Genomic DNA, 72,089 nt, shown 5'->3' on the forward strand with positions numbered 1-72,089 from the left:
TGGTCTTTTTATGAGCGGCATTAAACCTAGACTAGTGCGGTCTTTGAAGGAATCAGACAAGCATTGGGTTGAGGAGCTCGACTCCGTACTCTGGGGGCTGCGGACCACGCCCAATCGCACTACCGGATACACCCCCTTTTTCATGGTGTATGGCGCAGAGGCAGTATTACCCTGCGACATTATTCATGATTCACCTTGAGTTCGCATGTATGAAGAGAGAGAGAGGTCGAGTTCGATCGGCAGGACAGCTTAGACGCCCTAGAGGAGGAGCGCGACATCGCAAAACCCCGTTCCGCATTTTATCAACAGCAGGCTCGTAGGTATCAAAGCAGAGAAGTGCGGGGTAAAACTTACAGCGTCAACGAACTCGTTCTACGCCTCCCGGAGAAGAAAAAGGACAAACTCAAGCCCAAGTGGGAGGGTCCCTTCATCATCGATGAAGATCTCACCGGAGGAGCATACCGCTTGCGTGATGTGTCAGACAATCGACTAGAGCCGAATCCCTGGAACGCGGCCAGACTCCGAAGATTCTATGCCTAGCACCGAACTCTTTGTTTGTCTCCTTCCTCTTATTGTTTGCATCATTTTTCTCTCTTTTCGTTTTTTCTCTTTAGCCTTAAAGGTTTTCGTACAGTTAGACCGTGCACCCCCGACGCATACATCTTCAAGTATGTACGTCTATCATACCTGGGGCCTTCTTGGACAGAAGCTTGCTATTTCTATTTCCCGAGCATAAAGCTCATCACATATGCGTTTCCTCCCATATGTACCTTTTCTTTGCCATTATATGCATCGATATGACTTAAGTTTTGGCCAAGCTGGGTTGCCTGGCTCCTGTGCTTATGCCCTACGTTCCCGTTAGTTCGGCTAGGGCATAAAGGGAGCACCTCTGTGATTGCTACTGTCGGGTCATCCGGATGTGTACCTCAGACTGGGTGAAGCCGAAAGCTAGCGTTCTTAAGGGAATATTCGGTCGGTGAATTAAAGATGTTTTTGCACTCGTTCCATTATGAACCTCCAGAAGGTATACACACTGTGATTTTTTCATCACACTCCAGACATGCACATAGATGCATGCAGTCCCAGGGAAAGGAACCCTTAACAGAACTATTCTCTCTGGAAGATGTTTCTTACAATTTCAATGTAATATAACATAACTAGCCGGATACAACTTGTCTGTTCAAGCACCTATGACCCCTACGACTGGTTTCCATGCATACCCCGGTTTATTTTGCCGCTCAGGTATTCGGAAACACTCTTCACCTTCTGGTCGAGAGATCGAAGTGAAAAGGTCGGCCATGACAATCGTTTTACAATCCAGCTAGGAGGAAACTATATAGTCACTTAGGACTTAAAAACTTCCTCCTCTATACTGTCCAACAGGCGGTCTAATTTACAATCCTGTTGGGAGTATCTAGCAACCACCTCTACTTGGCCATATACTAAACTAACGAGAATTTCTTCCCCATTTGACCCTAGCAGTCCGACCCGGGCCATGTGATTCGGATCCAGCTTGGTATATCATGTTTTTACCATGGCCCAGGCCTCTCGCGCACCCTCTCGGCAGGCCGATATCTTCCATAGTAGGATACGCCACCGCGCTCCCTTGAACAGCTCTACAAGCTTCTCCAGACTCCCTGGAGGGGAGTCGGATAGCCATAAGGCCTTGGCTACACTCCGCATTGCCCGCCGAGCTTGCTCGTGCAACTGCGACAGCCCTTGCAGAAGATCACTTGATGATCCGGACACCTCCTCTTCAGGACGGCCCGTCAATATACCTGCAATCACAGCTATATCAGCCACTTTTAATTCCAAACTGTTATAAGGTAAATACGGCCACATACTGAATATGCCGCCTTGCAGTTTTTTGTTCTCCTTTACGGAGTCGGCTAGCTGGGCCCGCACATCCTTCAGCTCTTCGCCCAGCTGGGTGTTTGCATCTTGGAGTTTGTTTTTCTCCTGTCTGACATGGGGCAAAAACCACTCGCTTGCGGCATGCAGTCTTTTCGGCTCTTTTTCCTCTAATTGATCTGATGATCCTATTATGAGATAAAGCTGCGGTGTTAACACAGTCGCTATGCAATAACTGTTTCTCGATGGAGGGAAATATCACCGGAAGACGCCGCTTTGGATTTTTCCAGTTCGGCGGTCACTTCATTTAACTGCGTCCGTCACTTTTCTAGCTCTTGGGCTAGCACGTCGTTCTTCTCCGACAGAACCTGGTCATGCAGCGATCCTCAAATCAGCTATCCCAACCACTTTAAGTCTCGGGGGCTACTGGCATATGGTTATCATAGTCAGACAAAGTAAACTTACCTGCACATCTTTTAAATGCTGCTTTGTGGCTCTGTTAAGCCCATCTCGAGCAGCTCGGATATATGCATAGTTTAAGTCTTAGTCCGAGTTGGACTCTACATGTAACCCGCCCCTTCAACATAAATAAGGAGGGGTGGGGCTCCCCAGAGAGGGAGAAGGGGAAGCAAACAACAATCTCTAGGGCTAGACACAAAGAGGAGAGCCGGTTTACGGCGACTCTCTCGTGATGATAATGAGACCTAGCCTCAAACAGCATGTAGGGTTATTACTGGATGGATGATGTTTCCCGGGGTCCGAAGCTGTCTGAATCCCTGTCTTGTATTGCGTCTCTTGATTCCGCTCAACCCCTTTCAAGTTACCACATAGATGTGTTGGCCTCGTGACTAAGTCCTGACACTAAGGACATCTGCCGTGACAATACCACGACAGTTGGCGCCCACCGTGGGGCCTGCGCACGGTGGTGTTAAGTTCTTGGGGGGATTTTTTCCTATGGTTCGAGAAGCTCGTGATCATCCCGATGATGCAGAGCCGGCGTTGTTCGCTGCGAAGTTTTCTGCTGTTGGCACGGAAGGATCTATGTCGTCGATCAACAGTTGGAATGGCATATACGAGATTGGATCAAGAGTTAGGGTTGTATCTGGGTACGCTACCATGCACGCCCAGGCGATTCATCGGACCGGATCAAATTTTCACTGCAAGACCGTCAGAGCTCCAAATCGCCGAGATGGTTTCTAGTATAGTCTATTTTGCGGATCGGACATGTTACAGGTCCCAAGGCATCAACTCGTGGCTGCTTGTGATATTCTCTGTGCGTGAAAACCGACATGTTCATCTACCAGAAATACTACTTACGTAGAGGCAGTGCTTCTGGAGTACGATAGTTCATATATTTTCAAATCTTTCAATGGTTGTCGAGCGCTGCATCTACTAATCCATCAAGCCGTCACATCAAATAAGCCCGTATCCGAGTAAAACCGGCCGCTGAGCCCGCTAAACGGTTAAGTCACCGCAGCTGTACCATAACCCGGACGTGCACGGGTCAAATCTGCCACAAACCAGACTCTGTTTCGTTGCCAAGTTGTCCAGGATCTCGTGCCGGGTCATCTACGCCTCCGAGTCGCCAGGGTCAAGACAAGCTCCCACCTCATATGATCCGTAAAAACGAGCAGATCCCGGTGACCGCAGAAGGCATATCAAGTTAATCTATGTCCAAGTCAAACCCCGTACAAGACTCGAGACCTGGGGCCAACACGGCCTTGACCCGCTCGGCACCCACTTCTGCCGCAAGTCGCGATTGACTAAACAAAGAAGATCTGATGCAGAGGAATTGACAACGTCTCGATGGCGAATAGTTAGAGCGACAGATACAAGATTTGTCCAAAGTTCACAAGAAGTTAGGGTTACGGTCTCTTCCTGCTACCGTCCCGCGATTCGTCTGAACACTTTTGATCCGCCGAGATTGACTGAAAGTTTTTTCCTCTGAAAACAACAGTATGCCGAGCCGTCAGGGATTTTCAGAATCAGCGGCCGGCTCCGATTACTATACGTAAGTTTCTGTCCGATCCGTCGTGTTTGTGTTGCTGCTATCTCTACTCCTAATATCTCAGTTGGTAGGTTGCGTTCCGGATTTATTTTCGTCCCACCTACTATGGTCTTTTTTGGTACCTGCTCCCACCTCCCGCTCAGCCGCGATGAACCAAGAAAAACTCTCAGGACCGAGTCCCACACCCGCCCCCACGCGCCTAAGCTCCCATCGCACCCACGTGACACGAACAAACCAGCGAAAAATAACCGGCGAAAATTAACCAGCGAAAAAAAATTCACAAACAATCCCCCGCACGTACGAGCCTGGTGCCCTCGAGCGAGAAACAGACGCCCGAGTCTGTGCCCTCATTCGCCCGCCGCCGCTCTTCGTCCCTTCATCGCCACCGCTCCATCCCTTCGCCGCCGCCCTGGCACTGAGCCGCCGCTGGTCTCCACTGATCCGTCCTCTTCCTGACGCAACCGCAGGTCACAGCGCCGCCGCCAACGTCCGAGAGTAGCCGCCGCGCCTGAGGACCGAGAGGAGCCGCCACCGAGATCCGAGACTAGCCGCTGCGGCTGAGGACCGAGAGGAGCGGCCGCCTCCAGGTTGCATATGTGACACACCGCCGCCTCTAGGTCGCCGCCGAGGTCCGCAATCGCCGAAGCCGGCCGGCCCTCACCTCCATCGACCTCCTCTCGGATGGATCTTGCACGTCGCTAGATCGACGGAAGGGGACCTCCACCACCGTCGTTCTTCTCCCTCCCAGACCTCCCGTCACCATGCTCCCCGGATCTGGCCGTGGCCACAACCGGCGGAGCTTCCCGGCCACCCGCCGACGACGCCAGCGAGGTAGCCACAGTCGTTGCTGCCAGATCCATGGAGGAGCGTACCCCGGCCTTCTCCTCGTTTTCCTCTTGTTGTATGCCTTTATGCATATTGCTATGCGTTATCACTAACACATTGGCAATGCAACATCTTCTGGAGATAGCATTGACGGTAGTACACATGTTTTGTACTGTAAGCCATTGCATTTACCTATAAGAATATGCAACTCACAGTTCTCTCTGTATGTTTTTGGTACATGTTCGGAATATCTGCTACTAGGTGCATACAAGATGAATCTTCAAGACATGCTATCTTGCTTTGTAAGTACTGCTATTTAAGGTGAGCTTTGCAGAACTATCTTTTAATGTTTCCAGTTTATCCTAAAGTATTTTAGCCTAAATTTCCTGTCATTTAGATAGATGTGGGTTAGGGTAATATGACTGGTAAGTTATGGTATTGTAGCTACTGCACATGTCCCTTGATTTCCCAATTCCATGTGTCAGGATGCTAATATGGGTGTTACTATATTGCCTTCCAGTTTATCCTAAAGTATTTTAGCCTAAATTTCTTGTCATTTAGATAGATGTGGGTTATGCTAATCTGACTGGTGGGTTATGCTAATCTGACTGGTAAGTATGGTATTGTAGCTACTGTACATGTCCCTCAATTTCCCAGTTCCATGTGTCAGGATGCTAATATGGGTGTTACTATATTGCCTTCCATTTTGTAATATGTTATGTTTGCAATTTCTCAGGGCAGCCGCCGCCGCCGTCCGTAGCAACGCATAGGCCGCTTGCCCAGCTCCCTCATTCCGAGCACGACACCACGCGTCGGAGCTTGTCGGGAGGCACGAAAGGACGAACAGAGTTCTAGCGGTGATTCGTGTTGTCGCTGACGGTGTCATAGGATCCGCGGTGCACGTGACAAGGCGATGGGGCTGCCAACCTACATCTTCACCACAGCACATGTGGATTCTTGGGCTACCTCAACTTGGATCAGCTTTTTCAAGAGGGGATGCTTGCCATTCAGAGGTAAATGGTGCTCTTCAATTTTGTTGTTGTTTGATTTGGCTTGCAGTTCCTACAAATGATGTGAGGCTTGACTTTGGGTAGTACATCATCTGCTCCAGTGTCTAATTGCACGCATAACAATCACTTGATTTATGCGCTTGAACCTTCAAATAGTTTGTAATTTATAGAATTCACTACGGCACTTGTTCATTCATGTATATGTGGCTGGATCTGATGGAGAAGATAAAGACAACTAATACGCTGAAAATGATTTTACATCCTGGTTCGAAAAGTAAAAGGGAAATCTTCGAGTAAATGTATGTTCTACTGCAAAGGAACTTCCCGAGGGATCCCATTGAAATTGAAAGTATGTTTCTTTTTTTATTCCTATGCATACTAAATGTGCATCTTGGCCTGGCTCTTGGCACACGCACAATCCATCAGATGAACAGAGCACTCTTGGAGTACTCCTGTATTGCCTAGAGCAATATTACTTACATTTAGTTTCGTGCCATCATGGAAATTCAGACGGGCGTTTCGCAGAGTGTTCAGAATAATACTTTGCAAGGGACAGCAGCGCGATGTCAAGCAGCAGCAGCAGCAGGTTCTGCAGCTTCGACGACCCTGGTGAGTCCACGGTCGTGCTCAACTCCCGCCAGCAGGGCGCGAAGGAGTTTCCCCTTGAACCCCATGACCTGATTCTCAGGTTCGTAATTTAGCCTATTTTTGGCTGTTGATCACTCCTTTGTTTCTTTGTACATGTTCTGATTAATGGTGCTTTGGAACAGTTCAACATGTAGTTTTTGATGGGATTTAGTAATTTTGGGTTGTTGAGATGGAACAGTTCAACACGGTCGTAATTTTGGGCTGTTGAGGTGGGATTTAGTACAAATCTGGGAAGCTGAAGCTTAAGAAGTTACAGAATGAGTTTGCCTCGTTTTTTACTCTATATATTGATTTTATTGACTACAAACATTTTGTATTTTCCATCGTCAAAACAGGCTGCACTATTCCTAAATTTTATGACTAATGGAGGTGTATGGTGCAATCTAAGCTGGAGTACAACATGTATGCTTATTTATATCCCTCCTGTTGCTAATACGCAGGAAGATATTTATCATATATTTTTGTTGCCTCATGAAAAAAATGAACCTAATGTTCTTCCCTGATATACTATTAGTCACGGTGTTGGCTATTGTTATTTGGAGTATAGATTGAAATGCTTCAGATATTGTGCCTTATGAAAGAACACACTTATGTTATGAAATCAAACTTTCCAGTTTCTAAAAAGATTAAGTGTCTGTTGGCTGCTAATAATTTTGTTTATAAATAAATTATATTGTTGTTTATTATATATGCAGGTTGATTTGAACAATGTATAAGGTCGCCACTGCTGGCCGAGTTGGATACCCATTTGTGGTCCTTTTTTCCTTGTTCTTGTTGTACAGATGACAGTTCATGGATTTCTGATATGATTGTTTCAGTGATGATTTTTGCAGAACCACATGCCGATGGTGCACTTGCCTTTGGAATTAAAGATCAGCTTACTACACTAACCAGATATCATATATAAATACTATACTCTACAGCAGTATGAAAGGGTGGGATAATTCTGTTGTCACTGTGTTTCACACTTTTCTGTCATAGTTTGCGTCTAATTTCCCTACAGATTTCAGGGCTAGCAAATATGTTAAAGATAGATACAGAGAAAGGTGATTAGGGGAGTGGATTCCGATAATGATGCGAAAAAAATGCCTTTGGTTCGAACACATACTCTTGAAAGAAAGGAAGAAGCTTCTTGGTAATGGAGATGGGTCTCTTATATTTGGTAGGAGTCAGAAAAAATCCAGCATGGAAAAACACCACATTCAACATGGTGTAATTATGATGATCTAAACGAGTATTCCTGGTCTGTCTACAATCTTATTTTATGGTCACATACTAACACACCTTTTCAAATTTTCTCTAATAGATCCTACTCTGTTTTAGGACTTCTGATTGTTTCTCACTGCCATGACCAATGCGGGATGATGGTGGCTTCTTCAAATATGTGCAAGATATGTCCTCTTTAGCATCACTGGATTTTTGAAAACGTTATATCTGAATTTAGAGTGCACTTCTGCAAAAAAGATTTTGTCCTGATTACTATTTCGATTTTATTTCTGCAGGCACTGTGAAATGATCGAATGCCGCTAATCATTTTGGAGGTTTGTTGTAGGGTGCTCTACCAGGTATTTTGTTGAGATATGCTCTTTCTCTGCCTGCCATTTTAGCCATCAGTTGAGAATTATAGTCAGGTTAGCAAACAAGTTTCTTGATACTTATAAGGCGAACATACTTATAAGGTGGACATACAAAGAAATAAAATCTTGATGACTTGTGAGCTTTGCCTATTAACTTAAAATTAACGCTGACAAGTTTCTTGTTCTGTACCATGGTAAGTCATGAGTCTGCTGTCTTGATACAAGGAAATAAGGAAATATTAGTTTTCTGCTTATTCGTTCATATCTTATTACTGAAAGGATTGCCAGTGTATTAGTAATTCAAGTTTCACCTTTCGCAGTGTAGTCTGGAATATTTGTAACTAGCAAGATGAACTCCTATCAACTACTCCCAAGGTTTTCTGAAACTGTACGAACATTTGCTAACAGAAACTTAAGTTAGCAAGTTAGCATAGCTGCTTAGCTACCAAGTTGCTCTGCAGTTAATAACTTAATATACACCTATGTTAAATGCATATACTTGTTGAAAGGTTTTTGTGTACTGCTCCTTGTCCTTTATGTGACATTTACTTTCGTAGTCAGTCATAAATGGATCCAGGTAGATGTATGGATATCTATATGGTGGATGATCCGTGTCATTCTTTTACAGGTCATAATATGCACCCACACAATTCAAGTTCATATTCTGGAAGGACATTGACCAACAAACCTTGTAGTAATGTTACAGGTCATAAAATTGTGTATTCCTACTAACCATCATTGCATGTGTGCAGTGGTTAGAGATTTTGTAGTGGATAATCAATTATCTTTATCTGCTTCTAACTCAAGGAATCATACTGCAACATTTCCTCCAGTGCAGGCAAACTCGAATGATAGTTAGTAAACTTGGTTAGTAATATTTTTTGTTTTCTTACCTTGCATTTGCGATACGTCACTGAACATGTTTATTAGTTTGTCACGTCACTCCTGCTTGACATGCCAATTCACAAAGGGCAGCCCGGTGCACATCGCTCCCGCTTGCGCAGGGTCCGGGAAACGGTTTGACCACTTGACATGCCAATTCACAAAAATGAAAGAAATTCAGATGACATGTGAACCTCCCTGTTGACATAAAATTAATGTTGTTTTATGTCTAAGCCTCATCTATTATATACATGTACAGTTACGGTGGTGGATTTCAATTCCTGTAACTTAGTTTTCTTACGAGATGTAACTCATCTACTAATATATAGTAGTATGTATAAAGTTTCTTAATCAAGCCAGCCTAAATGGACCACACCATACTTAGCAAAGCTAATAGACGGCCCATGCCCAGTACGATTTTTTCAACTGCTGTATAATGGTATTATGATTTCGTGCTCTTTTTCAGAAAATCTGGGTGATGAAGCTGACTCAATAGATCCAGATTTTGGCCGCTAAAGCTGGTAGTGCATCCTTGTCTATGGTGTGGACAGAGGGAGAAAGGAGGCAATTAACTACAGTCTGAATGTAAAATTAAATCGTCTGAATTAAAATAGAATCTGATAAAACAAAACAAAGGAGGTCATTAACTAGAGAATTAGGCTGGACTAGATATACATATTATACTGTATTTTCCCACTAAAAACATCCAGCGGGGAGGCTGATGCAGCACTATCACGGATTGTTCCAGCTCTTCCTGAATCGATATGGTTTGTCGATGTTGGGATCCTCGACGGTGATTAGCAACTGAATCGTGGTAATCATCGACACTTCTCTCCCACAGCCAACTCCCTTTGATCTGGCCCATCATTTTATATTGCTCCTCTTCCTGTTTGTTTGGATAAAGTTAGTCTTTCATATCTTTTTTACCTGTTTGATATGTCCTTGCACTAATTTTGATCAGCGTGCTATTAGATTTCTACAGCTAGAACAAAGTGTATGTGTATTCTGAATCCGGGTGCGTTGACGTTCTGTTGCTTGAAGTGATGTTTTCTTGGTGACGATGTAGGATGGAAGTACACTTTACTTCAAAGGATAGCACACATATGAAGCGGTCATTGATGAAGTCATGGAAAAGGGACTTGCCAATGCTACACAGTCATGAAATCTTTGTCTGTTTCACTCTTCTTCCATACATGATATACAAGGTTCTTGGGATGCTCGGTACTGTTGCCAGGAGGTACGAAATGGTTTGATCTGTCAAGCATGGATGTAAGTTCACTTATATGATTCCCCAATTGTTAGATCTATAGTATCACTAGCTGAATCTTCTGTTCGTGTTCAGTGCTGAAGCACAAAATACAAGGGGGTGCATGAGGAGGCGAGAGCTGACGGCAACCATTGGAGGAGGTCTGGTCGGTCGAATAGTAAGGCATGGGCAACTCCGAAGAGATTTGGCTTGAGCAAATGTCGATGCTGCTGCAATGAGAAGACCCTTTCTGTGAGCCATATCCCTCTCATTTAGCGTCTCGATTTTGGGTTCTTCTGCTCCCTGTTTCTCTGTTCATTTGTGGTGATGGATAGAAAGCATCCATACTTCCATAGGCAGAAGCTTGCACTTACCAAATAGGTAATATTTCCAGTTCTGAGTACCTATTTCTTAGAACAATGCATCTATTATGTCATCAGTGTGCTGATAGAACCGAGTCACCGGAAATATTGCAGTATAGCTTGTTGGAGTAAAACATGTACTTTTGATTTTATTTATCAAAAATCCTGGTTCATTGCATGGTTTTGTTATCATAACTCTGTTTCATCAAGTTTTATTCTGAAAGTGATATGAGATTTTAGCCAAGCTGTTTTTAAATTTGTGAGCAGGCATGTAATTCAGGCAATAGCTGAGCTCCCAGCCTCCTTAGACTGGCATGGGCATCAATAAGGGCATGGAGCCCGTCAAAGAGGAGGTCGGAGCGGCGTTGGACCTGGATCAACTCATCTAAATCAAGCGGCCGGCTCCGGCTGGGAGTCGCCAACGCTCCACCTGGACGGCGTCGGCTGGGAGCTGTGACAGCTCCACATGCAATGGCTGGCCGGGGACCAGACCTCGACAGGAACGTGTTGCCCTTTGAGCCGGTGCAGAGCGACAAGTTCGTAGCATCGTTATAGTTTTTTGCACAAAGATAGACCATGTAGTACTGATCAGGTGAAACACATCGATGTGGCACTGGTACTGAACTGAAGCAACGATTTGTTCAACAAAATATGATCCAAATAGAAAATGAGTGCGCATATTAGTTTCTATAACAAGGAATCGTCGCCGGTTTTGTGCCATTCATGTGTTTTTTCCCTATATATAGGATTGCTCTTTCGTTTTGGTTTGTCAAGATTTGAAATGGTTGTGGTGGTTAATATCTCTGTAGGTGTTCTTTGACCTTGAGAATGGCAACCAGGAGCTCAAGAGCGACGTCAAGGACCTCTACATCAACCTCGGGCAAGTAACGACATGTTTGAAGTGGAATGTATCCATGACTGTTAGTTGTTGTTGTCAACGATTTTTTTGGAGAAGAATTAATAAAGCCATCTTTGGAGAAGAAAAATTCGAAGGGGGGGGGGGGGGGGGTAGCACCCCACCGGTTTGTAATATCACTCGCAGGACGATATATTTTCATTGAACTGATAAAAACAACTAGATAATGAGCTAAAACAAAAATATGGGGGACTGGTCAGCATGCTAGGTCAGAGCAAAGCAAAAACCCATATAAATGAGTCCCAAGGAACAAAGATCATTATGTAGAATAGAATATTTTTGCTCCATGAAACTTTTCCTGGGCTCCATAAATTGTGTTTTTGTCCTCATGCTTGTGCATATTCTATAATTTTGATTCGTTGTTCAGGCATTTGGATTTCACAGTTATCTAAGCTTCTCTTATGTGTGTTTTCGAAGAATTTGGTACTTTAGAGTCTTTCTATTATATTATCTTTGAATATACTTAGAATAGATTAGTAGTATGATAGTGAAGTAATCTAATTCAATTTCCTTTTTCATTGCAACCACTTAATTTCAATCGGGTCAACATAAAAAATCAAAGACAATTTTTTTCAGCCGTAAGTAGAACACCAGAGCTAATTGATACACCATTTTGAAATTGATACACTGTTGTAGGGAGAGCAGCGCACGCAACGATGGTCAAGGGCTTAGTGCCTGTTGACCTCGTCCATGGCCGCTGTTGGTCGGTGAAGGGGGCATGCATGAGGTGGTGCAAGGGCATGCTGGTGACATGCTGGTGACGGAGTCGCGCATCATGAGGCCGGGTGAGTAACGCTCGGGAACCGCCGGACGCTCAGATTGACGCGGGATGGGGTTGGCGCGGTGACTCAAGGAGGAGGATGTAGTCATGGGGGAGGGAGTGACGACGGAGGGGCTTCGATGGCCCGACGAGACCCTACATCATAATCAAGGAGGACCCTACATCTAAAGGAAACAGAGCAGTCTATATCATTAGTCTATTACTGGATTTCTAGAAGAAGGAAAAAGGGAGAAATGGTTGTTTCTGCTACTCTACATTTGCTTTAAAATTGGTGTACATATATCAAGAAGAACTTGGTTGCAAAAGTGATCAAACATAACATTCAACACAAACACATTGGTTTTTTAATTAAATGCCTAAGATCTTATAATTTTGAATTAAATTGTTTGATTATACAATCAGTTCACATTATTTGGTGTAGCATGTTGTTTAATATTTTAGAGTTCCATCCTTTTTAGTAACGAAATAATGATGAACTCATATTAGTGGATCCATAAAAGCTTATGATATTAGTTTGACGAGGTTATATAGCAAGGCAATTCTTGTTTGACGAGAATAATGAAAAACCAAGCAGCAAAAGAAGATAAATTTGAAAAGAAGAGATAATTTTTCGCTCGAGGGTGGGGCTGTAAGGAATCTGTGGCACGAGTAAACAAAAGCATCTTGGTCGCCATATAGAAAAGCATCTTGGTTGCCTCCTCTCTATCTCGCCCATCTTGTTGCCAGGCATGGAAGAGAGGAGGGAGATCCGAGGAGCGTGGTGGCCTCTGGCTGTTGCCCGGGAAAAGGTAAAGGCCGTGGCACGACTGCCCGTCGCAATGCCGCTGCTCCTTCCGTGCTTGTTTCCCTCCTTACACCCCCACGTCCAACTCGATCTTCGGCTGCCGCAACGCTGTAGATGACCAAGTCTAGCGCCCACGCCCGCCGCCCTCTTGTGAATGGCCAACTGATAGCCGAAGGTGGGGAAGGCTTCGATAGTATGATAGTATGATGTGTGTTAGCTGATTGTCAAGAAAAAGATGTGAGTTAGTTGAGACGGCATTATTCTTGGTTATTTTAGCTTCGTGAGTAGCATCTTAAATTTTTCCAAAAACCCATGGCAACGCACGGGCGTTTTACTAATCCATATACATTGCGAGTCCTGGGGGCATCAACAGATTCATCAATTACTATAGCCATACTCACCCAACAGCAAGGCTACAAGTGTTATTAGTCCTTGGGCAACTCAGCCAGTGAGTGGGACGAGCTGGATCAGATAATAAAGTATGGAAAGAAAGAAAATCATCAAAACAACCACGACCCGGAGACGACGGGATCGTGGGCGTCAACTCGTTCCCTGCTGCTGCGCCTCGAGCAGGCCAAGCAAACCACCCAGCCGCCGCCGTTGTGGCCGTTGATGCAACCCGAGCCTCCCGTACCAAGACGGCCGGCCTCCGCTGCGGACTGCCTCCGCCGTCGTTTCACCGAGCGGCCGCGGCTCTCCTCACCGCGCCTCGCCGGTCCACTCCCGGTGGACGCAGCCGCGCCGTGAGCCGCCAGTCGCCGAGCACCTGCGAGCCGCCACCGGCCTCGTTCTATCTCACCTTCACCCCTCCTGAACCGCCGGAATCCGCCTCTACCATGGCATGCATCGTGGACTTGCCTTCTCCTCGCCTGGCCTCCGCTCGGAGCCGCCGCGCTTGAAGCTGCCCGGGCCCCGTCTCCACCGCCTAAGGGCTGCCCCGCCAGGGCCTCGCCTACCTTCGCCGCCCGCGCGCGCAAACTGGGCCGGCACTCCGGCCGGTTCCCACGCAGCTCCACCCGGCGCCGCTCTGGCTGTGGCTCGCCTTGCCCCTCCGCTTCTCTGTTGTGGCTTGCTTGAAGGTGTTCTCCATCAGTCTGTATACAGATGTTATGAAGACACACTGCGGCGTCTGTGTTCGTCTGACATCGTTTCTGAGCCGACCGGGCCACCGCTGCAATACGCCTCCACAAACCGCTGCGGCCCCTGCTGAGTCGCCGGACCGGCCCTCTGTTTCCTCTACTACAGCCGCCTCACTCTTGCGACCGTAGGCTATCCTCTGCTGCAACATCCAAGCCGGTTCTACCACGAGCAACCCCGGAGCCGCCCGCTGACGAGCTGCCGTCGTCTCTCCTATGATGAACTGCCACGGGTTCTTCTCGCGCTGCGCTGAGCCACTTCCGCTGTCGAGCATTCGAGCTTCTGTCAGCCCTGCCGTCTCTGTCACCAGCGCATCTGCTGCTTCCTCAAGTTGCCTTCGCCATTACGGCACGAGCCGCTTCCGCAGGTCATCCTACGCCGAGTCGCCGGATTACCTTCACTCCCGCAGCCTTAATTCAAATGATGGCTCCGCAGCCGCTGCCGCCTTGTTGTGTTGCGCTAAACCGCCGCCGGTCGGCGTTGTCGCCTCCACGGCCACCACCGCCTCGTTGTGCTGCGTTAAACCGCCGCTGGACGGGGGATGGATTCGGACTCCTTCGCTGCTGGTTGCGTGACTCCGTGGCTGAGTTGCTGGTCTCCGTCTAGCCGCCGAGCCGAGTCGCCGCCGTTTCCCGCCTCCAAACCGTCCGCACGCGACCCCGCTGCTCTGAGTCAACCCCTGCACCTTCACTAGAGGGACGCCGTCCGCCTCAACCCGCTAGCACCCTGCATGAGCCGGCGGGTTAACTTGTTCGCCCTTCCGCCCTTTCCTGAGCCACCTCTGAAGCTCCCCCGTCGGGTCAACTCTTCTCCGAGTCGCCGCTTCGCCCGCTGCCGTGGCCTTCTTATAAACCGCTCCGGATTAAACTCGAGATCGTGAGCTGCTTCGGCCCACCGCTGACGCAGTTCACCTTCCGCTGTGGCCGGCTTGGCGCTACTGTGGGTGCCTTTCTGCTACACTAAACCGGCCAGGGTTCAACACATCTATACTAAATCAGGTGGAGGGAGTGAAAGCAAGTGCATGGAGTCCAGATGACATGTATTAGCAGAGGGAGGCAGATGACGTTCTGTTATTTTCTTTCGGTTTAAAGAATGGCCCATGTACAAATCTCATGAGAGACAAGAAAAAGACAAAGAAGGGTCACGTGGATGTTATACTACATCACATCAGCGGAGCTCAATGTGCATATACTATTTAGTATTACATGGCGCCAGCATCTGCGTTCATCCGAAGAATACATTTAGTGATATCCATCCTATTTATTTCATTCGTATATAATAATCTGTCTGCGAACAGTTACTCTGCTTTGCAATATTTTATGTAGGACAATTATTCATTATAAACGTGGTTTATACCATGGGTACGGAGCACGCGCTGGCAACGTCCTGCTCGGTGATCGTCCGTGCCACATTACACGGTGAATGGACGCGTGCAAGACGCCGCCTTTACGGCCCGGTTTACATCAGCTTGCTGGGACCGCGCCTGCGTTTGACTCGCCCGCCCGCGCCGGTTTACAACACCGCAGACAAATCACCTGTCTGCCCCCGCGGCCGGTTCACCAGACTGCACCGGCTTACAACGCCGTGGCCGACTCATCTATCCCGCCTCTGATGTTGCGATCGTCTTTGATGTTTGTCTCTCGCGGCCTGGTCTAGATCAACATACCGGGCCACGCCTGTCTACATAAGCTGTTTATTGAGTATGAGCAAGTCACTGCTTGGGTAGCCCGGTTTTCTTTCAACAAAATGGAGGCAAATTATCATATACTATCAACCGCCGTCTGCACTGGGTGGTTTAATGGGCAGGCGCACAAGTCGTCACCACTACAGTTTGGTTAACTTCAAACCACCAGTTGGAAGGAACCATTAACCGAGTTGCTGACACGGCTCATATGGGATCATTTATAACCCGCCGCAGTCACCTCAACCTTCTGTGAATTCACATCGTGCTATCAACACCAATGATATACAAGTTATGCCGGTTTATATCACGGTCAAATACGGAGAATCTCAAGCCAACTCCTCGAGTCACCTTGAGACTCGGGGGCTACGATGACATGACTCAGCAAAGTCTTGCCGGTTTCAACAAATTTAAGAACCCCAGGACGATGGAGGAAAAGATAACCCGGTCCCGGAGGCTACTGTTATGTTGATGAAAATTTAAAGGCCGTCAGAAAATTTCTGGCTTAGAAAGTATATGACAGTTACAAAATCCCGGCTCAATAAAGAAGTTCCGGGTCATCAGAAAGGATTCCGGTTTAAAAATCCGGCTCAAGGGAAAGCGGTCTCCCACAAAGCTTTGAAGCTCTAAATATCCGGTTTAAAGGAATAATCTCTCGTAAGTTCGAGTTCTCAGAGAAAAATTAAAGGGACCAAAGAGAGTCTGTTGCAAAGGTACAACTCAAACATAGGTGCCCCTTGAGCACAGCTCACAATATCATTTGGGGGCTTCATGTTCAAACATAGGTGTATTCACCAAAGAGAACATAGCGTTATTACCCTCTTGATTCCGGCTATCAAGCCAATATTATCATAAGAGCATAGCTCTGGTTACTTTGGTAATCCGGCTATCAAGCCAATATTATCATAAGGGGCCAAAGAGAGTCAGCTGCACAACACAACTCAAACATAGGTATCCCATGAGCACAGTGGTGTTGGGTTTCGTAGTAATTTCAAAAATTTCCTACGCACACGCAAGATCATGTGATGCATAGCAACGAGAGGGGACAGTGTTGTCTATGTACCCACGCAGACCGACTGCGGAAGCGTTGACACGACGTAGAGGAAGTAGTCGTACGTCTTCACGATCCAACCGATCAAGCACCGAAACTACGGCACCTCCGAGTCCGAGCACACGTTCAGCTCGATGACGATCCCCGGACTCCGATCCAGCAAAGTGTCGGGGAAGAGTTCCGTCAGCACGACGGCGTGGTGACGATCTTGATGCACTACAGCAGCAGGGCTTCGCCTAAACTCCGCTACAGTATTATCGAGGATTATGGTGGCAGGGGGCACTGCACACGGCTAAGGAATAGATCACGTGGATCAACTTGTGTGTTTCTAGGGTGCCTCTGCCTCAGTATATAAAGGACTAGCAGGGGGGAGGCTGGCCGGCACAGGAGGCGCGCCAGGAGAGTCCTACTCCCTCTGGGAGTAGGATCCCCCAATCCTAGTTGGAATAGGACTCCTTGAGGGGGGAAAGAGAGAGAGGGGGCCGGCCACCTCTCCTAGTCCTAATAGGACTAGGGGAAGGGGGGAGGCGCACAGCCACCTTGGGCTGCCCCTTTCTCCTTTCCACTAAAGCCCACTAAGGCCCATATAGCTCCCGGGGGGTTCCGGTAACCTCCCGGTACTCCGGTAAAATCCCGATTTCACCCGGAACACTTCCGATATCCAAACATAGGCTTCCAATATATCAATCTTTATGTCTCGACCATTTCGAGACTCCTCGTCATGTCCGTGATCACATCCGGGACTCCGAACAACCTTCGGTACATCAAAATGCATAAACTCATAATATAACTGTCATCGTCGTAACCTTAAGCGTGCGGACCCTACGGGTTCGAGAACAATGTAGACATGACCGAGACATGTCTCCGGTCAATAACCAATAGCGGGACCTGGATGCCCATATTGGCTCCTACATATTCTACGAAGATCTTTATTGGTCAGACCGCATAACAACATACGTTGTTCCCTTTGTCATCGGTATGTTACTTGTCCGAGATTCGATCGTCGGTATCCAATACCTAGTTCAACCTCATTACCGGCAAGTCTCTTTACTCGTTCTGTAATACATCATCCCGCAACTAACTCATTTAGTTGCAATGCTTGCAAGGCTTAAGTGATGTGCATTACCGAGAGGGCCCAGAGATACCTCTCCGACAATCGGAGTGACAAATCCTAATCTCGAAATACGCCAACCCAACATCTACCTTTGGAGACACCTGTAATGCTCCTTTATAATCACCCAGTTATGTTGTGACGTTTGGTAGCACCCAAAGTGTTCCTCCGGCAAACGGGAGTTGCATAATCTCATAGTCATAGGAACATGTATATGTCATGAAGAAAGCAATAGCAACATACTAAACGATCGGGTGCTAAGCTAATGGAATGGGTCATGTCAATCAGATCATTCAACTAATGATGTGACCTCGTTAATCAAATAACAACACTTTGTTCATGGTTAGGAAACATAACCATCTTTGATTAACGAGCTAGTCAAGTAGAGGCATACTAGTGACACTAAATTTGTCTATGTATTCACACATGTATTATGTTTCCGGTTAATACAATTCTAGCATGAATAATAAACATTTATCATGATATAAGGAAATAAATAATAACTTTATTATTGCCTCTAGGGCATATTTCCTTCAGTCTCCCACTTGCACTAGAGTCAATAATCTAGATTATATAGTAATGATTCTAACACCCATGGAGCCTTGGTGCTGATCATGTTTTGCTCGTGGAAGAGGCTTAGTCAACGGGTCTGCAACATTCAGATCCGTATGTATCTTGCAAATCTTTATGTCTCCCACCTGGACTAGATCCCGGATGGAATTGAAGCGTCTCTTGATGTGCTTGGTTCTCTTGTGAAATCTGGATTCCTTTGCCAAGGCAATTGCACCAGTATTGTCACAAAAGATTTTCATTGGACCCGATGCACTAGGTATGACACCTAGATCGGATATGAACTCCTTCATCCAGACTCCTTCATTTGCCGCTTCCGAAGCAACTATGTATTCCGCTTCACATGTAGATCCCGCTACGACGCTTTGTTTAGAACTGCACCAACTGACAGCTCCACCGTTTAATGTAAACACGTATCCGGTTTGCGATTTAGAATCGTCCGGATCAGTGTCAAAGCTTGCATCAACGTAACCATTTACGACGAGCTCTTTGTCACCTCCATATACGAGAAGCATATCCTTAGTCCTTTTCAGGTATTTCAGGATGTTCTTGACCGCTGTCTAGTGATCCACTCCTGGATTATTTTGGTACCTCCCTGCTAGACTTATAGCAAGGCACACATCAGGTCTGGTACACAGCATTGCATACATGATAGATCCTATCGCTGATGCATAGGGAACATCTTTCATATTCTCTCTATCTTCTGCAGTGGTCGGGCATTGAGTCTTACTCAATTTCACACCTTGTAACACAGGAAAGAATCCTTTCTTTGCTTGATCCATTTTGAACTTCTTCAAAATTTTGTCAAGGTATGTTGTTTGTGAAAGTCCAATTAAGCGTCTTGATCTATCTCTATAGATCTTAATGCCTAATATGTAAGCAGCTTCACCGAGGTCTTTCATTGAAAAACTCTTATTCAAGTATCCCTTTATGCTATCCAGAAATTCTATATCATTTCCAATTAATAATATGTCATCCACATATAATATCAGAAATTACAGAGCTCCCACTCACTTTCTTGTAAATACAGGCTTCTCCAAAAGTCTGTATAAAACCAAATGCTTTGATCACACTATCAAAACGTTTATTCCAACTCCGAGAGGCTTGCACCAGTCCATAAATGGATCGCTGGAGCTTGCACACTTTGTTAGCTCCCTTTGGATCGACAAAACCTTCTGGTTGCATCATATCCAACTCTTCTTCCAGAAATCCATTCAGGAATGCAGTTTTGACATCCATCTGCCAAATTTCATAATCATAAAATGCGGCAATTGCTAACATGATTCGGACAGACTTAAGCATCGCTACAGGTGAGAAGGTCTCATCGTAGTCAATCCCTTGAACTTGTCGAAAACCTTTTGCGACAAGTCGAGCTTTGTAGACAGTAACATTACCATCAGCGTCAGTCTTCTTCTTGAAGATCCATTTATTCTCAATTGCTTGCCGATCATCGGGTAAGTCAACCAAAGTCCATACTTTGTTCTCATACATGGATCCCATCTCAGATTTCATGGCTTCAAGCCACTTTGCGGAATCTGGGCTCATCATCGCTTCTTCATAGTTCGTAGGTTCATCATGATCTAGTAGCATGACTTCCAGAACAGGATTACCGTACCACTCTGGTGCGGATCTTACTCTGATTGATCTATGAGGTTCAGTAGTATCTTGTTCTGAAGTTTCATGATCATTATCATTAACTTCCTCACTAATTGGTGTAGGTGTCACAGGAACAGTTTTCTGTGATGTACTACTTTCCAATAAGGGAGCAGGTACAGTTACCTCGTCAAGTTCTACTTTCCTCCCACTCACTTCTTTCGAGAGAAACTCCTTCTCTAGAAAGTTTCCAAATTTAGCAACAAAAGTCTTGCCTTCGGATCTGTGATAGAAGGTGTATCCAATAGTTTCCTTTGGATATCCTATGAAGACACATTTCTCCGATTTGGGTTCGAGCTTATCAGGTTGAACCTTTTTCACATAAGCATCGCAACCCCAAACTTTTAGAAACGACAACTTTGGTTTCTTGCCAAACCACAGTTCATAAGGTGTCGTCTCAACGGATTTTGATGGTGCCCTATTTAACGTGAATGCGGCCGTCTCTATAGCGTATCCCCAAAACGATAGCGGTAAATCAGTAAGAGACATCATAGATCGCACCATATCCAGTAAAGTACGATTACGACGTTCGGACACACCATTACGCTGAGGTGTTCCGGGTGGCGTGAGTTGCGAAACTATTTCACAATTTTTCAAATGTACACCAAACTCGTAACTCAAATATTCTCCTCCACGATCAGACCGTAGAAACTTTATTTTCTTGTTACGATGATTTTCAACTTCACTCTGAAATTCCTTGAACTTTTCAAATGTTTCAGACTTATGTTTCATTAAGTAGATATACCCATATCTGCTTAAATCATCTGTGAAGGTGAGAAAATAACGATATCCACCACGAGCCTCAATATTCATCGGACCACATACATCTGTATGTATGATTTCCAACAAATCTGTTGCTCTCTCCATAGTACCGGAGAACGGTGTTTTGGTCATCTTGCCCATGAGGCACGGTTCGCAAGTACCAAGTGATTCATAATCAAGTGGTTCCAAAAGTCCATCAGTATGGAGTTTCTTCATGCGCTTTACACCGACATGACCTAAACGGCAGTGCCACAAATAAGTTGCACTATCATTATCAACTCTGCATCTTTTGGCTTAAACATTATGAATATGTGTATTACTACTATCGAGATTCAATAAGAATAGACCACTCTTCAAGGGTGCATGACCATAAAAGATATTACTCATATAAATAGAACAACCATTATTCTCTGATTTAAATGAATAACTGTCTCGCATTAAACAAGATCCAGATATAATGTTCATGCTCAACGCGGGCACCAAATAACAATTATTTAGGTCTAATATTAATCCCGAAGGTAGATGTAGAGGTAGCATGCCGACCGCGATCACATCGACTTTGGAACCATTTCCCACGCGCATCGTCACCTCGTCCTTAGCCAATCTTCGCTTAATCCGTAGCCCCTGTTTCGAGTTGTAAATATTAGCAACAGAACCAGTATCAAATACCCAGGTGCTACTACGAGCATTAGTAAGGTACACATCAATAACATGTATATCACATATACCTTTGTTCACCTTGCCATCCTTCTTATCCGCCAAATACTTGGGGCAGTTCCGCTTCCAGTGACCAGTCTGCTTGCAGTAGAAGCACTCAGTTTCAGGCTTAGGTCCAGACTTGGGTTTCTTCTCCTGAGCAGCAACTGGCTTGCCGTTCTTCTTGAAGTTCCCCTTCTTCTTTCCTTTGCCCTTTTTCTTGAAAGTAGTGGTCTTGTTGACCATCAACACTTGATGCTCCTTCTTGATTTCTACCTCCGCAGCTTTCAGCATCGCGAAGAGCTCGGGAATAGTCTTGTTCATCCCTTGTATATTATAGTTCATCACGAAGCTCTTGTAGCTTGGTGGCAGTGATTGGAGAATTCTGTCAATGACGCAATCATCTGGAAGATTAACTCCCAATTGAATCAAGTGATTATTATACCCAGACATTTTGAGTATATGCTCACTGACAGAACTGTTCTCCTCCATCTTGCAGCTATAGAACTTATTGGAGACTTCATATCTCTCAATCCGGGCATTTGCTTGAAATATCAACTTCAACTCCCAGAACATCTCATATGCTCCATGACGTTCAAAACGTCGTTGAAGTCCCGATTCTAAGCCGTAAAGCATGGCACACTGAACTATCGAGTAGTCATCAGCTTTGCTTTGCCAGACGTTCATAACATCCGGCGTTGCTCCTGCAGCAGGCCTGGCACCCAGCGGTGCTTCCAGGACGTAATTCTTCTGTGCAGCAATGAGGATAATCCTCAAGTTACGGACCCAGTCCGTGTAATTGCTACCATCATATTTCAACTTTGCTTTCTCAAGGAACGCATTAAAATTCAACGGAACAACAGCACGAGCCATCTATCTACAATCAACATAAACAAGCAAGATACTATCAGGTACTAAGTTCATGATAAATTTAAGTTCAATTAATCATATTACTTAAGAACTCCCACTTAGATAGACATCCCTCTAATCCTCTAAGTGATCACGTGATCCAAATCAACTAAACCATGTCCGATCATCACGTGAGATGGAGTAGTTTCATCGGTGAACATCGTTATGTCGATCATATCTACTATATGATTCACGCTCGACCTTTCGGTCTCCGTCTTCCGTGGCCATATCTGTATATGCTTGGCTCGTCAAGTATAACCTGAGTATTCCGCGTGTGCAACTGTTTTGCACCCGTTGTATTTGAACGTAGAACATATCACACCCGATCATCACGTGGTGTCTCAGCACGAAGAACTTTCGCAACGGTGCATACTCAGGGAGAACACTTCTTGATAATTTAGTGAGAGATCATCTTATAATGCTACCGTCAATCAAAGCAAGATAAGATGCATAAAAGGATAAACATCACATGCAATCAATATAAGTGATATGATATGGCCATCATCATCTTGTGCTTGTGATCTCCATCTCCGAAGCACCGTCGTGATCACCATCGTCACCGGCGTGACACCTTGATCTCCATCGTAGCATCGTTGTCGTCTCGCCAAGCTTATGCTTCTATGACTATCACTACCGCTTAGTAATAAAGTAAAGCATTACATCGCGATTGCATTGCATACAATAAAACGACAACCATAAAGCTCCTGCCAGTTGCCGATAACTCGGTTACAAAACATGATCATCTCATACAATAAAATTCAGCATCATGTCTTGACCATATCACATCACAACATGCCCTGCAAAAACAAGTTAGACGTCCTCTACTTTGTTGTTGCAAGTTTTACGTGGCTGCTACGGGCTTAAGCAAGAACCAATCTCACCTACGCATCAAAACCACAACGATAGTTTGTCAAATAGACTCCGTTTTAACCTTCGCAAGGACCGGGCGTAGCCATACTTGGTTCAACTAAAGTTAGAGAGACAGTCGCCCGCAAGCCACCTATGTGCAAAGCACGTCGGGGGAACCGGTCTCGCGTAAGCGTACGCGTAATGTTGGTCCGGGTCGTCTCGTCCAACAATGCCGCCGAACCAAAGTATGACATGCTGGTAGGCAGTATGACTTATATCGCCCACAACTCACTTGTGTTCTACTCATGCAAATAACATCAACATAAATAACCTAGGCTCGGATGCCACTGTTGTGTTTCGTAGTAATTTCAAATTTTTTCCTACGCACACGCAAGATCATGTGATGCATAGCAACGAGAGGGGAGAGTGTAGTCTACGTACCCACGCAGACCGACTGCGGAAGCGTTGACGCAACATAGAGGAAGTAGTCGTACGTCTTCATGATCCAACCGATCAAGTACCGAAACTACGGCACCTCCGAGTTCGAGCACACGTTCAGCTCGATGACGATCCCCGGACTCCGATCCAGCAAAGTGTCGGGGAAGAGTTTCGTCAGCACGACGGCGTGGTGATGATCTTGATGCACTACAGCAGCAGGGCTTCGCCTAAACTCCTCTATAGTATTATCGAGGAATATGGTGGCTGAGGGCACCGCACACAGCTAAGGAATAGATCACGTGGATCAACTTGTGTGTTCTAGGGTGCCTCTACCTCAGTATATAAAGGACTAGAGGGGGGGGGGGAGGCTGGCCGGCCACAGGAGGCGTGCCAGGAGAGTCCTACTCCCTCTGGGAGTAGGATTCCCCCCCAATCCTAGTTGGAATAGGACTCCTTGAGGGGGGAAAGAGAGAGAGGGGGCCGGCCACCTCTCCTAGTCCCAATAGGACTAGGGGAAGGGGGGAGGCGCACAGCCACCTTGGGCTGCCCCTTTCTCCTTTCCACTAAAGCCCACTAAGGCCCATATAGCTCCCGGGGGGTTCCGGTAACCTCCCGGTACTCCGGTAAAATCCTGATTTCACCCGGAACACTTCCGATATCCAAACATAGGCTTCCAATATATCAATCTTTATGTCTTGACCATTTCGAGACTCCTCGTCATGTCCGTGATCACATCCGGGACTCCGAACAACCTTCGGTACATCAAAATGCATAAACTCATAATATAACTGTCATCGTAACCTTAAGCGTGCGGACCCTACGGGTTCGAGAACAATGTAGGCATGACCGAGACATGTCTCCGGTCAATAACCAATAGCGGGACCTGGATGCCCATATTTTCTCCTACATATTCTACGAAGATCTTTATCGGTCAGACCGCATAACAACATACGTTGTTCCCTTTGTCATCGGTATGTTACTTGTCTGAGATTCGATCGTCAGTATCCAATACCTAGTTCAACCTCGTTACCGGCAAGTCTCTTTACTCGTTCTGCAATACATCATCCCACAACTAACTCATTTAGTTGCAATGCTTGCAAGGCTTAAGTGATGTGCATTACCGAGAGGGCCCAGAGATACCTCTCCGACAATCGGAGTGACAAATCCTAATCTCGAAATACGCCAACCCAACATCTACCTTTGGAGACACCTGTAATGCTCCTTTATAATCACCCAGTTACGTTGTGACGTTTGGTAGCACCCAAAGTGTTCCTCCGGCAAACGGGAGTTGCATAATCTCATAGTCATAGGAACATGTATATGTCATGAAGAAAGCAATAGCAACATACTAAACGATCGGGTGCTAAGCTAATGGAATGGGTCATGTCAATCAGATCATTCAACTAATGATGTGACCTCGTTAATCAAATAACAACACTTTGTTCATGGTTAGGAAACATAACCATCTTTGATTAACGAGCTAGTCAAGTAGAGGCATACTAGTGACACTAAGTTTGTCTATGTATTCACACATGTATTATGTTTCCGGTTAATACAATTCTAGCATGAATAATAAACATTTATCATGATATAAGGAAATAAATAATAACTTTATTATTGCCTCTAGGGCATATTTCCTTCACACAGCTCACAATATCACTTGGGGGCTATGTTCGAACCATAGTCACACCTCTTGATAGGCTTAAAGCCACCAGGGAAATCACTTGGGGGCTCTGGTCGTATCCGAACCATAGCTTATACCCTCTTGATAAGCATAAGGGCACGAGGGAAATCACTTGGGGGCTTGGTCGTATCCGAACCATAGCTACACCTCTTGATAGGCTTAAAGCCACCAGGAAAATCACTTGGGGGCTATGGGTTCGAATCATAGTTACACCTCTTGATAAGCATAAGGGCACTAGGGAAATCACTTGGGGGCTTGGTCGTATTCGAACCATAGCTACACCTCTTGATCGACGCAATGCTACAATTATGACTACATGGGGGCTTGGTTGTATCCGAACCATAGCTTAAACCCTCTTGATCATACATATACATCATCACATATTGCATCATACATTGCATCATCACTACATCATCATAGCATGTATCATATGTGCATGGATATACCGGCTTATATGGCAGGAATCGGTTTTCCAACCAGGTCATATTTTCTTTAATAGCCAATACGGCTGGATTTTTTCTTATGGTTATCAATAACCAATATTATGACTGAGGTTTTCAAAGTCTCTTTAGCGCGATAACTATTATATTATCAATGGATATGATTTATTCTACAATTGAAGGAATAGTCCCGAGTCGCTGCAGGCTTACGACCCAGCACTTGGGGGCTACATTATTCAAGTTGGGATTACATCAAATACACAAGTCTCATGTCGCTGCAAGCATACACCATGAAACTTGGGGGCTAATGCAAAATCATTGTTGGCTCACTTATTTGAAGACCCGACTCATCACATTGTAATGAGCCGGCCCTTTGGGGCTACCAATTGCTCCTATCAACAATTCAAGGTACACAAATTTTCATCTATTATTGAAGGATCCACTGCTCAGTTGGTAAAGCACAAAGCTCTCAACCTTGTGGACGCGGGTTCAAGCCCCATGATGGGGGTTACATCATATAATGTTATGGAAGAATATATCAAGTCCCATCTCAATATTATCTTATTGAGCCGGCCCTTGGGGGCTACACATTGCTGCTCAAGTTTACGTGATCATATTTACAAAGTCCCTGCTCATTATTGCATAATAACTCGGCCCTTGGGGGCTACACCGGTTGAAGTTTTTATGAGCATAGGGCAATTTCAAGCCCCAGGTTGCTGCAAGCATGACAACCCGGCCCTTGGGGGCTACATATGTGGAATACTCAGTTCTGACTGGTGATCGAGATGAACAACCTGGATTTCTTCAAGCTTGTGACATTCATATTGAAGCAAGTCTTAAGCTGTTGCTATGCTACCTCCTTAAGACTTGGGGGCTACAAGTGATAGGCATATAAGAGGTATATTTTCAAGCTTGATGTTAACTACAATTATGACCCAGTGCCATCAATATTTGTAAACCGGCAATGATAAACCGGCAAGTTCAAGTCTTAAACCGGTAAAGTTCTACATTCTTAGACCAGCTGAAGATCAGATGAGTATTTCCAAGACCAATGTTTTTGTTAAGCATTGGGAGCTGAGTCAAAGAAGTTATTCTTCACAATATTTCTCTATGACAAACCGATGTCAACAAATTGATTATAAAGCTGGTCTATTGACTTGGATTTTATAGAAGAAGGAAGTGACAAGGACTTAAGGATAATCAAGATCAGTTTAACATGGATAAATCCAAATTAAACTGGGGGCTAATGTCGGGGATATACCCCACGGTATGACCCGGCTGGAGTTGTAAACCGGCTGGGACTTGGTAAACCGGCGGATGGTAAACCGGTAGAGAGTTAAGACAGAGAGTCAAGACAGATGGCTAAGACAGACGGTAAACCAGCTGGTGGTAAACCGGCAACCAGTTAAGACAGATGGCTAAGAAAGACGGTAAACCGGCGAGTGTTAAACCGGCAGAGTTAAGACAGATGGTAGCACCGGCAGGTGTTAAGTCAATCATAAACCAGCAGACAATGTTAAACCGACAGACAATGTTAAACCAGCATACAATGTTAAACCGGCAGACAATGTTAAACCGGCAGACGTTAAGAAGCTGAGGAAGGGAAGTCAAAATAGTTTAAGTCTTAGTCCGAGTTGGACTCTACATGTAACCCGCCCCGTCAACATATATAAGGAGGGGTGGGGCTCCCCAAAGAGGGAGAAGGGGAAGAAAACAACAATCTCTAGGGCTAGACACAAAGAGGAGAGCCGGTTTACGGCGACTCCCTTGTGATGATAATGAGACCTAGCATCAAAAAGCATGTAGGGTTGTTACCGGATGATGTTTCCTGGGGCCCAAAGTTGTCTAAATCCCTGTCTTGTGTTGCGTCTCTTGATTCCGCTCAACCCCTCTCAAGCTACCACATAGATGTGTTGGCCTCGCGACTAAGTCCTGACACTAAGGACATCTGCCGTGACAAAACCACGACAGAAGGCGTAAAATGCCTCTTCTAAAAAGCCAGGGTCTTGTAAAACGGCCCTGCGGCGCCGGTGATTCATGGTGCTCTCCACTTCCGAGTTGGTGACAGATACATCATCCGAATCCTTGCTGGAGGATAGTCCGGTGTCACCCCCGCATCAGCCCCCGTCTTCACGGCAGGATCTGGATCCTGGCTGCGGGAAGTATGACCGGCCGGACCCCCGGATATAGTCCGGCACACCTTTTTCCTGATACAGGGTAAACGGAAAGGTCATAGTTGGATGTGACCGCCAAGGTGCATATTTGCAAATTCATACCTCTTTGATGAAGGCTCGGCCGTATCTTCGTTTGCCTTCCTCTTCGAAGGCTTGCCTGGTGTGGGGGACGCTCTCTTTAAAGATGCCCCCGGGGCAGCATGGCATGCCGAACGCCTCCCCTTTTGAGCACAGGACACTGCGGTTGGTAAGGAGGAATGAGAAAACTCTCTTGGACAAGGTATCTCTGGATTACTTACATGTGAAGCAGGAAGGAGGCCGGGGTAATCGGCGATGATGGGTACATCTGTACCGTCATAGCTCATCTGATAGAATATTCCATCGCAAATATGTCCGAATCTTCCTCATATCCGGGGTCAAGATCCCGGTTGCGATTCTCCGGCTGAGGGGTAGGGTCATGGATCCCCTCGACAGCCTTTCGTCGTTCCTGTTATAAGTGGATAAGATACTGCCTGCCAAGAATGATTCATGGACAGGAGTAAAATAGTGGAGCTGAAGCTTACCCAGCTGGGAGGATTATACATGGAAAATTCATCTCGATATTGGAGATGGGTGAACTCCTCCTTCTCCCCTTTATACAGCTTGGCCAGTATTTTGCCCAGGGCGGCGGGGGTCTTCGGGCCCTTGCAACCGTAGCGTGAGGCGTCGTCTTCCCTATTATAATGCCACATGGGCAGCCCTCTGTATTGGAGTGGCTGGACCACCCCGCGTTATAGAAATCTCCATTACCTCGACTATTGACAATCCGGACTAGGCAAACATCTTAATCTTGCCTAGCACCAGGCTGATCTCTGCACTATCCTCTTCCTCGAGGCTCCGAGGACGCCAGCTATGGCATTTCTTTAGCGGAGCATTTGAAAACTCGGGGAGGCCCATGCGGACGGGGTCGGGTAGAGCGACATCGTCGATGTAGAACCATTCGGAAGGCCACTCTTCGGGAGCTTTCTTCGGCGTGCTGGACAGGTATCCGGTCTCAGCGATGTGCCACACTTCGGCTCCTCCCACTTTAAAAATTGACCCACCTTGATTGCGAGGCACGAGGTAGAACAGTCTTCTCCATAAATTGAAATGGGCCTCGCAGCCCAGCAATTGCTCGCATAGAGTGACATAACCCGCAATATGAAGGATAGAGGCGGGAGTGAGACTGTGCAGTTGGAGGCCGTAATACTCCAGCAGACCTCGAAGGAAGGGATGGATCGGAAATCCGACACCTCTTAACAAGAAGGGGATGAAGCATACTCGTTCTCCCCTGGAAGGATTAGGGAAGTTCTCTGTTTGAGCCCCGCCCTTGAAGGACGTCATCCCTGCTCGTACGGGGACCAAGTCCACGGGGGGAAGAAAGCCCTGCGTTTGCAGCTTCGCCAGCTGACTGTGGGATACGGAACATCTCCCTCAATTACCCTCTTTGGAGTCGTGGGGGCGAGAGGAAGAGCTGGGAGCGCTAGCCATGTTGGAGTGGTTTTTTCTTAGCAAGCTCTGAGGATTTTTCGCGGGGTTTGGAATGGATCTGAGATCTATTCTCTTTAAATAAGAACCTTTTTGGTACGGTCAGGGTGGTATATGCAAAAAAACCCGACCTCTCGCATTCGTTCGACACGTGGAAACTGAAGTGGTTGATGCATAGAAGCCGAGGGGTACAACATTAAATGGAAGGCCGAGCACACTACTCGGAAGTCATCGGTGGAGGAACCCGCCTTGCAATGTCGATGATAATCTATGTGCCGAACACCTCGTCATTGAAGACTAGTTCGGGGGCTACTGAGGGAGTCCTGTACTAAGGGGTCCTCCGGCGTCCGGCCTGTTAGCCATGGGCCGGACTGATGAGCTGTGAAGATACGAAGACCGAAGACTGCACCTGTGTTCGGATGGGACTTTCCTTGGCGTGGAAGGCAAGCTTGGTGGCCAACTATGTAGATTCCTTTCTCTGTAACTGACCTTGTGTAACCCTAGATCCCTCCCGTGTTTATATAAACCGGAGGGCTAGGTCCGTAGATAGGCCGAATACTCATTACCATAGTCATACAGGCTAGACTTCTAGGGTTTAGCCATTACGATCTCATGGTAGATCAACTCTTGTAATACTCATATCCATCAAGATCAATCAAGTAGGAAGTAGGGTATTACCTCCATAGAGAGGGACCGAACCTAGGTAAACATTGTGTCCCCTGTCTCCTGTTACCATCGACCTTAGACGCACAGTTCGGGACCCCCTACCCGAGATCCGCCGGTTTTGACACCGACACCCTCTGTTTCTCTAGCAAGCCTCTCCCACCATTTGTTAGAAGCAACTCCACTACCACTCCCTCCAACACTAGCTTTGTCTCTTTCCCAATCTTATTCCTCTCCTACACATATGCATGGATGCTAATCGATCTCCCTTAATACATAAGTTAGGCCTCTCTCCTCCTCCACACATATACCAGCCATTGTACCTCTATAGTTAATAAGGCCTCCCCCCCACACACCGATAGTCGGGCGCTGTAGGTAGGTATCCATGCCACAGAGACAAACTGCACCCGTCCCCTCTCACGTTCCAATAGGCCAGCCACCCTATATCTTTGACGTGGGCACAGACAAATTCGATGGCACTCTTTATCGATTGCGCGCGCACACATACACACATCATACCTCTCTTCGAATCTATGGATACCTCAAGCCGATGATACCTCCACTTTCTTCTCGTGATCGCCTCCTCTCTTTCTATATATATGATATATCCAGGACTCTATTTTCACACACATTGCATATGTTACATTTTTTGATTGACACCCCCAAAAAAAACATTCACGAACCCACACACCATATCTCTCTACGTTTGTATCTCTCTCACACAACCCCACGTAGGTGGTGTACGTACATGAAGAGAATAGGTGCACGTACTCACGCTTCGTGCCCAGCCACACCCACGCGGGTACACGGTGGAGATCATTTCTGTACGAAATGGCAGCCCACGTGTAGCGGTTGTTTACCTACGAAGCTCGTGTACCACGCATGCACGAAACAAAGTTCACTTGATCCGTTGGACCGTTATTTTTAAATAAAGTTATATCACTCAATGGCATGTACACAGAATATAAAACGATTTTTGTGGAGAAAAAGGTAGTCCACTCCACTATATACAATGGACCCTGCCTGCCTGGGTTTGTCTCTCTTCAGAGTATCTCACACAAGGCGGCGGTGGCCTCTCTCTCTCTCTCTCACCGTTGGTCACTGATCCGGCCGCATCCTGTCCACCGGCGAAAAGGGAGAATGTGCATCGTTTCTCTGTTTCACGGCACCGAGGCAGCACGTCCAGATCTGCGGTACCTGCCGTTCTCTCTGACCAAGCTTCGGCGTGATAGGGCCTACGCCACCTGCTCGCTGCCGCAGTATGGGCAGATCCCGCCCGCCGTCGCTCACCTAGTTACATCCCGACCGGCTTTGCTCCACTGCCCATCTTCTCACGCCGCTGCATGTGGAAAATCTTGCATGTGGATCTAACATAGTTCTTTGCCCAAAACGTAGCTCGTCCGGCGTACTTTCCATATTGCAATCTCGTCCTCACACCGTTTTAGACAAACACAACCGGGTTGTTATCTTCCCTTAGGACATGGAATATGCTTATTTTTGGTCGTCACATGTGTCATCAACTATTATTGGCCAGTAATTGTTTCCTTTCTACCTACTTTTTGCAAACAAGGCTATCCATTTCACCTTGTTGCTATTGCGACCTTTTGGTGAACTGCGCGAATCACTTTTTTCTTAAGAGTGTTTTGTGTAGTTGTACTAAAATGTCACACGGGCAACGTCTACATTTCAGTGCGACTGCACAAAGGGAGATTGGTTTTGCTCTATCCTCCTCATCCAACTCCGAGCCTAATCTTCTCCAACTATTTGCTTAATCTTCTCCAACTAGTTAGTCTTAAGAGAGACTGCAAAGGTGACTGGCTTCTATTTGTGTGTTTATTGTTTCATCAGCAGTCCTCTATTATCGTGATCACACTTAATATCTTTGGAACAGGGACACTCAGCTCTATTTTAGTGGAACTACACAAAATGACCGAAATGTTGCATGCTCCAGACATCTACTTTTTCCCAACATGCCTTGTTGATTTAGACAGAGCTCGGGGGACGTTGCTGCCAATGAAAGCATGGATCAATTTTATTTTAACACCTTCTCACAACTTTTTCTTCAGTTGTGATGTAAATATTAGCTCTGATCTGCTAATCATTGAGATGCATTAGCAAGGAAGTTAGTTTTTTATTGTTTCCGAAAGAGCATTGATGGCAAGACACACGAAACAAAAGCTGAGAGCTTAGAGCATTGTACAATTTCATGTCGCTGGAAAATTATTTGTATAGTACGACAATTATGTAAACAAATGCTGGAATCTTTATAGCATTGCCACAAGCCTCTTCAGCATCCGGGTCCATGTGCCATGCACAAAATTGTACTTCCTCCGTTCCTAAATATTGTCTTTTTACAAATTTCAAATGGAAATATTTTAGAGTGTAGATTCACTCAGTTTGTTCATATGTAGTCACTCTTTGAAATCTCAAGAAAGACAAATACTCCATAGTATATTTAAGAACGGATGGAGTAGTGCACAACCGCATGGGAGACTCAGCCTGGTTGTTGCGCCGCACTAACAGTGAGCAGTAATGAGTAGTCAAATCATAAGCCCCACCTTTCCCACTGTAAGTTTCTCGGAAGAAGAAACCATCAATACGCTCTAAAGTCTCTCTGGTGGTGGAAATGCATGGAGAGAAATGCATCAGACTGAAGCGCACCCTGTAAACTGTGACGGAGGGAGGAGTAGTATGAGGCCTTGTTTGGATCACTGTTTCTCTTTTGAATACACTTGTAAAAAATACACACCTGTGTCCGTCATTTCAATTCCGGCTGGAATTTGCATAGCGGCCAGTAACTTACAGGTGTAAGTTATATGCCTCCGTATTGAAATACAACCATTCCAAGCATGGCCTGAAGGTGCAAAACCAAGTACACATATGGCCAGTCGGTCAATGCACTTCCTCTTGGCATATCACTGACATGTGGGACCAGAGTGTGAGCAAACCAAACTCAATTGATGGAAAAATAGCCAACCCGCCGTTCCTTGAGAGAGACGAGGAGCGAGAACACACAAACGGGCTCGCACGAAGGCCAAGATATATTTGAGCATGGTTGATTGATATCATCATTACATGTTTGATGTTTTTTAACACTACCATTGGGCTGCCGTTTCCCGCCCTTCTCCCGAATAAATGTGTACATTATCATAGATTAAAATAAAATAAGAGTACAGACGCTCCACCATGCGGTTCTAGTAGTAGTACTACTCGTACAAGTATAAACCTTGCGCTTGGCTCTTCACCTCTTCATGAAGTCAAACAATGATGGTACTCCGCATGTTAGGTACAATAGTGTATGCCTGTGGCAATTTGACACCGAATGAATTGTTGCATGTCCACCGCCTGGGCGAGGGTAGGTTGCATTAGTCAAAAGGCGTAAGCGAGCTTCACCTTGTCCTGCAAGCTTCTCCTCGTTCTGTGAGTTGATGAGACACACCAAAAAGTAGTTCTAGTCTATACTCCCTCCTTTCCGGTTAATATGGCTTAATCTTTTTTGGGGGTAAATGAGAGAGCTTTATTCATATATAAGCATTCTTAAGATGATCAGCCAAGAGACTGGTCACTAGGAAGCGAGGTGCCCTGCAAAAAAGAAGAAGGAAGCGAGGTGTTTCATCAAGCCAGCTCTCCGCCACATTCAAAGTGCATCAAGCACGGTTCACACAAAGATGCGCCGCAAGGTTTGCTAACCTGTTTACATGCTGAATAACAAAAAAAGAGGAAATATTACCGAGCGCTCCTATTTGTAAAAGGATCTGTTCCAGAATTAAGAGAGAATTGTGGCGAGTGTTCCATGCAATCAACTTCCATTATCACATCCGAGAACCCTCGAAGAGAACCAAATGTGTTGAAGATTGCTTTATCACATTTTTAAAATATAATAAGAGTGTAGAGCTCCTCCATCTGGTCCCTAGTATAGTATAGTAAATACCTCTATAGTAGTAGTACTAGTACTTGTAAACTTTGCGCTTGGCTGTTCGCCTCTTCGGGAAGTCGAACAATAATACTAGTACTAGTATAGTGTATGCTTCTGGCAATCTGACACCGAATTAACTATTACACATCCACCGCCTGAGTGAGGGAGAACTTGCATTAGTCAAAAGTTTCTCCTTGTCCTGCGAGCCACCGCGCGCAAGCTTCTCCCGTCCTGCAAGCTTCTCCTCGTTCGGCAAGTTGACGGGACACAACAAAATAATGCTAGTCCAAACTACCTCCTTTCCGGTTAATATGGCTTAATTTCAAACGAGATAAATACACTGTCTGTCACTGTATATTTGTAAAAATACGGTCAGTGGACTTCATAATACGCTCATTGCGCTCAATATATACATGTTCCGGTGTTTATGGTCACTAGCTCACCCTGGCTGAGTATGTGTGTGCATGCACGTGTAGGTTGAGCACTTGAGTGTGACCGTGTGTGTTCCATTGTGTGCTCGGACATGCATGCATTAGGGCGTAGAGCGCGTTTTTGTGTCCATGTGTACGTGTGACTATTGCATGCATGCAGGAGGTTGTAGTCCCTTACATTCACATGTTCATAAGTCAATGCTTTGTCAAAATGTTGCATGCAAGGTTTAATCATTCGTTGTTCACGCATGCATTCCCGATATTAATACGTTGGTAAAGACAATTTCTTGAGGAAAACGAGCCCATGAATTGAGTACAAAGGGGACCAATAAGCCAGGACGGAGGGAGTACCAGTAGTGAACCAGAAGGAGGGAGAAGGTACTAGTAGTACAGTACTACGTAACAACGTGTAGTAACAAAATTCCTCTATGCGCATCCAGTCTACTCACGTGTCATGCAAGAAAATAGAGATAAGTACAAGTGAGACTCATGAACGGTCATACACGTAGGGGAGTACGTGTAGGGGCCACTAAGGAGTAGTCAAATCACACAGTAAGTTAGTTGGAAGAAGCAACCATCATTTCACTCTTCAATGACACGTATGCAATATAAAATGGGTGATATGGAGAGAAAAAGAAAACCACTATATATAGTTATATACACTAGCAGGAGCCTAAGCTACAAGCCTGCTTGCTTGGGTTGCTCTCTTCACAAGCATAGAACGACGGTGGCCACACCGCTGGTCACATATTCGTCCTGATCCCGCCGCTGGGGGAAGCGAACAATGTTCTGCGTAGACGCGGTCGACATAGGCGAGGGAGAAAACCCAAAGTCGGTGTGTCCCAATCGGGGGTCCCCGCAGTATGGGCTGATGCCGCATCCCAACCGCCCTTCTAGCTACAGCCCGACGTCCCAGGTAGTACATCTTCCTTTTGGAGCCAGCTTGCTCCACTGCCGCAGCTCCCCACGTAGCTCCATCTCCATGTCGATCTTTCTCTACTTCTACCGGCTTCTGTTTGTGATGAGTTTATGTCTCATGAACTAGTGCCAGTACTATTATTATAATCACACTTCTTCAATATCTTTGCCATCAGGGATGCTCAGCTCGATTTTAGTGGAACTACACAAAAGCATCGTATGATCCGAGGGTGCCAGTCATCTTTCCTTCGACATGTTCTACCTAGCCAGGAAATTAAATCATGTTTAGGGTTTAGGTTTAAGTCGTAGTGACCCCATCAGTAGTTTTTCTTTTGTACACGCTCTCACAACTTTTGTCTTTAGGTGTGAAGTAAATGTCGGATCACAGGTTCTGGCAGACCGTTGAGGTTCGAACTCTGGGGTGCGCGCGAAGTTCTTTCCCTCCTACCGATCTACGCCCTTGCTTGCTAAGGTCTCGCGGACGAACTCGATGCACTCGCAACACAAAGACACAAGGTTTATACTGGTTCGGGCCACCGATGTGGTGTAATACCATACTCCAGTGCGGTGGTGGTGGATTGCTTCTCGGGCTGATGATGAGCAGTACAAGGGGAAGAACAGCCTCCTGAGGTCAGGTGTTCTTGTGCTTGGTGTGGATAAGGGTTGGCCTTTGATCCGATCAGACGGGATCCTTTTTAGGTTAGGTCTCGTTCCTCCCTCTTCTTGGTGGTGGCTAGTCCTACTTATACAAGCCCTGGTACTCTCCCCAAATATTGAGTGGGAAGGGAGCCAACAACGATGGCCAATTTGAAAGGGGACAGCTAGTACAAGCTATCCTGACAAAAGGTGGTCTTCGCCTGCCAAAGGTTCTGGTGGTGATGCCATCCTGGGCTCCATGGTGACCTCCGTCCTGCTGTCCTTCTGGTCTTGGTCTTGTTGCACCGATATGGAAACCTTTTCCTGATGCCTCGGTACTCCGCGCCTGCGCTTTCCTCCTTAGCACCAAAGAGGAAACGAGGACATTGCGCGCGCTGGCGCCCGCCTGGCGCCCGCCTGGTGTCGATCATCATGGCTCACATCATGAGAGCCTCATGAGGTTCGCCCTGCCTTGATATCTCCGCTCCTCACGAGGCAGCCTGGTGAGGCCGCTCCTGAGGAGGTCTTGCGTCGTCCGCCTCGCGAGGCTTGGCCCCTCGCGAGGGTCTTGAATGTCTTGTTGATGATGATGGGCCGTACAGACCTGCCAGCATAGCCACGCCATGGGCCGCAGGCAGGCAATTCTGGGGACCCCCGTTCCTAGAACACCGACAGTAGCCACCGGGCCCAAGGCGCGCTCGGGCTTGGCTTCAAGGCGAAGCCAAAGGATCAAGTGCGGAGCACCACGGGCCCCAAAACCCCGCGGCCTCGGTTGACGCGTGACGGTTGATTGGTCATGGGCGTCTCCGTTTCCCCACGCTGCCTCGGCAACTGCCTGACTTGTCAAAAAGGCTGGCATGGACATCGCTTGCCTTCATTGCTTCTTCCTCGCCTTGCTCCAGATCCCCTTTCTCGCTTCTTGCTGCCAGAACTTCCAGATCCAGTTCAACTTCGCTCCGCATCGGCGACCAATGGCGCCGCGCAAGGTTAAGTCCTCCTCGGCGCCGGCCTGGATCGAGCCAGCCGTCGATGCGCCCAACGTCACGGAGAAGAACCTTTCCGCCACGCGCTTGCTGACGGCGGGGGCGACCAACGAGAAGGGGAAGACGGAGCTCCGGCTTGCCTCCAACGTGTCGGAGCCTGAGGGAAGCACCTTCTTCACTTTCTTCTCGAGCAGCATCGCCACCGGGTTGGTTCCCCCCTTCTTCGATTTCTTTTATGAGGTCCTCGACCACTACGGGCTGCAGGCGTTGCACCTCCATCCCAACTCTATCCTCCTCCTATCCATCTTCGCCTACTATTGTGAGGCGTACCTAGGCGTGATGCCGTCCGTGGCGCTTCTACGCCACTTCTTCTTCCTTCGCGCCAGTGATGGACACGTCTCAGGGTGTGCCAACTTCGTCGCATCCGGCAAGGCCAACTCAATCTCGAGCTCCGGGAAGAGAGCCGACAACATTCGGGCCAAATGGGTCATGATGGATGCTAAGTGCGCCCACCAGCGCCTGGCACTGCCGGCGGAGGCGCCCCAGTCTGACAAGGGGTGGCCCCGTGCGGAGCTTACTGATGAGCAGGCGTCATTGGTGTTGGAGCAGATGCAGACCGATTTGAAGCCAGGCAATGCGAAGGCGGACAAGGTGACTGGGGTTATGCTCCTGAGGGAATTCTTGACGCTGCATGTTGCTCCACTCCAGGCGCGCACGCGCCCCTTATGGAAGCTTGGAGATGAAGCATACAAGGTTCGCCTGAGACCGGTGGCTCTGCCTGATGACAAGCTGACTGCGGTTCTGCGTCTCTTGGTTGGGGACAACCAAGAGTACCCGCCGAGCGCCTTTCTCCCTTTGTTCCATCGCAAGGACTGGGAGCAATTCATTGCTTCCAGGCCGACCTTTAACGCGCGCGGGCTGGTGCCGCCAGCACTTGCTAGGGCCTCCGCAACGCTGAGTCCGGTGGAGGTGTCTTCCGACGAGTCCCGCGAGGAGGAAGAGGAGGAGGGCTTGGAGGAGATCCCCGAGGGAACGGGGGAGAATTCCCCCTTGAGCAAGGCCGACATCCTCTGCGCCCTACCAGACGACGCCGAGGTCGTCGCCCACCAGGAGGTGAGGGAGCTTCCCCTTATCCCGACCAGGGGTAGATCGTCGCTGGTCTCCCGAGATGCCGCCTCCGACGTGGTACCACTTGGGGCCGGCTCTGGCCCTTCTGCCGCCGGATCCCGTGCCCACTTCTCAGGCCCCGACGCTTTCAGGCTTCAAGCTCACCAAGCGGAGGGTAGACTATGTCGCGGTGGATCAGTAAGTGCTTCGAGCTTCGTCTTGTTCCTGCTTGTGCTTGCTGTTTTCTGACATTCGCCTGGTCGATCAAGCTGGAGTCTTCAGCGAAGAAGAGGAAGGGGGATACGACGGCTGCGCCCCCTTCTGCTGAGAAAGGATACGCGAGCACTCGTGCCTCCCCAGCCCGGTCGTCTTTGCTAGGCCAAGAGGAGCATTGCCGAGAGGAGTCAGCCCCCATGGCCCCGCCGGCCCCGGAGGTGCCGGCGTCTGGCCCGGCTGAGGAGGTCCCGACTGCTCCAGAACCCGCAGTCCCCAAGGCTCTGGTGACGGCGTCTCCTCCTCCTTCTGTCGTGCCTCCATTCCCAGGTTCTTCTGCCTCTGCTACTGTCCTGGAGCGTGCTCTTTTGGAGATGACCCAGTTACAGGCAGATCTCTTGAGCGAGGACCCGCGCCTGGTGGCCAGGCGCCTGGAGCTGGCCTATGGCTGGCTTCACTCTGACACAGCAATTCACGCGACACTAAGCCAGGCCACGGCGTCTTCCGAGAAGGAGAAGCAGAGCGCTACCAATGCTGCAGCCGATCGTGAGGGGACACTGATGGACGCTAAGGCCGCCCGCGATCGTTGCAGAGAGTTGGAGGACGAGCTGAAGAGCTTGCGTGACAGGCACGCCGAAGAAGCACGCGGCCTCCAGGCGCAGGAGGAGGAGATGAAGGCTCGGGAGAACACCGTCAAGAACTGTGACGCTGAGCCGGGGGAGTTGGGGAAGACCCAAGCCGCCGAACGCAGCTGACTGGAAGAGCTGGATCGGAAGGTGAAGGCGAGGGAGGCCGATCTTGATGCCAAGGCACGGGTTCTGGCCGAAGACTGTGTGGCCCTTGCCGACCTCGAGGAGAGGTCTCGCGTGGCATTGAAGACGCTCTATGAGCACGTCTTGGAGAGGCCGCTGACCATCGATGAGGATGGCCCCGCCTTGCTGCTTCCTTTCTTGGTGAAGGCGCTCGAGGAAGTCGTGGATGGTATCGGTCCTATGGCAGAGGCAGAAGCTTGCGTCCTGTCTTCAGCTGCATTGACTCGTGTCTTCAGCCATCTGCACCTTCGCGACCCCAGCGCTTGTCTTGACGAGCTGCTGGAGCCTGTGGCTGATGATCACTGTGCAGCCGCCACCGCAGCCGTGCGAGATTAGGCGGAAGCCCTGCTGAAGAGGTTCCGCGGCTTTGCCTCCGCACCCTTGTCCAGCGATGCCGCCGATCCTACGGCTGGTGGTGCAGGTGCAAGTGACGTCACCCAAGGAGGAGCACCTTCTGTAGGTGATGGCAATGTCCAGGGGTGACCTGCGGCTACTCTCCTATTTCGTTCCTGTAATATGCATCAGGCCTCGTGGAGGCATTAAACTTTCATTTGGTATTGTGAGGACAATATGTTTTGTAATATTTGCTTCGAGATTTTGCAATTTTCTTCCTATCCGTTTTGTGTTTTGCGTCGGTAGAGCCCGGCCCCGCGCATACCTCAACCGCCGTTGGGCCGACCGGAGACCAGGACGGACTAAGGGGTGAGGGGCTACGTGACCAGTTAGGATCCTAAGTCGCGATGCTCAGGAGTCCCCCTTGATGCGCAAATAGCTTACAGGAAGTGTACGCGAGGATATATTAATGTTCTACGTCAGCAGAGCCTGGCCCTGCGCATACCTCAACGGCCATTGGACCGACCGGAGACCAGGACGGACCAAGGAGTGAGGGGCTACGTGAACAGTTAGGCTCCTGAGTCGCGATGCTTAGGAGGCCCCCTTGACGCGCAAACAATTTCCATACCTGCCCTCGCCGAGGCCTCGGGAGGGGCGTGCGACGACCAGGTCCAGGAGACCTGTTTGAGCGGCTTGCGCTTGGGCATGACCCGAGCACAACCCCCAGGCTCGGGAGGCTTAGTTGGGTGGCGTATGCTTGGGCGTTACCCGAGCGTAGCCCCCGTGTCCAGCCCCCTCACGCAGCTCTCCCGAGGGGAGGCGTTGCGGTGAGGCTGGACGCTGAGCTCTGGGGCTCCCTGAGGTTGGTACGACCATGGAGTCACCCTTAGTTGTTTATCACTTGCGCGGAGCATAGTGCTTCCGCTTGTGCACGAGCATAGCCGCTCCTTGGCAGTGTCGACGGCCAGCGCGGAGCATGGTGCTTCCACTTGTGCGTGGGAGGGGGGGCCCCTCCGGGAGGAGCCCCTAGGGCGTGTATAGCCCCGCCCTGACACGTGGCTTGCACGGCAGGGCTGCGAGGTGTATCTGGGCACTTGTGAGCCAGCACGGGACTCACGAGGCCCTACCTCAAGGCGGGTTGCACCTGGTCTTGAATCCTTGATAGCTATGCGTTCCTACGAGACGGTTAGTTGCAAGCGCTCTATGTCCTCAGGTCCCGGCCCTCGAGCGAGCTCAGCCACCAGTAGTATGCCAGGTCGCGATGCCGTGGTCAAGGCCAGGGGGTGAGGGCTGGAGAGCCAGTAAGAGCTCCTGAGTCGCGGTTCTCAGGAGCCCCCCTTTTAACGCGCGAGCGAATTGCATGATAGAGGGGCGGACCCGTGGCAGGTGGTAATAGGGTAGATCAAGCATGGAAGGCAATTCAGCTTGGGTAAATGCAGAAAGATACATGCCACCGGGTTAGGCCCGAGCAGCTTGGGGATGATGCAGTCCGAGGGGCGCCCCCAACAGGGTAAAGTAAAGGCATAAGCAAAAGAGATACATGCCACAGGGACGGACCCATGCGGCCTGGGAATAATGCAGCCCAAGGGGCGCTCCCAGCTAAACAAACTTGGAAAATGTCACCTAGTTCTGTCGATGAAGGAGAGTTGGTGCAGCTGAAGGCACGCGGCGAAGGAATGGCTCCTCACGAGCCACCGGGGCCGTGAGCCTCGGGAGGATATGGGGATCAGGTGGTTCCCTGAGGACCATCTCCATCTCCGCCAGGATGGCGTGGTGCCTGGCCTCCTGAGCCGCCAAGACACGCTGCAGGTTGCACTGCTAGGCCGACGAAACGCTCGGCAAGCCAAAGGGCTTGCGAACATAGCTGTGTGGTGGACCCTCACAATGGCCCACGTGCGAAGGCCAAAAAAGCTCCTGAGATGCGGCCCTGTTGAGCCCTGGTACGTCGACGCAGACGCGCAGCCCGGCATCCTCGCCTGGATGTGGAGCCGCGCCTCGTGAGCGGCGGTCGCCGCACATGGACCCTGCATCTTGCAGTTCCTGAGTGGTCTTGGTGATGAACTCCTGAGCGGTGGGTGCTCCTTGCCCTGTGTTCTCCTAAGGGAAACATGCCACGAAGCATGCCTCCAAGTGGTGCCCGAGCGCCTCCCTCGTGACGTTGGCAAGGTCTGAGGACCTCCAGAAGAGAGCCCCCGAGCCTTGCCCGAGGAGGGCACTGGGCGTGCCATCCTATGCGACGGAGGGAGGCGCCCCTAGAGCGGGCGCTGATCCTGACGAGGTTCCGGTCGCGATGCCACCCTCCTAAGGTCCGGCACAGCGCAACTGCTTCTTCTTCTTGGGGATGGCCTCGGGAGGATCCTCGCTCTTGCTGTCGGGGTCGTCGATTGCGGCAGATTGAAGGGCGCGCTCGAGGGAGCACACCGCGTCCCTCTCTTTGCACGGGACCGTGATGATTCCGCCGCTCCCTGGCATCTTGAGGATATTGTAACCATGGTGTGTCACCGCCATGAACTTGGCCAGGGCTGGATATCCGAGGATGGTGTTGTATGGCAGACGGATGTGCGCGACGTCAAAGTCGATGAGCTCATTGCGGTAGTTCTTGCGTTCCCCAAAGGTGACAGGGAGGCGGACCTGCCCTATCGGTGTGGTGGAACCGCCAGTCACTCCCGAGAAAGGCTTGATAGGCTGAACCTGCTCATATGGCACTTGGAGGTTGTCGAACGTGTCGACAGATAGGACATTGAGCCCTGCGTCGGCGTCGATGAGGGTCTTGGTAACTTGCACGTTGCTGATGACGGGTGAACAAAGCATCGGGAGGGCGCCAGCGGTGGCAGTGCACTTGAGCTGATCTTCCGAGCTGAAGGTGATGGCGCACTGGGACCACCTAAGCGGGCGCGTGGCCTCGAGCTTGGGGAGGACTGCGTTCACCTCACGAGCGAAATATTTGAAGCTACGCTGCGAGGCTGGGGCCTGTGCGCTGCCCAAGATGCAGGCGATTGCGCGCGGCTCCTGGAAGCCCCCAGCCCCCTTGTCTTGATGGTGGCCATCATTCCTTCTTGGCAGTGGCGGCAGCGGGGGAAGACCGGCGTTGCCCTGAGGGCGATCCTCACGAGGCTGGTCCCTCCAGGCGCCCTCACGAGGATGATCCTGCCAGCGGTCCTCGCGAGGCCTGTCGCGCCACTCCTGGCGCGGACCATGGTCGTCCCAGCATCCGCCTCCACGTCCTCCTCCTCGGCCGTAGCCCCGGTCGCTGCGCTTGGGGCGTCGACCGAAGCGTCCTTCGTGAATGGCTCTGAGTTCTTAGCAGTCACTAGTGTTGTGGGTGTTCAGGTTGTGGAAGGCGCAGAATGGTCGGATGTTCTTGGACGACTCGGGCTGGTCTCTGCCTCGCTTGGTGTCCGGCTCCGCTGTGAGCACGGTTGCTTCCTTACGCTTCACGTCCTTGGCCTTGGCCTTCTTCTCCTCTGCGCCCGCAGCCGGCAGCTCGAGGAGGGAAAGGAGCCCCTCCTTATCCCTTGCGCACTTGGTCGCCGAGTTGAACAGCTCCTGAGATGTGCTCAGGTCCTCGTGAATAGTGAGCTCCTCTTTTATCTTGATGTCGCGGACGCCGTCAGAGAACGCGGAGATGATGGCCTCGTCCGTAACCTTGGGTATCTTGAGGCGAGTGTTGTTGAAGCGCTGGATATACTTCTGGAGGGTCTCTCTCGGTTGTTGCTTGATGCGGCACAGGTCACCCACAGCCGGCGGGCGGTCGTGAGTGCCCTGGAAGTTGGCGACGAAGCGGTCGCGCATCTCATCCCAGGAGGAGATTGAGCCGTGTGGCAGGTTCAGGAGCCAGGAGCGGGCACCATCCTTGAGAGCCATAGGAAACCAGTTCGCCATGACTTTCTCGTTGCCGTTGGCCGCTTCGATGCTCAGCTCGTAGAGATGCAGGAACTCCGTGGGGTCGGGGGTGCCGTCGTAGCAAGGAGGCAGATCCGGCTTGAACTTGCCCGGCCAGGCAACGCTATGCAGCTCGGGGGTAAAGGCGCGACAGCCGACCGTGGTCGCCGGGACCCATCTCGGAGGTGGAGCTTGGACATGATGAGGCCCGCGCGCCACCACCGCGGGTAGCGTGCAGGCTTGGCTAGGCGGCACGAGGATCACATGTGCAGCTTCTCATGGCCGAGGAATCTCTTGGCAGCATCTCTCTTCGTGCGCGGGCACTGGGCGTGGTGGATCGCGCTGTGGGGCCGCGCACCTTGGCGCCAAGGCACCGTCTTGGGGCAGAGGTGGTGGAGGCGCTCCACGAGCCACGTCGCCAGTGGCTGGAGGAGGGCGAGGCAGAGGGGGGGATGGCGCCGGGGAGCCCCCTTCGGCGCGGACGAGCTCGACAATGCGGTCGAGCCAGTCCTCGTAGAGTTCATGATCGGGCCATAGCGCAGGAGCTCGTTTGCCACGAGGAGCGCGGTCTACGCGTCCATGGGAGCGCGACGTGCGTGGGACGAGGAACCGGCCGGGGTCAGTGATGGGGTGGCGGTGTGGCCGTCCTGCCGCACCGTCGGGTGCAGCAAGGACACTTGCTGCTCATTCTCCGCCGCACCGGTGGTGGCGTTGGCGGCAGGAGACTGGGAATGACAAGGTGGCTCACCGATGGGAGCCGACTGAGCAACGCGGGCAGTGAGGGCAGCCCGGCGCTCAGCCCGAGCGCGGCGAGCGTCCGCCATAGCGACGACGGAGCGATGGAGCGATGGAGTGCCGATCGACGGAAGGTAGCTTCGGCCCACCCCTAGCTGGCGCGCCAAATGTTGGATCACGGGTTCCGGCAGACCCTTGAGGTTCGAACTCTGTGGTGCGTGCAAAGTTCTTTCCCTCCTACCGATCTACGCCCTAGCTTGCTAAGGTCTTGCGGACGAACTCGATGCACTCGCAGCACAAAGACACAAGGTTTATACTGGTTTGGGCCACCGATGTGGTGTAATACCCTACTCAAGTGAGGTGGTGGTGGATTGCCTCCTGGGCTGATGATGAACAGTACAAGGAGAAGAACAGCCTCCTGAGGTCGAGGTGTTCTTGTGCTTGGTGTGGCTAAGGGTTGGCCTTTGATCCGATCAGACGGTATCCTTTTTAGGTCAGGTCCCGTTCCTCCCTCTTCTTGGTGGCAGCTAGTCCTACTTATATAGGCCTTGGTCCTCTCCCCAAATATTGAGCGGGAAGGGAGCCAACAACGGCGGCCAATTTGAAAGGGGACATCTAGTACAAGCTATCCTGACAAAAGGTGGTCTTCGCCTGCCAAAGGTTCTGGTGGTGACGCCGTCCTGGGCTCCATGGTGACCTCCGTCCCGCCGTCCTTCTGGTCTTGGTCTTGTTGCACCGATATGGAAACCTTTGCCTGATGCCTCGGTACTCCGCGCCTGCGCTTGCCTGCTTAGCACCAAAGAGGAAACGAGGACGCTGCGTGCGCTGGCGCCCGCCTCGTGTCGATCATCATGGCTCACGTCACGAGAGCCTCGCGAGGTTCGCCCCGCCTTGATATCTCCGCTCCTCACGAGGCAGGCTGGTGAGGCCACTCCTGAGGAGGTCTTGTGTCGTCCGCCTCGCGAGGCTTAGCCCCTCGTGAGGGTCTTGAATGCCTTGTTGATGATGATGGGCTGTACAGACCTGCCAGCACAGCCACACCATGGGCCGCAGGCAGGCAAGTCTGGGGACCCCCTTTCCCAGAATGCCGACAGTAAATATTGGCTATGATCTATGAATCATTGAGATGCATCAGCATGCCTGTTAGTTTTCCTTTGTATTTAATGGAATGTTGTAATGGGGCAACCTTGGAGTAGGAATGAAAATGGAGTGGAAAGTTTCCGTTTTTCCGTAGAAAAATGGAAACGGAGAGAAACCAACGTTTCGTTTCGTTGGATCGCGCCATCAAGCAAAACCAACATTTAAATCACGTATGTCGCGTTCGTGTCTCACCCTCCTCTACAGCTCGACCCCACACGGTCCCTCGGCATGCCACTCACCGCAAACCGAGTATACGATAACTTTCCTGCCTGCTTGTCGATGGATCGCGCCATGGAGTACTAGCACTACTGGAAGAGATTGACGAGTTGGGGGAGGACAGCTAGTTGTAGCATGGACTCCCAAGCACTTTTTACATGCATGTTGTGGCTGGCTATTGCGACCTTTGAATGCAAAGCTGTCGCGTGCACCGGGAAGCGACGCAGGCGACACTCTCTCGGTCGGCGCGCCACTTCAATGCCGGCGCCCGTGAGAGGTCACGTCCACTCTGGCCAGGCATGAATGCGACACTGACCGTTTTGGGCAGGAAGCACGCGCGGGTGATGAAGAGGGTTCGGGTTGGTCAGGAGCGGGCGTTGCAGCGGTCTGGACGCCCCCAAACAAGAGATGTTGTACTTTAATATTGTTGAGTATATAATTAACTACGTAAATAATGTGCTAGTTGGACAAATATGATTGGAGATGGAGATGGAGATGGAATTTTACGTAAACACGGATATGCATGTCTATGTCTTTTTTTTGTAGAAACAAACTTGTATTACACACGTAGCCAGGCTACGCTCGGAGTTACAATGTTCGACAATGCCATCAGGGCCTGAACCTAGCCAAACAACGATAGGCCACTAGTCCTACCATAATGAGCTAAAGTATGACTGACAATGTTGTTGTTTCATCGAACATGAGCAATACAAGTATTTCTGAGTGCCATGAGCGATCTAATCTCACGCACCAAAAAACCAAACCGAGATCTATCAAGATCTTCATTCCTAATCCTCACCATATTTGTAGCTTCAAGGTAGTCGGTCTCGATATAGATATTTGGAGCTTAGACCCCCCATGTACTTTATTATATTAATATAATTTACCGTAGAACGATTGTTGTACGGTGTGTGGGTCAAAAAAAGATTACTCCATTGCAATGCGAGCGACAAACCCTCTTTGATGGCCAACAATTCTACTTCCAGTGCGTTCGTGCAATAACACAAGCTTCTACATGAAGAGAAAATTATAGCACCCCCATGATCCCTAGTATCATGCGTGTACCAGCAGTTCCGTTCTCTGGCAAGAAGGAACCATCCATATTCAGTTTTACCCAACCATCCTCAGATGCATGTCTATGTCTATGTGTGTGTGCGCGACGACTCTCGCGACTTGGAAGCGGGGGCATGTTTTTGATCGAGTTTTCTTTCTTGGTACGTTAAAAAATTGTTCGCCAGTTTTTGTTCCTTTTTTTCGGGAACACGCGTATTCTATTTAAAACCACTGCTATGGAGAGATTTTGTTTACTCCATTGTATATATAGCCTCTTGTTTGATAGGGTTTCTGGCGTCTCGCTCTCTCACCTTCTCCATATAAAAAAAGATGACATTGTCCACTCTATCCCTCTCCTCACCGGTGGTCACAGATCCGGCCGAATCCCGTCCGCTGCGGGAGGTGAGGAGGTGCAGCGTTGACGTTGTCGCCGTCGGCGATGGAGGAAGCCGATGCGCACCGTCCTCTCGGAGCCGGCGCTGACACGGACAAAGGTCCTCCACGCCCTTGTTCGTTGCCGTCATGTGGGCAGATCCCGCCACCCGCCTAAGCGACATCTCGCCCACCTGAGGTATAACTTCTTGTACTGGTCTAGCTCCGCAGGTCGCTGCATGCGGGTTTTCTTCTATGCGACTACTCCCTAGCTCCCCATGTATAGTAGCTAGGGTTCGTCAGCGGGTCCAACATCACCTACTATTATAGAGGAAATGTCACTCGAAAAGTTGTCCTGATTTATGCCTCGGTGGAGGTATACATGTTGTTTCGACAAAAAGTGCATGGTGGTTGTGCGGTCGTTGTCCATATGCTCCTATTGCTGCTGCTAATCTAATACTATCACTAGTTAAATGAAGAAATGTTTTTTTCTTGGGTATCCTGGTTTAGTTCCCATGAAGATAAACATGATGCTTCTGTTTGTTGGTGTACTTTCCATTAATTCTTATTGACAATTGAGATGTCGTTGTTAATCTTGTACCACTGCCAAAACAAAGTAACAATACTATATCCCTTTTTTCTATTTTTGCAAACAGCGATGCGTATCTCCATACTGGGGCATGTCTTCCTCAATTTTAGTGGAACTACACAAAATTGGATGGCCATTGTTGTTCCGCCTCACTGTCCTCTGCCACGTGGTTCTTCATTCCCCGATCTTGATTAATGAGAAGAAACAGACCACAGTGAGGATTTGTCAAACTTCATAGGTGCCTCACCCAAACTTGATGCCAATTGGATGATGCATCACCATGATGACCTATCGATGCTCACGGTTGCGCCTCATAGTTGCGTCGGCTGGTGAAACAGATCGATTTTTGATGAAAAACAAGCTGTCTTCCATGAGTGCTCTTTTCTTGGTTGCGTTGGAGACACAGTCATCTTTCACGTTGGTGCAATTTTATCACACAATTGGCTATGAACCAAATGTTTCCTCGAAGAAGGATCGACGTTGGTACTAAGAGCATAAGTTTTGTATTGATTTCTAAGCCTTCTCACAACTTTGTCTTGAGCTCCCATGTAATTTTATTTGTCCATCTATTAACTTTGATTTAAAAATGGTGTGGACTAAAAACCCGGATGGACGTATTATCCCTCCATTTTTATTTACTCCGCATATTAGATTTGACTGAAGTCAAACTTTGTAAAGTTTGACCAAGTTTAGGACGAACACAACAAACCATAATTATTGAGAGAGGGCAAACTGTATATACTCTCAAACCTTTCCGATAATTGAAATTAAAATTCTTTATTTGTACACACTCTCACACGTTTCCGATAATTTGGCGCATGTGTGGTTGTTCACTTAAGAGAGGGTAGTGTACCGCACGCCCCAAACAGGAAGTGCGACCAGGATGTGTGGATCGTTAGTTCATCGGACGTAATAGTTTCTTCACTGGTACGTTAAATTAAGAGTTTCGTTTCGTACTTACACAATTTAAAACGATTGTTATGGAAAGAATAAGAAAACAACTCCACTATATATTAGTAGTATACACGAGTACTATATGGACGCAGCTTCATTGACTTAGTGCACCTGCCTTTGGGTTTATGACAGGTGGGCGCAAAATGTGGTTGGCCCACCTGTCATACAGCCAAAAGCAGGTGTAGTTAAGGCACCAGAGCTCAGTCCGTACTACAGTATATATGTAGTACTATATAACCTGGAGCCTCAACACTTGTTCACTAGAGTTTGCACTCTCCACACTCTCGCGATACTACATATATATGTACACACTGGAGGCTCAGTGTTCCTTTGCTAGGGTTTGCTATATTCACAATCTCTCACCCAGTCACCCTCTTCACCAGATCTAAAAAAGACTATGTTGGCCTCTATCTCTCTCTCTCCCCTCATAGCTGGTGAAGGAGGCGTCCGAATCCCGTCGCACCGGGAAGGGGAGGAGGTGCAGCGTTCACTCTATCACCTTTAGTGAGGGAGGCAATCCACTGTCGGCTGAGCTGTTCTCTTTCACCCAGTGCCTGTTCGGGAGGGCCACTGACCCCTTCTTCCTCGCTGCCGTACGTAGTGTGGGCAGATCCGGCCTCCCGCCGCACGCCTTGCCACATCCCGACGACCCTAAGGTATAAGTTTCTTTAAAACCGTCATTGGTCTAGCTGCATGCGGATCTTTTTCGATTATGTAGTCGAATCTAGGTCTTGGTTCAAAGAGGAAAGAAGGGTGCGGTGGGGTGGAGCATGAATCTAGGACGTGGTTCAATGAGGAAAGGAGGGAGGGGAAGTAGTATAGACTGGCTATCCAGCCGCTTTGTTGGTCGAAAAGGGGAAAAGGGGGTAACCCAGTACACACATCTGTAAGGAACCGATCTCTTTGTTGAAAAGGGAAAGATGCTAGGGGGCCAGGTAGTTTGTGCAGGACTAGATTTGCTGCCCTCATATAGGAAAAAGGGTCCAAAGAGAACAAATATGGGACCAACGCAGATATGCTGCTTGGCTCCATACTCTGCATCATCCATTTATACGTGTGGACGCACATGGTGCTGGCATGTCCCATACAACTATTTTTCTGTTCTTAATCTAAGAATGCTTCTGGAAAATTGAAGCAATGCCACTGTTAAAAGTAAATTACATTCTTAATGAATGTTGTTTTAAGAGAATGTCTCTGTTAATATGAATCAATGCAACCATTTTAGAAATGCTACTGTCCTACTTTGTTTTCCGTCAAGATAAGTTAAATGCTTCTTTTTGTCGCCGTTTGTTTCATCCTCCTTTGTTGGCCAGTAATTATTTCCTTTTTTTCCTCTGTTAAAACATGGATATCTATTCAACCTGTTGCTATAGCAAACTTAAACGTCACACTGGCGACTTTGCTTGATTTCAGTGCAACTGCACAAAACGAGATTGGATTTCCTATTCGTGTTGGCAGATTCATAGGTGACCTTGTGTGCGTCATGACAGGTTGGTACTTGCCTTCATCCACATGATTGTGCAATGTGTTTTGATATGCTTTTAAATAAATGTTGAATTGAAGCTATTGTATTGCTCTCTTTTCCCTTTAAGGAGTGAACAAAAAAGGTACCAACCCAGACATGATGCCTGTTGCTTTGTTACAACAAACTCCGCATACCCCCTTTATAAGTAGATGGAAGCACATGGTGTTGTTGCACCCACTCTCCCCTGGAACTATTTATGCTTTTTCTTAATCTAATACCGCAGGTAAAATTAAGAAATGCCACTCTTAGAATTAAATACTGAACTATTTTAAGAGAATTTCTCTTTTAATATGAATCAATGCAACCGTTTTATAAATGCTACTGTCCTATATTTTGTTTTCCATCAAGATAAGGTAGATGCTTCTTTTTGTGGCCGCATGTTTCATCCTCCTTTATTGGCCAGTAATTGTTTCCTTTTTTGCCTCTGTTAAAACAGGGATATCTATTCAACTTGTTGCCATAGCAAACTTAAATGTCACACCGGCAACTTTGCTTGATTTCAATGCAACTGCATAAAACGAGATTGGATTTCCTATTCATGTTGGTAGATTCGTATTTTATGTTGGTTGTCTCATGAAAGGTCAGTACAGGCCTTCATCCACATGATTGTGTAGTGTGCTTTGAGATGCTGTGCTACTTGTACCGGTACTGTTTTAAATAAATGTTGAATTGAAGCTATTGTATTGCTCTATTTTCCCATTAAGTAGTGAACAAAAATGGTACCAACCCAGACATGATGCTTATTGCTTTGTTACAACAAACTCTGCATCACCCCCTTTATAAGTAGATGGAAGCACATGGTGTTGTTGCGCCCACTCCCCCTGGAACTATTTATGCTTTTTGTTAATCTAATGCCGCTGGTAAAATTAAGCAATGCCACTCTCAGAATTAACTACTGAATCTTAGTTCAAAACTGCAACACTTGTTAGGGATTGGTGGAATTACTATTTTTGTGGCCGCATGCTTCATCCTCCTTTATTTTGCCAGTAATTGATTCCTTTTTTGCCTCTGTTAAAACAGGGATATCTATTCAACTTGTTGCTATTGCGACATTTTGCTTCGCTACGAGAAACACTTAAGTTTTAGGAGTGTTTTGTGGAGTTCAACTTGAATGGTACGCCGGCGACTTTGCTTAATTTTGGTGGAACTACACAAAAGGAGATCATGGATTTTCATATATGTGTTGGGATTTCTTTCAAGTCCTCCACGTGAGTTGTTTCAAATCTTGGTCAAGAAAGCTCAGTACCGACTTTCATTCACATGATGCTGCAGTGTGCTTTGATATGTTGTGCTACTTGCATTGGTACTATTTTGGATAAATGTTGAATTGAAGCTATTGAACTGCTGTCTTTTACCGTTGAGTGGGCAAAAATTGTTCCACCCCAGACATGATGCTTGTTTCTTTGTTACAACAAAACTATGCATCACCCCCTTTATAAGTAGATGGAAGCACATGGTGTTGTTGCTCCCACTCTCCCTGGAACTGTTTATGCTTTTTGTTAATCTAGTGCCGTTGGTAAAATTTAGCAATGCCACTTTCAAAATTAACTACTGAATCTTAGTTCAAAACTGAAACACTTGTTAGGGATTCGCGGGATTACCATATTTGTGGCCGCATGTTTCATCCTCCTTTATTGGATTACTTTTTTGCCTCTGTTCAAACAGGGATATCTATTCAACTTGTTGCTATTGTAGACCAGATTTCCATATATGTGTTGAGATCTCTTTTAGGTCTTCCTCACGAGTTGTTTCAAATTTTGGTCTTGAAAGGTAAGTACCGACTTTCCTCAGAATTAACTACCGAATCTTAGTTCAAAACTGCAACACTTGTTAGGGATCGGCGGGAGTACCATTTCTGTCAGGGATCGGTCGGAGTACATGTTTAAGAAATGTATTGTTCAGATAATGTCTCTGTTATTATATATCAGTTACAGTGTTTTACAAATGGTACTATCCTGCTTTGTACTTATTTCTACATGTTTAACCAAGGTATTGTTAAGATAATGTCTCGGTTAAAATGAATCAGTCGCATTGTTTTATGAATGGTACTTTTCTGCTTTGTTGTTCTTTATACATGTTGAAACAAGGCATTGTTAAGATAATGTCTTAGTTAATATGAATGAATCACACTGATGGGGAATTGCTACTCTCCTGCTTTGTTTCCCATTAAGATAAGGTATATCAGTAGATGTTTTTCTTCTGGGAGTACAAGTCATCAATCGTTATTTCTGAGTAATTGTTTCCCTTATACCTATTGTTGCTTACAGGGATATCAAAATTAAAGGTAGGTTTTATTCCGACTTTGATTTTAGTTGAACTGCACAAAAGGAGACAATGTGTCTAAGGCAAACTGCTGCATTAGTGGGTCCAGATGGTTTTACCACTTTGCACAAAGAAGCAGTCACTGTTTGCACTACATTACAGAAGGAATGATCGAGAAGCTTTACAGATTATTAGTAGATGCTGGTGACATGACTAGTCTGCAGAGAGCATAGGCAACTCTACAACACGTGGAGTGCACTGGGCAAAAAGTGCCCAAACAAGTACAAGATGCCATGACAGGACTCCAAGTCTGTTAATGTCATTCTAAGCAACAATGATGGGGCATCTGGGTATGGTAATCTATTTACCATACTTTCAGTTTGTTAGTCCATCGATTGGTGGGTTGACACTGGGCCAATATTCATGTGTGTGTGCTGATGTGTCTTTGCTTTCTTACAGCATATAAATACGAAATCCATAGGGATGTCAGCTTGATTTTAGTGGAACTACACAAAATGTCCAGATGGTTTGTGTCCTCCATAATACTTCATAATGCACAATACATCGAATGGTTCTGTAATCATTCGTCATCACCTTGAGCCACCAGACTATCAGATGACAAATTGATGACAAACCCTGCCCATTCCACAATCATAGGCATTACATATTTTGAATGGGAAAAGCTTGTCAAAGTTTAATCATTTATGTTAGCAAGAATACATTAGTTTAATATATTGGAATTGGAAAACCATTTCAAATTTTTCTCATTGATGTTAGCCAGAACACATGCATTTGATATTTTTGAGTGGTACGCCCTTTGCTGTGAGCAACGTCGGTCGTTTTTTCCTATTCCTGTCTTCAGTTCAGAACTAAATATTTACTCTGCTGAGATGCATAGTCACATGAATGTTGACTTATGTAAGGTATTTTAAGAGTTTGTTCTGAATGTTGTCTATGTAATGCCAGGCCTTGTGGGTTTGATTGTAAAGTTGAGCTTGGAATGTTGTGGCATGCGGCATCACGAGCTGTTCACCATGCCTCCTGAGAATAATGCTTCATATTGTTTTGCATGTTGAGCTAATGCATGTGATTTGCATATTAAGAAGATCATCCTCTTCTGTTGTTTCTGTGCTTAAGAAGTTCATTGTCTTATGTTTCATTCATAGACTATACGACAACTCGGCTAGGTTAGAGGTGAAACCATATGATCTTCCAACCAACTCATCATCTTAGGCCGTGATTGGATTGTCATTTTCCAATCAAAGACACATGTAAAACTGACGCTTGTAAATAAAAGCAGATGGTCTCGGGGAAGCGTTTGGTTGGTTGATTTTGACTAGTAAAATATACACTGGTCTCTCAAATTACATGTGTAACTCGCCAGTTTTTGTTACAGACCTCAGGCCCTCGGTTTCATTATGCCTGTATTTTACGCGTTGTTTCTGATGACGAGTAAATTACACTTGTATCTTAATACAAGTGTGAAATAAACCAGAGCTCCCAAGCGCGGCCTTACCGTTTCATGCCGTCTCAGTCTCTTTAACGTGCTTATAGGTGTTCGATGATCCTGGCTTCCTGAATGAGCAGCGGGCGCAGCATCTGTCAGGACCCCGATTCCAAGTCACATCGATCTAGCCGGTAACACCTCATATCACATTGCGGCCTCACGCACGGTATCCCACGGGTGTCGCCTTACCATGGCCCGGGACCGTTTGCGCCTTTTGGCTCACGTATATGATAGTGTCGCTAGCATCCATATGACAGAGAACCCGGGGCGACATGGCTAGTCGTGAACCCAAAGCAGCACAAACCTATGGAGACAGGCATACATGAATCACATCTAGCATGTCGGTCATTAGCGAGTGAATCCGGGCTGTAGCACTGGGCTAACAGGACTCCGGATGTCACCACATGACATTTCCCCGAAGGGACAGACATAGGAACGAAGTGAAACACATGCCGGCCAGTCAAGTGTCCTGAGCAGTAGTGCTGGGCTAGCAGGACTCCGGTGAACCGGGCTGTAGCGGACTACTATGGCTCGAGGAACACTAGACTACATTTCCCCATAAGAAAGGCTGCCAAGGATAAACAACTAGATTGTCGGATCCCACTCATACCAAGCATTTCAATCATACACACAATATGCCCTATATGAGTAAATACAACATGGCATCACAACAAAACTCTACAACTCAAGTACTTTATTTAGAGGCTCCAGAGAGCCATACATAACATGTTCATACAGGTAGGGTCACATGACCCGACACTCAAGTCATACAAGCATACAAGCACATGAGGAAGCAAATAGTCTGAGTACAGACACTAGAAAGCAAGAAGGCTTCTCGAAGCCTGTCTATCTACATAGGGCCCTCCATGGCCAAGATCACCACCTGGGTGGCTAGTCACTCATCGACATCAAGGTCTACGTAGAACCCATCGGAGGGGGCGGTTTTGTCGTCTGAAAATAGTAATTAAGCATACATGAGTACAAAGGTACTCAGCAAGTCTTACAACAGAACCTACTATACATGCTCATTCTCAAGAAGGTGGTGGAGTTATTGCAGCAAGCCAGGTTTGACTCTTGGCTAAGCTATCCTACGAGACTCCACTAGTAAAATAGTTTTCGCACACGAGTCCACTAATCACCAACACAATACTCCACTGGGGATCCTCCCTCGTCATCCTACGAGGGGGCCATCCTCGGTACTCACACTTATCTTGAGTCTTTTAGTAGTAACCATTAACTTGTCTATGAACTGTATAGGCAACCAAGTAGTCCTTTACCGCGAACGCGGCTATTCGAATAGGTGATGTTAACCCTGCAGGGGTATACTTCTTCATACACACTTTCACCACTTACCGCCGTTTACACGACATGTACTCCGCAACCTTCAAGCGGAAGCCCAACGAGGGTGTCGGCCACGGCCTACCTAAACACTTAAGTCCCTAGTCTAGGTTTATCACCTATCCAGGTTCCATCCGCAGGGAGTCTGGCCGAGGTTTCCACATACGGCCCCGAAGGATGTGAACAGGGTCCCGAGACGCCAAACGGGCGCCCGGCATACCCGGCCATGGTGTATCTACCGCAACATAGCCCACCCCTAGGGTCAGCGCTACGCACGGCCGCCAACACATAACCTACAAACACCATAAACTATTTGCAACTCCTGGACAGAGTACTAGGGTGATTAAGAAGCTGAGAGGGTCAATTAAGGATCCCAATGCATGGTAGTAGCTGATTCTTAAAATCACACAAACATATCTCAGTTCTTAGGGACGGCGCAATGAAACAACCCACCATGTACTCCTACATGGCCTCTCATCGATACCTTTACCAATTCATGTTCAACACATCCCTCACATTACCGACATAAACATTTCACTCTAGCCCATCACCCAAATGAACCAGACCTGACACAACACTAAGCATAGCAGGCATAGCAAGGTAGGAAACACAAACATGGCTCAATCAACTCCTACACATGCTAATGGGTTTCATCTAGTTACTATGGCAATGAAAGGTCATGCAGAGGATAAGGGTTCAACTACCGTAGCACACAACAGTTTGAATCGCATTGTCTTAATGCAGTAAACAAGAGCAGAAGCGAGAACATGGGTTTGTATCGGAATGATCAATGGGTTGCTTGCCTGATGTAGTGGTAGTAGGGTACTGCCCTTCAGACGGATACTCGGGGTTATCCTCGGAGGCAGAACCTACAACGAAAGACAGACCGAAACATAATCAACACATGACAATATGCAACAATATGATGCATGCCATGACATGGCAGAAATGAATGTGTCTTGGCCTAATGCAAGCTAAACAGGATGGAATGAACTCATTTGAATCAAAGATTCAAATGTTAGCTCATTTAACATGGCCTTATTAGTGCATTATCTTATTCTGCTTAAACAGCAAGGTTAACTTGTTTTGTCATGCATGAAACCATTACATATGGATAGATTGAATTTTTCTGATCATTTTTCATATATAAATTGTTTGATTTGGAGCTATGGTTGATTTTCTATGATTTTTAGAAGTTTTGGCTATTTTCTGGAATTTCCTATATAAGAATAATTCCAGTAATTGAATTAATGCGTCAGCATGACATAGGTGTGATGTCAGTGGGTCAACTGGGTCGGCCAGGTCAAACCTAACTGGTGGGTCCTGTCTGTCAGTGTCTCAGCTAATTAACAGAATTAAGTTAGTGCTAATTAACTGTCAGTGGGTCCTGTGCCCACATGTCAGTGACTAAACTAACTAAAATTAGTTAAAACTAATCCTAAACTAATTAGCAGGCCGGCCCCACCTGTCATAGACTCAGGGGGGTCAACCTGGGCCCACACAGGGTCAAACAGGGTCAACTCGCCGGCGTTTAGCCACCGGCGAGGCCAGATGCGGCGGAGCAGCGCGGGATTTGCACTCCGGCGACCAAAAGGATGGCGGAGACCATCTACGTGATGCGGGGAGGGAGCCGCGTCGAGTGGTGGCAGTGGGTGGAGCTGGGGTGGCCGGAAACGTCGCCGGCGACGAGTTTGGCGGCGGCCGGAGCTCGGGTGAGGTTGAACTAGTCGCTAGGGGGCACGGGGGGGCGCGTGGTTTGGTGCGTTGGGCTCCTGGGGGTGCGGTAGGACTAGTGGACAGGGTGGCGCGGCCATTGGGTGGCCGGAGCCTCGTCGGCGACGAGCTCCACGGCGGTGCGTGCGGGTGATCTACGTGTAGTCGCTACGGGGCTCGAGAGAGAGAACGGAGAGGGTGGGAAGGTGGCTGAGCTCACGGGGGTCTCGTCGAGGCAGTCGGCGAGGTCGGGGATGAGCTGATGCGGCGGGGACGGCGAAGGGGATCTTCGGTGGACGGAGTTGAGGACGAGCTCGGTGCAGCGTCTTGGGGTGAGCGAGCGCTCTTGGCTCGACCTACTCGATGTAATCGACGACGGCGGAGCTCGTGGACACGATGGCGCGGCGCGAGGACGACGGAGGACGCGGCTACGACGACGGTGCGGCGACAGGGGCGTCGGCCATGGTGGGGAACGGCGAAGGGAGAGAGGCAGGGGGGAATGGCGTGTCCAGGGGCTTCGGGGTGCGACGTGGAGGCGTCCAAGCGTCCAGGGGCGTGGGCGGCAAGCAGGTGGCGCCATGGCGAGCTCGGGCACGCCGGCGTCACCTCCCTGCCTGCCTGGCGGGGAAGAAGCAGCTGGCTGGCGCGGGCCAGCACAGTGCTAGGCCGCCAGGTGGGCCGGTTGGTGGGTTAGGTGGGCTGCGCCAGGTAAGTTCCTCTCTCTCTCTTTCTTTCTGTTTTTATTTATTCTATTATTTCTGTAGCTTCAGGGCTTTATTAAAAATGCGAGGGCATTTCCATAAATCATAAAATTAATCATGGCTACTGCTTAGAATATATCCAACAGCAAACATTTTAGTTTATGATTATTTGAGCATTTAAAATATTTTATAGCATTTAAATGCCCAAATGCAAATACTATAAGGATTAATCCAATGACCTTAAGATGTCCTAGAAAAATGTGCACCATTTTTTGCCAGGGGTTTTAACCCAAAACAAAAAGGGTGGGCTTTTTAGAAGGGCATTTCAGGTTCATTGAAAAAGTTTTTAGTAAACCCTAGTTGTTCCGGGGGGGGGGGGGCTGGGGGTTCTGTGATCCCCATTTCAAATTTAAGAGGAATTTAAACATGATGCACACTCTAATGCTTGAACTAGCTAGGGTGTGACAACTCACCCCCACTCAAAAGAATCTTGTCCCAAGATTTAGGATCCTCTGGAAAGAAGGTGGGGTACTCGAGTCGAAGACGATCCTCCCTTTCCCAAGTGGCCTCTTCCTCGGAATGGTGTGACCATTGAACCTTGAGAAACTTCATATTATGGCGTCGGGTGGTACGCTCGGCTTGATTAAGGATACGAATGGGATATTCTCGATATGAGAGGTTATCTTGTAGATCAAGCGTTTCGTGGTCCACTCCACGGATGGGATCCGCGAAGCAACGCCTGAGTTGAGAAACGTGGAAGACATCGTGAACTCTAGAAAGATGTGAAGGTAGTTCCAATTGGTAGGCAACTTCTCCTTGTTTGGCAAGAATGCGAAAGGGTCCAATGTAACGATGAGCCAATTTGCCTTTGATACCGAAACGATGGGTTCCCTTTAACGGAGTAACCCGAAGGTAAGCCTTCTCGCCGACTTCATAAGTCATGAGCTTATGTCTACGATCATATTGGCTCTTTTGACGAGATTGGGCTGTTTTCAATTTCTCACGAATAACGCGAACCTGCTCTTCTGCTTCCTGAATCATATCCGGGCCAAAGAGTTGTCTTTCCCTGGTTTCTGACCAGTTAAGAGGCGTTCGACATTTTCGTCCATAGAGAACTTCGAAAGGAGCCTTGCCCAAGCTAGCTTGATAGCTATTGTTATAAGAAAACTCCGCGAATGGAAGGCATTTCTCCCAACCCATTCCGAACGAGATGACAGAAGCTCGGAGCATATCTTCCAGAATTTGATTGACTCGCTCTACTTGACCACTTGATTGAGGATGTAAGGCGGTGCCACAAGAGAGACGAGTTCCCATAGCATTTTGGAAACTTTCCCAAAATCGAGAGGTGAAGAGACTCCCACGGTATGAGTTAATTTCCAATGGAACACCATGAAGAGACACTATTCGGGAGATGTATAAGTCGGCTAGCTGGCTAGCGGTGATACTCTAACGAATAGGTAGAAAGTGGGCTACTTTGGAAAGACGGTCGATCACGACGAAGATGGCATTATTCACTCTCTTGGTCCTGGGAAACCCAGTGATGAAATCCATACTGATTTTATCCCGTTTCCACTCAGGAATAGCCAAAGGTTGAAGGGTGCCAGCAGGCCGTTGATGCTCTGCTTTAACACGACGACAAACGTCGCAATTAGCAATGTATTGAGCGATTTCTCTCTTCATCCTAGTCCACCAAAACCTCTGGCATAGGTCTTGATACATTTTAATACTACTGGGATGAATGGTGAGAGGGGATTCATGAGCTTCCTTAAGGATCAACTGGCGTAGATGTTGTTTCTTGGGAACCACCAAGCGGTTCTCGAAGAATACAGCACCTCGCTCATCCATGGAAAAACATTTAGCATCTCCGCTAGCGATGTTTTCCTTAATCCGGGATATGCCCTTATCATACCGCTGGGTGTTATGATCTGATCCATAAGATTAGGCTTCGCCACCAGGGTGGATAGGAGTCCTCGAGGAACAATGTGAAGATTAAGCTTACGAAATTCCTCATGGAGAAGTGGTTGACTTTGTTGTAACATCAGGTTGTTACAATAGGATTTACGGCTTAGTGCATCAGCCATGACATTGGCTTTGCCTGGGGTGTAAGTTATTCCTAAGTCGTAATCCGAGATCAACTCGACCCAACATCGTTGCCTGAGATTCAAATATGGTTGGGTGAAGATATATTTCAAACTTTAGTGATTGGTGAAGATCTCACAACGATTACCGAGGAGGTAATGTCGCCAAGGTTTAAGTGCATGGACTACAGCTGCAAGCTCTAGATCATGTGTGGGATAATTTTCCTCATGTGGGTGTAATTGCCGTGAAGCATAGGCAATTACCTGACGATCTTGCATGAGTATGCAACCTAGTCCTTGTCGCGAGGCGTCGCAATAGATAATAAAGTCCTTGGAGAAATCTGGTGGTACTAGTACGGGAGCAGATGTCAGGCGTCTTTTCAGTTCCTGAAAGCTGAACTCGCACTGTGCAGTCCACTCGAACTTTTTATCTTTCTCGAGGAGTTCAGTTAGAGGTTTAGCAACCTTGGAGAAATTCTCGACGAAGCGGCGGCAGTAGCTCGCTAAGCCAAGGAAGCTCCGAACTTGCTTGACCGTCTCAGGTGGAGTCCAATCAAGGACAGCTTGAACTCGCTCAGGATTGACAGCAATACCCTTACCAGAGATTACATGGCCTAGATAGGTCACTTCTGGCAAACAAAATTCACACTTGGAGAATTTGGCATAAAGGCGATGCTCTCGAAGTTTCGTCAATACCAGCCTTAGATGTTCGGCATGTTCCTCTTCATTCTTGGAGTAGATGAGTATGTCATCGAGGTATACTACGACGAATTTATCCAAATACTCCATGAAGACCGAGTTCATTAACCGAGAGAAGGTGGCTGGGGCATTGGTTAAACCGAAGGACATAACGGTGTACTCGTATTGGCCATAACGAGTAACAAAGGCCGTTTTGGGAATGTCCCCGTTTCTGATTTTGATTTGATGGTAGCCCAACCTCAAATCCATCTTGGAAAAGACTGAGGATCCAGCGAGCTGATCATACAGATCGTTGATCCTGGGAAGCGGATACTTGTTCTTGATGGTGACCAAGTTGACAGGTCGGTAATCTACAACCATTCGATCCGTTCCATCCTTCTTCTTGACGAAGAGGACGGGGCAAGCCCAAGGAGAGAAACTAGGACGGATGAAACCCTTTTTCAAGGACTCATCGAGTTGGTTCTTAAGCTCGGCTAGTTCCAAGGGTGCCATCTTATAGGGTCTCCTAGAAATTGGAACGGTTCCTGGAACAAGGTCTATCACAAACTCGACATCCCTGTCAGGTGGAACACCTGGCAGTTCTTCTGGAAAGACATCCGGAAAGTCTCGGACTACCGGAACATCCTCAAGGTCTGGAAGGGGGTTGGCATTTAGGGAGTAAAGCTGGCGCTTGGCCACTCGAGTTAAGACATTGACTGTCTTGCCCGATGGGTGAGTAAGTTGAACGGTTCTAGTGGCACAATCAATCTTAGCATAATGAGATGACATCCAGTCCATACCCAAGATGATGTTTATGTCCGAGGACTTGAGAGATATTAAGGATGCAAGGAAGACAAGTCTATCGACAAGAATTTCGTTCCCATGGCTTACTCTAGAAGTTTGCCATCTAGAGCCAGTGGTTTGAATTTCCATGGTAGAGGGCATGTCACAGAATGTCGTGTTATGCAATCGAGCATAGTTCTCGGATATGAATGAATGAGATGCTCCAGTATCGAAAAGAATAGATGCCGGATGGCAATTAACAAGGAGCGTACCAAGGGCGACATTAGGATCCTCATGAGCCTCCTCGGTTGAAACATAGTTGACATGGCCACGTGCAGTGGTGACCGGCTTGGCGTAGAATGTTTTTCCCGCTGGCTTACCACAGCCAACGGACTTTCCAGACTGATTGGGGTTGTTCTGGGGACACTCTCGACTATAGTGACCCAGCTCTCCACACTTGAAACATGTCACCACATTGGGGCGTGGAGCAGCATTAGCAGCGGGGCCACCATAGGGCTTGGGTGGTGCAAACTGCTGGTTGGGACGAGGCGCCTCAAAGGATGGCCTCGGAATGAACCTGGGTGGCAGTGCCGTGCTTGGGATCCATACCCGACGCTTCTGAGCTCCAGAGCCGGATGAAGAGCCAAAATCACATGAGTGCTTGCGTGAAGTGTCATAGTCAGACTGGCCTGACTCAACACTGATGGCTTTATTGACCAACTTCTGAAAGGAGGTGCACTCGTGCAGACGAAGATCGCGGCGAAGCTCAGGGCTAAGTCCCTTGCGGAACCTTGCCTGCTTCTTAGCGTCGGTAGATACTTCTTCAGGAGCATAACATGCCAGATTCCCAAATTCACGACTATAAGCATCCATAGTCAGTCTTCCTTGGGTGAAATTGCAGAACTCCTCCCTCTTGCGATCTATGAGACCTTCCGGAATGTGATGCTCATGGAAAGCCTCACTGAATTCAGCCCAAGTAGTGATTTGGCCGACCGGGCGCACAGCTTCAAAATTTTCCCACCAAAGGCTAGCAGGGCCTTCGAGATGGTAGGCAGCATAAGTAACCTTATCAGCTTCGGCTACGTTGGCAGAACATAGCTTGTGGGTGATGCTGCGAAGCCAGTCATCCGCGTCGAGGGGCTTGACGGAATGGTTAAACTTTGGTGGGTACAGCTTGATAAAGTCATTGATTGACACCAAGTCATTTCACGGATGGCGTGCAGTGTTCTGCTCAATCCGCTCCAGTAAGCGGTTAGTCTCACGCTTGTTTCTTTCCGCCTCCAGCATCACTTCGGCCAGAGAAGGCGGGTGAGGCAGATTTTCACCCCTAGCTGCACTGGCTTCCCCCCTGCTCCGGGGCAGCAGGGTTGCTGCGGGTGTTGACCATCCTAGGAGAAAACAAGACAACAGTTTAGATAAGGATGGCTCAAACTTAGCAAGGAAGTGCAGAATGTAATGGATAACACGGAATGCAGAGATGTTCATCCGTATTTCATGGTAATATAGAACTGCCATATATATACCAACGGTCATACACACCATACATAGTTTAGTACAAGCCCAGGCTATAGTACAACTATGATGAAAGACATTACATCTCATCGGAGGCATTCCAAGCTCCTATACATTATTTGTCTACACCTCCGGAATTGATTACACACAAAGTCATATTCCACAAGTCACGCAGGACAGTGGAGATACAACTATTACAATACTAGTGATACTACTACTAACTGAGACAGCTCCGTAGTAGTCCTCATAGAAGTCACCTCCATAGCCTGGAAGTTCAACGTGATCATCCGGGAATAGACGGTCCTGAGGAGCTTGTGGACCAAAGGGGCTAGGATGAGGTCTTGGACCAACAAACGGTGGCCTGCGGGGACCACGGGGAGGGGTGATGCCTCCCACATCACGCCAATCCACCATGTCTGGCAAAGCAGATCTCACAGGATACAGATCCCTTGTATCCATACATCCAGCTTGCACCGCAGGTGCAAACCGAGTCAAAGTGGCCCAATGATCAGCACGGGTGTTGAAAAGCTCCAGCTTCAAGGCCCAATTCTCTCGGTCCTTATCCTCGAGCATCTCAGCAGTGGTACGAGTTAGTGAGTCCTCCTGAGTGGAGTCAGCATAAATAGCCTGGAGATACCCTTGCGCTCCCGGAAGTGAAGCTGGCATGTAACGAAAGTCGGTGTTCCGAAGCAGGCCAGTCCGGACTCGCATGATGGTCATCATGGAATAGGCAGCATCCTGCACAGCCATCTCAATAGTAACCCCGAGTCCATAGGAACAGTGGAGGGGCTCGGTAGATCCAAGATAAGAAGGAAATATCCTGATGGTGCAGAAATATTGGCTTTGATTAAAGTCTCGGAACTGCTCTTCGACAGTGTATTCGGGATACAAACGGTAACCCGTCTCGATCATTACCCGGACTAACATAGCAGTATGACCGGGCACATCAAGGCACCGGGTCAGGCGAACCACTTGGTTTTGAGCACGAGTGGCCATCTGAAAGCACAACCACGATGCAAAGACATTAGAATTTCTAGGGAAAAATTGGACAACATAACAGCTGTAAATGCTTAGAAAAAGATTTGAGACATCCACAACAGTTTGCAATACCACTCAACAACATCATATCAAGGTTCTGATTCAACTAGCAACATACTAAAAGTAGTAGAAACTGAACTGAGGCTTGTAACAACAATCCTATAAGCTACTACGGATTAGTAACACGTGAACCTGATAGAAGAAGAGAGCCTAGTCCTTAACCTACGTTGAAAGAGAAGAGAATGACTCAGATCAGAGGGCATAAGGTAAAGGAGTAAAAGAGCCTTACGTTCCCTCCCACAATCAATTCCCCTACATATAACTAAAGCATTTCTAGACTCGACATCGACCAGTTTGGGTCAACGAACCTACAGGCAGTCCGGCTCTGATACCAACGCTGTCAGGACCCCGATTCCAAGTCACATCGATCTAGCCGGTAACACCTCATATCACATTGCGGCCTCACGCACGGTATCCCACGGGTGTCGCCTTACCATGGCCCGGGACCGTTTGCGCCTTTTGGCTCACGTATATGATAGTGTCGCTAGCATCCATATGACAGAGAACCCGAGCCGAGATGGCTAGTCGTGAACCCAAAGCGGCACAGACCTATGGAGACAGGCATACATGAATCACATCGAGCATGTCGGTCATCAGCGAGTGAATCCGGGCTGTAGCACTGGGCTAACAGGACTCCGGATGTCACCGCGTGACATTTCCCTGAAGGGACAGACATAGGAACAAAGTGAAATACATGCCGGCCAGTCAAGTGTCCTGAGCAGTAGTGCTGGGCTAGCAGGACTCCGGTGAACCGGGCTGTAGCGGACTACTATGGCTCGAGGAACACTAGACTACATTTCCCCATAAGAAAGGCTGCCAAGGATAAACAACTAGATTGTCGGATCCCACTCATACCAAGCATTTCAATCATACACACAATATGCCCGATATGAGTAAATACAACATGGCATCACAACAAAACTCTACAACTCAAGTACTTTATTTAGAGGCTCCAGAGAGCCATACATAACATGTTCATACAGGTAGGGTCACATGAACCGACACTCAAGTCATACAAGCATACAAGCACATGCGGAAGCAAATAGTCTGAGTACAGACACTAGAAAGCAAGAAGGCTTCTCGAAGCCTGTCTATCTACATAGGGCCCTCCATGGCCAAGATCACCACCTGGGTGGCTAGTCACTCATCGACATCAAGGTCTACGTAGAACCCATCGGAGGGGGCGGTTTTGTCGTCTGAAAACAGTAATTAAGCATACATGAGTACAAAGGTACTCAGCAAGTCTTACAACAGAACCTACTATACATGCTCATTCTCAAGAAGGTGGTGGAGTTATTGCAGCAAGCCAGCTTTGACTCTTGGCGAAGCTATCCTACGAGACTCCACTAGTAAAATAGTTTTCGCACACGAGTCCACTAATCACCAACACAATACTCCACTGGGGATCCTCCCTCATCATCCTACGAGGGGGCCATCCTCGATACTCACACTTATCTTGAGTCTTTTAGTAGTAACCATTAACTTGTCTATGAACTGTATAGGCAACCAAGTAGTCCTTTACCGCGGACGCGGCTATTCGAATAGGTGATGTTAACCCTGCAGGGGTATACTTCTTCATACACACTTTCACCACTTACCGCCGTTTACACGACATGTACTCCGCAACCTTCAAGCGGAAGCCCAACGAGGGTGTCGGCCACGGCCTACCTAAACACTTAAGTCCCTAGTCTAGGTTTATCACCTATCCAGGTTCCATCCGCAGGGAGTCCGGCCGAGGTTTCCACATACGGCCCCGAAGGATGTGAACAGGGTCCCGAGACGCCAAACGGGCGCCCGGCATACCCGGCCATGGTGTATCTACTTCAACATAGCCCACCCCTAAGGTCAGCGCTACGCACGGCCGCCAACACATAACCTACAAACACCAGAAACTATTTGCAATTCCTGGACAGAGTACTAGGGTGATTAAGAAGCCGAGAGGGTCAATTAAGGATCCCAATGCATGGTAGTAGCTGATTCTTAAAATCACACATACAGATCTCAGTTCTTAGGGACGGCCTTAATGAAACAACCCACCATGTACTCCTACATGGCCTCTCATCGATACCTTTACCAATTCATGTTCAACACATCCCTCACATTACCGACATAAGCATTTCACTCTAGCCCATCACCCAGATGAACCAGACCTGACACAACACTAAGCATAGCAGGCATAGCAAGGTAGGAAACACAAACATGGCTCAATCAACTCCTACACATGCTAATGGGTTTCATCTAGTTACTGTGGCAATGACAGGTCATGTAGAGGATAAGGGTTCAACTACCGTAGCACACAACAGTTTGAATCGCGTTGTCTTAATGCAGTAAACAAGAGCAGAAGCGAGAACATGGGTTTGTATCGGAATGATCAATGTGTTGCTTGCCTGATGTAGTGGTAGTAGGGTACTGCCTTCATACGGATACTCGGGGTTATCCTTGGAGGCAGAACCTACCACGAAAGACAGACTGAAACATAATCAACACATGACAATATGCAACAATATGATGCATGCCATGACATGGCAGAAATGAATGTGTCTTGGCCTAATGCAAGCTAAACAGGATGGAATGAACTCATTTGAATCAAAGATTCAAATGTTAGCTCATTTAACATGGCCTTATTAGTGCATTATCTTATTCTGCTTAAACAGCAAGGTTAACTTGTTTTGTCATGCATGAAACCATTACAGATGGATAGATTGAATTTTTCTGATCATTTTTCATATATAAATTGTTTGATTTGGATCTATGGTTGATTTTCTATGATTTTTAGAAGTTTTGGCTATTTTCTGGAATTTTCTATGACATCATGGTCCCACACCATTGTCAACCTATGTAGTCAATAAACGAGAGAATTGCACAAGGAGCGACCGACAGCTGGGACCAAGTAGCTCGAGCAGTATTTGTGTTTTTCTTGAGCGATGTTTTCGTTGTTGTTCAGAGGAGAGCAGGGTATTAACTGGGCGGGCTGTGGCCCATCTAGCCCAGGCCAGATATCCAGCCCAGATATTAATTTTTTTCAAGCTGAAAATGGCTAGCCCTGCTATACTTTTTTTGAGGAATACCCAGGCAAGGTCAAATTGTTATTCTCCGCCCCACTAGGCTGCAAATCTTTCCTAGGAGGAATGCATTAGGCTTAACAAGAAAATGGGCTTTAAGAAATAATAAATGGGATGTAATTATAAAAACTGGGCTGTAACTATAAAAAAATGCACCAAACACGTCATTAGTTTATAAAATATTATTTCTAGATTTTGAAAATTTTAATTTCATTAATTGTTGCGCGCGCAATGTTTTGTTGCATTTTTACATAAGACAAATTTATATTGAAATTGTATTTAATCTGACTAAAATTTTTGGGATAAAAATGTTTCGGATCCCATCACAATGTGGGAAATTTTATTGAATTCTGTTTTCAACGTTTGGTTGAAATTATTAATCATTGTCCTAGCTAGAAAATGGCCTATACTTTTAACAAACTGTAAATGGGCTGTAGTAAATCCCATTAGAATTCAAAAATGGGTTGTACATTCTTACAAATCTCAAATGGGCTACAAGTTCTCTGCCACACACTTGTGGGCCTACTAAGTTGACGCATCCCCTAAAAAAATAAGTTGACGCATATGCAAGGCTTTATCAACTTATAGTCAACACACGGTTCTAGCAATAGTGGCCGTTGGATGTCCATCCAACGGATGTCGTGCTTCTTCTTCAATCTTAGATATTCTAGCTTCACCCGCCCAAAAAATGATTCCTCCCTGTGACATCTGGGGCGCACCGTTTCGGAGGCGGACCTGTGGGCCTACTAAGTTGACGCGTACCGAGGGCTTTGTCAACTTAGTCAATATAAACGATTCTAGCTGCAGTGACCGTACGATGTCCATCCAACGGTCATCGTGCTTCTTCAACCTCTGGTCTTCTTGCTCCAGCCTCCCAAAGCAGCGCCGGTCGTGCCGCCTGCTCCTGCCTCCCGTGGTTGGCTGTGTTGCCGCGGAGGCCTCACAGCCCCCTACTACTCCCACCACTAGCTAGGCCCTGCGGCGACGACATCCTCACACCGCAGCCGAACCAGTGAACCCTCGTACTCCTCTTCGCATGGGCATCCACTACCGCGTCTTCCCCAGCTCAGCATCGTCCCCTTCCTGTGCCTCACCGTCGTCCACCGCCTTGGTGCTCTTGGCGCGGCGTGGTCAATGTTGTCAACGACCGACTTCCATCGGAAGAGTACTGTACGTGGAGAGGCAGATAGCTAGGTCCACGACCGCAGTAAGGAAGTGCCTCCTTATTACGCGGAAAATAATTATTCCTCCACTTGACAGTAGGGACCCACCGGATGGGTCATCGTATTTCGTGAAAAAAATGTTTCCCCCTGACTGCTGGGACCTACCAGCTACATCTTTGCACACAAGGAAGTGCGTCCATATTACGGGCAAAAAAATGATTCGCCCCCTGACTGCTGGGACCCACCAGCTACATCTTCGCACGCAAGGAAGTGCGTCCATATTATGGGGAAAAAACGATTCACCCCCAGAATGTTGGGACCCACCAGCTACATCTTCGCACGCAAGCTGACAGTCGGGACCCACCTGGTTGAAGCGTACGTAGCATTGTCATTCTGGTCACGAACCTGTACGTACATACTGGTCGATCGGTCTGTCTGCAGGCTACAGCGATGAACCGTGGCCGTGCAAGGAAGGGCACGTGTCATAGTAGAGGCGCGCACGTCTCGTAGTAGAGGCGTGCACGTAGCATGTACACGTACTTACATCGGCCAGGGTGCAAGAAAGAATATCCAGCCACGTACGTACATACGGGCGGGGTCTTGAATGCCTACTCGCGCATACGTACGGCCAGAGCTCATGTACAGGGCTGTGGCTGGGTCGGAACGGAGAAACTACATCGTCGTCGTGTTCATGGGGAGCCAACCGGTTGGGTCAGAATGGAATGCGTCGTCGTGTTCATCAGGAGCCAACCGGCTTGGACGGAACAGGCGATGGAAACGAGGCCTGGCGTACCGTAGAACGGAGGAAATGGCCTTGTGTTCGACCTGCCATGGTGGAAACGGGATCCTGTTCATCGGGAGGGGTCTGGCGTACCACAAAACGGAGGAAACAGACCTCCTATAGTGGAAACGGGGTCCTGTTGATCGGGAGGGGTGTGGCGTACCGCAAAACTAAGGAAACAAACTTATGTTGGAGCGCTATGGTCGAAACGGGGGTCCTGTTCATCGGGAGGGGTGTGGCGTACCGCAAAACAGGACTCCACAGGGATATTGTTCATCTCCACCGTCGACCTCTTCCAGCCTACACGGGCTACTGTTCATCCACCGTCGACCTCCTCCAGCCTCCACCTGTGACTGTTCATCCACGGGCTCCTGTTCATCCTGCCTGCACCGGCTACTGTTCAACCAGCCCTCTCCACGGGGTCCTATTCAACCACCCCTCCACGGGCTACTGTTCATCCACCCCTCCACCGGCTACTGTTCAACCAACCCTCCACCGGCTACTGTTCAACCAGCCCTCCATGGGTCCTGTTCATCCAGCCCTCCACGGGGTCCTGTTCATCCACCGACTCGATCGATCGGGGTACTGTTCATCCAAACCCCCCAACAATACTCACTGTTCATCTAGAGGCACCATTGATCGGCTTCAATTAGCAGCAGTAGCGAAGGAATCGCTCGATCGGGTTCAGTTAACAGCCATCGATCGATCGCTCGGGTTCAGTAACGCGTAGCCTGCAGTGCAATCGCTCGGGTTTAGTTAGAGCCCAATGCCCCATTTGGGTTCAGTTAGAGCCCAACGCCTCAAACACACGCGTGTACGTACGTACAAGAGAAACACGCATCGCTCGGCCCCCGACCACCCACCATAACCGGGAACTCCCCCGATATTTTCCTTGCCCTCGCCTCTACCACGGTTTTCTCCGTCATGGACAGCCCAAAGAATGTCATGCAGCTGCATCTCCGGCCCGCCCAAGACGACAAGCCCATTTTCTGTCATGATTTTTTGTCATAGAAGCAGGAGCCCACCACATCTATGATGATATCGTGTTTTGTGACAATTATCGTCATAGAAGTGTCATAAGTATGACAGAAAAAAATTTCGTTCGGCCCAAAATTTCACGGATGTCTTTTTTTCGTAGTGAAAAGAGATCAAAGAAACTCAAATAATTTCATGGATATAAAAACATAGATGTGATCATAAACTCGAAGTTCATCGATCCCAACAAACACACCGCAAAAGAGTTACACCAGATGGATCTCCAAGAGACCATTGTATTGAGGATCAAGAGGGAGAGAGAGAGATAGAGAGATGAAGCCATCTAGCTACTAACTACGGACCCGAAGGTCTACAAAGGACTACTCAGGCATCATCGGAGAGGCACCAATGGAGGTGCTGAACCCCTCCGTGATGGTGTTTAGATTGGATCGGGTGTTTCTGGACTCCGCGGTGGCTGGATGAATATTTCGTCGACTCCCCTAGGGTTTTGGGAATATTTGGGTATTTATAGAGAAAAGAGGCGGTCCGTGGGGCACCCGAGGTGGGCACAACCCACCGGGGCATGCCAGGGCCTCCTCGCGTTCCCTGGTGGTCTGTGCCCCCCTCGGGGCACCCCCCAGGTGCAACCAGGGAGCATCTGCTTCCTTTTGGCCCATAAAAAATCATCATAAAGTTTCGTGCCATTTGGACTTCGTTTGATATTGATTTCCTGCACTGTAAAAAACATGGACAAACAGGAACTGACACTGGGCACTATGTCAATAGGTTAGTAGCAAAAACTAATATAAAATGACTATAAAATGATTATAAAACATCCAAGATTGATAATAAAACAGCATGGAACAATAAAAAATTATACATACGTTGGAGACGTATCAGCATCCCCAAGCTTAACTCCTACTCGTCCTCGAGTAGGTAAGTGATAAAAACAGAATTTTTGATGTGGAGTGCAATTCATCAAGTCATATCATATTCTTTTCTTTATAGCACAGACCTTTGGACTTTTATATGATTCAAAGCAATAGTCTAGTTTTGACATAATAATTTAGATACTCAAGCATATCACCAAGCAACCATGTCTTTCAAAATATCAATGCTAAAATAAGTTATCCCTAGCCCATCATGCTCAAACATTGATCCATTCATGAAACACATTCAAATATTAACTACACCCAATACTTGAACACGATCATATTGCCTCCTAGTTGGTGCTTTTATGAGAGAAGATGGAGACTCAAATTTCAAAATAAAAATTGCATAAAGTAAAAGAAAGTTCCATCGCAGAGGGAATTAGGGATTTGTAGAGGTGCCAGAGCTCAAAGGGAAAAATTTGAGATAAAAGCATTTTGGGAGGTGTATCCATCCCACCAACGAAAATGACTTAGAGTTCCCAATACTTTCCATCCATATATATATCATAGGCGGTTTCCAAACAGAAAATAAAGTTTATTCCTTTTTCCACCATAACTTTCACTTTCCATGGCTAACTGTATCCACGGGCGCCCTCCATACCAACACTTTCCAAGGAATTTATTATTTGACAACATAAAATAAATTCATTTCTTTTTGCATTTCGGGACTGGGCATGCATAATACCTTTACCTTACTCTCATGCAATGACAAGTGAATAAACACTCATCTTGAGAATAACACATCTAGCATGGAAAATATTAGCCACCCCTCACCGCTCCGCGAGCGAACAAACACACAAAAGAGAAGTTTATTTTAAAAATTAGAGATGGCACATGAAAATTTCCTTAGAACGGCAAAAGAGTACCGCATATAGGTAGATATAGTGAACTCATGTGGCAAAACTGGTTTAAAGGATTTTGGATGCACAAGTAGAGGTCATACTTAGTGCAAAATGAAGGCTAGCACAAGATTGGGAAGCGACCAACCAAGAAACGAATAATCTCATAAGCAAGCATTACGCATAATTAACAACAAATAATGCACCAAAAGTAGGATATAATTTTCATTGCATGACTATTGACTTTCGTACTTGCATAGGGAATCACAAACCTTAACACCCATATTCTTACTAGAGCACAATTACTCATCAACATAACTCACATATCACATCATCATATCTCAAAACTATTACTAAGAATCAATTTTATTTTGTCCAATGATCTTCATGACATTTTCTTTACTTTATCCTTCTTGGATATCTATCACTTTGGGACTAATTTTCATGAGTTGCTTTTCATAAGCTCAACCAAATATAAGTGAAGATCATGAGCATAACAAATTTTCTTTCTCTCAAAATAATTTAAGTGAAGCAAGAGAGAATTTATTCAAAATTTTACTAACTCTCAAACAAATCTAAGTGAATAAAGAGAGCATTTCTTCAAAAATATTAAAGCACACCATGCTCAAAAAGATATA

The 72,089-nt window shown here is 47.7% G+C and overlaps 1 long non-coding RNA gene across 35 annotated transcripts; it reads left to right on the forward strand.

Moving 5' to 3' along the window:
- Positions 1 to 4,126: 4,126 nt before the first annotated feature.
- Positions 4,127 to 11,129, forward strand: LOC125538072. Of its 35 annotated transcripts, none has more exons than XR_007296182.1 (12): positions 4,130 to 5,005; positions 5,421 to 5,697; positions 6,205 to 6,382; positions 6,678 to 6,744; positions 7,038 to 7,059; positions 7,161 to 7,277; positions 7,346 to 7,585; positions 7,666 to 7,907; positions 8,548 to 9,615; positions 9,868 to 10,070; positions 10,144 to 10,428; positions 10,677 to 11,129. It is a non-coding gene; the product is annotated as an uncharacterized LOC125538072 (long non-coding RNA). The 35 variants fall into 35 exon arrangements; XR_007296186.1 differs by having other exon boundaries at positions 7,176 to 7,277; XR_007296184.1 differs by having other exon boundaries at positions 4,128 to 5,005; positions 6,205 to 6,744; positions 7,038 to 7,277; positions 8,548 to 8,786; positions 9,268 to 9,615.
- Positions 11,130 to 72,089: the final 60,960 nt, after the last annotated feature.

This window comes from Triticum urartu, chromosome 2 (genome assembly GCF_003073215.2).
Source record: "Triticum urartu cultivar G1812 chromosome 2, Tu2.1, whole genome shotgun sequence".
Taxonomy (NCBI): Eukaryota; Viridiplantae; Streptophyta; class Magnoliopsida; order Poales; family Poaceae; genus Triticum; species Triticum urartu.